Source organism: Mizuhopecten yessoensis, unplaced genomic scaffold (assembly GCF_002113885.1).
Source record: "Mizuhopecten yessoensis strain PY_sf001 unplaced genomic scaffold, ASM211388v2 scaffold716135, whole genome shotgun sequence".
Classification (NCBI taxonomy): domain Eukaryota; kingdom Metazoa; phylum Mollusca; class Bivalvia; order Pectinida; family Pectinidae; genus Mizuhopecten; species Mizuhopecten yessoensis.
The window spans coordinates 88,790-158,163 of NW_018479965.1; the positions used below are offsets into that span (position 1 = coordinate 88,790).

General features: G+C 34.9%; 4 protein-coding genes across 6 annotated transcripts; 2 read left to right on the top strand and 2 right to left on the bottom strand.

Annotated features, from left to right (window-relative positions):
• Positions 1-2,713: 2,713 nt before the first annotated feature.
• On the bottom strand, positions 2,714-11,991 carry LOC110441804. Its single transcript, XM_021485059.1, has 12 exons — positions 11,842-11,991; positions 11,311-11,365; positions 9,933-10,128; positions 9,586-9,726; positions 8,166-8,354; positions 7,089-7,374; positions 6,625-6,757; positions 5,782-6,344; positions 4,931-5,124; positions 4,617-4,725; positions 4,148-4,390; positions 2,714-3,933 (listed from the first exon to the last, which is right to left on the bottom strand). Exons 1-12 carry the CDS (start codon positions 11,951-11,953, stop codon positions 3,896-3,898), a joined length of 2,259 nt encoding a protein of 752 aa, XP_021340734.1. The 5' UTR covers positions 11,954-11,991; the 3' UTR covers positions 2,714-3,895.
• LOC110441801 lies at positions 11,955-32,538 on the bottom strand. Its single transcript, XM_021485055.1, has 5 exons — positions 32,435-32,538; positions 30,031-30,152; positions 13,119-13,556; positions 12,082-12,981; positions 11,955-11,962 (listed from the first exon to the last, which is right to left on the bottom strand). The coding sequence occupies exons 3-5, from the start codon at positions 13,507-13,509 to the stop codon at positions 11,955-11,957; spliced, it is 1,299 nt and encodes a 432-aa protein (XP_021340730.1). The 5' UTR covers positions 13,510-13,556; positions 30,031-30,152; positions 32,435-32,538.
• Positions 15,076-43,195, top strand: LOC110441805 (influenza virus NS1A-binding protein homolog B-like). Of its 3 annotated transcripts, none has more exons than XM_021485060.1 (8): positions 15,076-15,336; positions 23,210-23,982; positions 24,815-24,915; positions 28,449-28,629; positions 38,982-39,097; positions 39,347-39,547; positions 40,084-40,200; positions 40,476-43,195. In XM_021485060.1, the coding sequence occupies exons 2-8, from the start codon at positions 23,720-23,722 to the stop codon at positions 40,568-40,570; spliced, it is 1,074 nt and encodes a 357-aa protein (XP_021340735.1). In that variant the 5' UTR covers positions 15,076-15,336; positions 23,210-23,719; the 3' UTR covers positions 40,571-43,195. The 3 variants fall into 3 exon arrangements, with proteins under 3 accessions (XP_021340735.1, XP_021340737.1, XP_021340736.1); XM_021485062.1 differs by lacking the exon at positions 15,076-15,336 and adding an exon at positions 16,885-16,969; XM_021485061.1 differs by lacking the exon at positions 15,076-15,336 and adding an exon at positions 16,982-17,195.
• A 2,210-nt stretch (positions 43,196-45,405) lies between these two features.
• Positions 45,406-54,634, top strand: LOC110441806 (lysosomal thioesterase PPT2-A-like). Its single transcript, XM_021485063.1, has 9 exons — positions 45,406-45,576; positions 47,526-47,679; positions 48,068-48,160; positions 48,345-48,399; positions 48,652-48,704; positions 48,944-49,027; positions 49,941-50,025; positions 50,763-50,817; positions 54,181-54,634. The coding sequence occupies exons 1-9, from the start codon at positions 45,424-45,426 to the stop codon at positions 54,325-54,327; spliced, it is 879 nt and encodes a 292-aa protein (XP_021340738.1). The 5' UTR covers positions 45,406-45,423; the 3' UTR covers positions 54,328-54,634.
• The last annotated feature ends 14,740 nt before the right edge of the window (positions 54,635-69,374 follow it).

Consider the following 69,374-nt stretch of genomic DNA (forward strand, 5'->3'; position numbering starts at 1 on the left):
GGTCTTCCAAGGTATGCAGGATAAAACATGAATTACCCTTTTCTCTGCCAGATACGTATTGCTACATTATCTTTTTTTTAAAATTATTTTGACGCGGAGATGCACTCGTAAAATATGTTATTTGCATATGTTATCCGTAATTTTCATAAAAATAAAACTCAATACAAACAATTAATTAGATATGTATTCCATTATTTCCAGCATCACCACAACGTAATGTTACAGAAAATAAATGATCGCTTTCTGTTGGTTCTTTATGAAGCATGTAGCGATATTGTTGACCCCGTGGTTTTTCCTATATCGGTCCCAAACTCCGCGTTAACATTCTCCGTCTACCTGAGTATACTGAACGTTGTACCGCTCACTCGCCTCTTCCATCTTTTTCTACCTTCTTAACGGGTATTTGTAAATGAAAAATGACTTCTGTAAACGGTGTAGCTACCGTTTCCTATAAGAACATATTTTCTGTGATAGGTGTATATCTGCACAATGTTCTGATCATACTCATGGTGACCGTTTTGTGAATTCTTCTGGGGTTTTTCCGTTCTGCGACAGTTGGACTGCACGGCTTACCCTTTTTACTCATATCCGGCTCCGGGATCATGAAACAATCTTAGACTTAAGTTTTTGCTTATACTGCCGTCACACCGGACTGGCGTCGTTACCGCGTCCTAAACTGTCATATTTTGGAGAACGCCGATGGTCGCATTGAGAACGCCAATGATTTTTCTAAAATAAATCCAGATTTCGAGTCACACCGGAGTTCTGTGCTCTGCGATCTGTGTTTGTACACGGCGTTCCCAACACGACCTTACCGCGTTCTTACTGCGTCCTTGGAGTTTCTATTGAGTTTACACGGCGTCACTGCGGCGTTCATACGGCGATCAGCGGCGACCCCACTGCGACCCCACTGCGTTCTTAGCGAAATATCCGCCCTGACATCGCGGTAAGGACGCCATAGATGTGATTGGGTCGTGGTAAGAACCCCATAGACGTGGTAAGGACGCAGTAAGGTCGCAATTGGTTCCCCCGATCCTTTTCTCCGCGTTTACATGGCGACTCTACCACGTCTGTACTACGTTCCTTTGACGTTGTTCGGGTTCCTACTGCGATGCTACGGCGATCATGGCGACCTCAGGGCGATCCCACGGCGTCCTGAGCCAGGACGCGCTCAGGACGCCGAACCTCGGCGTTTACTTTTAACATGTCCCAAGTAAACGCCGTCGCTCTGCGACCTTCGGCGTCCTTGGGGTCCCCACGGAGTCTTGATGCGTTCTCACCACGACCCTACGGCGTCCATGGCGTCCCTTCCACGTCCTGGGTCGCCGTAGGGACGCCGTAGGGACGCCAGTCCGGTGTGACGGCTGTATTAGCCAATCACGCAGGATGTCACTTTTCATGACGTTAGTTGTGATTGGTCAAGTTCAAACTGAAGTCAAATTTAGACTTAAGATCACTTCATGATCCTGGGGCCAGGTCATATAAGATAACGCTGGCAATGTAAGATAACCATGGATATCACATCGCGTAGTAATACAAAAACTATCAGTTGCCCAATTTATGATCCCCTCGGGAGGAATTCTCTATCCACCTCCGGTACATACGAAATACTCTTATAGTCATTGCTTGTAATCAAATCATCTAATGATTTTTGTTAGAAGTAGAAGAATGTATGACATATATATAGAATTCTATAAACGCACAGGTATGGTTTCCTGATCATGTTATGCTTTCGCTTTGTCACCTAGTAACGGCAAGGTTGTAAGCTTATTATTTTGTTGGTATTTGCAATGCTTTCAAATTTAAAAGCTCTTTGTTAAATTATCATCTCATTGTGACATCTGACAATACATTCAAAATACCCATTATTTTAATGATTATTTACATTGAGGTTCCACAACAAATGAAAGTCGTTGATTATGTTTATGTAATTCGAGCAAATGTCAAAATCTTCAAAAACTTATATCCGAAGATATCGGGTGATCACCGACTTTTTAATGCGTTTTTGACACGTATAGCATACATGTACCAACTTTTAATATACCGAATTTAATATTTATCATCGAATTAAAATTAAATCCTATTATCAATATGCTATTGGCATATCATGTTACCAATTAATAACAATCAAATTTGAATCAAAAATGTTATAGATATAGAGTGTATACATTTTATACAACTTAAAATAATTCATTTTGAAAAAAAAGGATATAGAGTGTATACACTTCGGCCCTCTGGCTGATATGAGGACTCTCGGGCTGATATGGGGTGTGATATCAAAATGGTTATATGATAATCTCTAAATACATGCTGACAAGCATGAAAACTAGTTTTGGTGGATATCCCAGGATTGCAGGTCTAAACTTAAGGCCTGGTGTATTTTTTAAACGATTTTTTTTTTTTGGGGGGGGGGGGGGGGGGGGGGTAATCAAGAGTTTTAAAGCTTTATACTGCATTGGAGAATCCGGGATGGATATTGAATTTAAGAAAAAAACATTCAGTGAGTTGAGCAACCTGAACAACACGCCAGCTTCTTGAATCTGTAGCGGAAACCTTCACGATGTCCCAGAGGTATATGTAGGCGGGAGCAGTGCCAGAAAGTCTGATGAGGTGGTATAAGCAAACTGTATACTGATTTTATCTGAAGACTGTGAATGTCGTCTGTAAAAACAAGGAACAGTAATGAAGGACGTTTAACACCAATTCATCCACTAAACATTTTATTTTGTCTTCTTGTCTTTCCTTGCATTATTCGTGATCTCATGAACAATATATGATGTGATAATGATGACCTCATAATATTGAAATATACCACATTGAATATGTATGGATAGTTTTCGATATGGCGTCACCGAATACACGTATTCTTGTCGCCATTAAACTTGTCAACTGTCGCACTCTTGAAAATATGTATAACACCTTCAGGTATCTTCTGTTTATCACATAATCATCAAAATATTCATTAACTTCAAACGTGTAAAATATTTACGTATGGATTTATGGACATTTCATAATGGTTTTGAATATCGTGTTTGTGCAAAATTCAAAAAATAAAAGATCATGTCAAAAATAATTTTAAATAACTCCTTTTCAGTTAAAATTGATGGAACTCGTCAGGAATATCAGTGAGCAAGAGACGCTGTATTTTGTGTGACAGTGGGTTGGTCACTTTAACAAATGCCAGCAAACATGTCTAACAATGATTTTTTGTTGTTTATGAGATGATGTTCCGACGAAGACTCTTATATTTATTTGTATGTAAGTGTTAGGATTCTTCAGTTACACTGTCAGTTTAGTGTTTTCATATATTGTGATGTACACAAGAAGACTCAACACGCAAAATAATCAAAGTAGGATCGTCATTAAACATGGTAAAATGGTTGATAATTGCGCCACTCAATATTCATCGCTTCTACCCTAGGCCTAGACGTCAAATGGCATGCTTTGAAAAAAGTCACCGCGTAGATATATCATAGTTTACGGTACCTGCTGAAAATAATGATGTATTTATACACATGTATTCAAATTTGAAAATACGATGCTTATACATTTTTCAGCTGAAATGGGAAGCTGTTTTCATTTATTGTTTTTGAAGCATTGCATTATTTGTCTTATATCTTATTTCATTGTTCTTTTCCTTGCAAACTCTTGTCTCCTCCAAACAGAATACCTGTTTTGGTGTCCATCACGTGTCGCATATTTCTCATTCAAACATCGTATCGTGTTCATTATGAATCATCAATGTCTCCTCCAAACACATCATCATTTAACATCATACATCACCAATGATACCTTTCACAGAATCGTTTCACATAATGTATCACAAATGTCTTCTCCAATCACAGCATCGTTTCACAGCATACATAATCGATGTGTCTCCTAGTAGAGTGCCGCGTCAGGAGGGTGTTTTCGTCATCATCGTTGTCAAATGATCTGCAGGGAAATATATATAAAGATATAGTTAATAACAGACGTTTCCTCTTAATTCGCTCACGATTATTTGCACTTAGAACATATCTAGTATAAATAACTTAACGCGCTGTATAACGCTTGAAGATAGAATATATTAACTCTCTTTATGTGATGACAGACACGAGTCTGATGAAGCAACAAAAACGTTCACTAGAAGAAATGTTCACTGTCCTACCTGCAATGTGATTCAGCCCAAGATGATTTAAACATTTAACGAGTTTTCGGATCCCATATCCATTTTGTTTCTGTTTCCAAAGCGACAACATTCCACGACATTTCGACACATCGTCTGCAGTTTCAGCATCAATGGTGTGGATCTCCGATTCATTCATGTCCAGCATGCTTGCAATGTCCTTCCATCTAGATACTACTTGACTGCTTTTGCATACCGATAAGATCACAGTCTCCATCTTATTATCTAAAATGAATATTTACGATCACAATAACATCAAAACAAGTCACAGCTATATCAAATTATCATATTATACGTGTATTTATTATAATTGATAAAATAATTGTGTAATTAAACGCAAAGTTTTAAGTATAATTTTAAATTGCTTCGATCAATAAAAGCACATTGTTTAACATAAAAAACCCAGTTTGAAAATATTTTATGGAGTAAATAAAAAAGAGATGTACTTGACCTCTCGTATTCCTGGCCTTCTCCCGTCGGTACCTTTTGCTGCTGTCTCTTAGAGCATCTGCCAGGTCATCCCTACCACTGTTACGTAGGGCCGCAATCAGAGCAGATGTCTAAGGATCAACAAATACAAAAATATACTACAAAATATTAGCATGTATATACAACAATCAATACAAAAACTTGTATGGTCGAACAAAGAGAACGATAATTCAAACATATAATTTTGCACACCAATGACACATTTATCTTACATTTGTATGTTTGCACAAGTGTTTCGTAACGTTGTAATAGTGAGGGAAATCTGCGTTAAATTACTTTTTCATTTACGATCAGGGATCGTTTGAACCATGTCATGAGGATATCTCTTGCCAGCTCTTGGTTCTTTCCCTTGTGTTGCTGTTTGATTGACTGTATTCTCGGATGATCAATATTCAGGCTATTTGCAAGTGGAAGCCATCCCTCCCCAATAGCCTTTGCAAGACTCTCAAGAAATTCTGGTGTGATTGTCCCTGCATAATGAACAGATGTAAAAAACGTTTGTTTCACCCCCTCTGGTAAGTGTGAACAGTGGCATTGTAGTTCCTGCAGGTTTGCTTTAATGATAACAACAAAATATCAAAAATAAACAATTAACTGCATGGTTAATTTAAAATTTAACAACTACTTAGATATTTGCATAAAACGGACAACATGGCGAAAGTTAGTTGCTGGGTGATGGTGTGGATTTTTTAGTGATAGAGCAAATTTTTACTAGCGAGTGAAATAGACAACACTCTAGACAACAGTAACAATTTGTTGTTTATTAATGTGCTAGATTTGAAAAATACAGTTCCTGGTTGTATGGACACATTTTCATAATCAGAAGTTTTGAAACATTCATTTTGAGAAATATGTTGTAAGGTAATTAATTTATGAGACGATAAGTTTCGAGACAATCGACTTCAGTAGATAACAGTTCTTTGTTCTTTTGGCATGATATTCCCGACGCCAGATAACAAAACATAATGTGTTCGCATGTTTGGTATGCGTAAGGACTTTTAAATTAAACCGCCTGATAGAATAACTAGTAATTGTTATGATGACAATTACAAAAAAAACATAACAATTAATCAGAATGAATAAGATGAACTAATATTAAATCATGGTATTATTTAGGTCTATCTCACCTTCGTTTCGCACTGTTACAGGAGCCCGCACTACTTTTGTGGACAGCCTAGGCACTGTCTTGGGAAGCGAGATGGGTATTTCAGTGATGATATCCCAGAATGCTTTGTTATCAACATCACTGTGCTGACAGTCAAACGGCTGCTTCGCTTTCCATACAAATATTTGAAGAAATCCACAGAACGAAGAAAGCGACCTCTGACAAAATCTGTCGACTATGTCAATCGTCCAGGCCGTGTGAATCCCATGAATTCCATAATAACGAAATATAGTTCGATGATTGGAAATTGAAGATACGTTACCACGAAAACATAAACACAGTGTATCGCCCTCTCTCATTTTTATGGCTCTCGTGGTAACGATATTGTCTGTCTCTAGTCGCATCATTTGGCGGGAGTTAACGTTCGAGGCTCGGTCACATGACAAGGCTAGTTCGTTAAGGCACCTTTTGTTGTGAGCCAGGCATATCTGTACATTTTGATATTCGATATTAGACAGAAGTCGTGGAACTATATCTTGTATCACTTTTGGCAGCAACTCCTCTGTGACTTCAAGCACAACCGAACTAAAACAATATGTTTACAATTGTTTATATATACATTGTTAATGTTAAGTTATACAAATATTAACATCTTCTTTTTCTACAAAAAATATTATGTTATCATGTAGGTAGTTGTGATATTCACATGTCAAAAATGCTAATAAACTTAATAAAATATAAACAAATAATGGCATAACGTTATATTTCCCTTCCTACACTAACATATCAAACGGATTCTAATTGTATAGTATGTATTTCAATGATAATTAAATTAATTGTTTATTATCAAATAAAAACCACTTACGTGCTTGATTTCTCATGTACAGAAAAAATAGCCTGGTCATCTACTGTGACATCATCCGAAGACAACGTCTTGACCTTGGTAGCCATACAAGATGCAAAACGAACAAGACGGCATTCTTTTTCTTGACTAGGCTCTGTAATGATATTCGGTGGTGATAATAAATGCCACCCAACAACAAATCTTAACTCATTAATCGCCAAACATCCAATACATAATAAAAAGCACAACAGATACGAAATGTTAAACTAGAAGAATTATAATTGGAAATCATATGGACCAAGTTTACTGGTGCGGCGGATACTTCTAATATACAAATCAATTACTATGTTAAGAACATCATATTTTTTTATGGCAAACAAACAGAACGCTTTGAAATATACCGACATTTTCTATGAGATATTTACATAGCGAAAGAATATCAATAGTTCTCTGTTATATATATATCGTGTAACGCACATGCATACCCACAAATTTGCCGAATGTCGAGTTTTTCCTGCCCATCTGGCCTCCCCTAGACGTTGACCTGTAACCAGAATCAGGAGTTCCTAGACAAGAAGAGACACGCTTACTGCCAGTCATAGGACGGGAAGGTACGGGAGGTCGAGTACACGGCAGGTGCATGTATATTGTCTGGGGATGGTCATCATAGAAGTTAAGTGTGACAATGGCCCCAGCATTGTACAGTTTCTGTCTGTCTGTATCAAACGTCGTCTTGGTTTCTTCTAATATGCAAGGCAGCACAGGCAGCACCTGACAATTATAAATATTACATAATCTTGCATTTTAACTCTTGCGAACTTCAATATAGCTGTTAATTCGGGAATTCTTGCTACATGTGACTATTTTAAATGTTCTTTGACACTATGCAATTATTTTCTCTATTCAGAAAAAATGGTATGAGACATAATTATTTGTATATTTGTTGGTGCTTACATAAAAATCTCTTTCTTAGCATATGCTCAACAGATCTGACCATGTTTGTTTTCAAAGACGATCTTGTCCCTTTCCAAAGACAAGGTAATATCTCGTTGACAACAAACATGGTTAGATCAGTAGACTATACGCTTAGAACAAGGTCCTTAAGGATCTTTTCTCTAATTCCTCAAGACTAGGCAATAACACCAAATACGAAATGCTGCCTTTTCTATCCTTTTCAGTTATTTTGCACAATTTTGCATATGAAAGGGAGGAAACGATTTGATAATGAATCATTTGAATGTTATGCTTATTGATATATTCAATTAGTATGGCCGTGCTGCGTCGAGTGAAAGGGACTCATTTGTTTACTGTAGAATTCCAAAAAACTGCAACTTAATTGTTGACTAGATAAATGTTGTAAAAAACATAGAGACACATGTACGAGACCAATCAGAAAATATTATATGATGCATGTTATAACCGTTTTATATTTCAGTTTTTGGTTATATGACGAAACTGTTATTACGACATATCACTAACGACTTAGACATCATCAGTAGGTAGTGATTTACGCTACTTATTGTGGTTTCCTTTAGTGTCCGTTGACCTAACACGACACCTACCTTGAGTTCGACATGGACATTTTTAGCGTTGATTCTAGCACTGACGGGACACGTAAGGATAATCTCCCTGTCTACAGTGGAGTGAAATCTCGTCATCTTGTTCGTGAAAACAATATCGTCCACGATCGGTTGGGCAACTACCACGCACGTGGTGGGTCCGGTAAACTTGGCCATCAGTACAAAAATGTTCTGTAATGTACACAATAAACCATTTATTAAAATATATTTTTTTTTATCTCCGTTCATTCTTCTATATAGTGTATACACAGTAAGAGTTCCATTTGTAATTATGATACTGACTATACCTCTAGCGACATTATTTATTGGAGATGATTGTCGGTTGCAAGCTATTGGCTTTTGTATTCATTGAACGTTTCCTCCGTTGAATTTTCATTCGACTGTTATTAAATTTACCACATCGTCAGTAACGACAGAACATGAACTTAAAATCGATACGGTAAAAGGACAACAACAGGTGCTGAGGAGATATCAAACAGAACCCCGTGTTAAATCAGGGGCGAAAACCTGGCTGGTATTTATGAAACCGTTCTCAGGTTCAAACTCTGATTTAGTGATCAATTCCAATTTCTTATTCCGTTAATAAAATAAAGAAATATTCTTTTTTGTCAATGGTAAGAATTTTTTTGATGAGACTACAAGCTAAATACCATTTTAAAATGTTACACTTGCCTATTTGACAGTGTCACATTATTTAAGGGAAATACACAAATGTTGCTTTTGTTTTGTTTTGCATGTATGTGTGCATGTGTCTCGGAGAAATGGTGTGTTTGTGTATTTTCCTCCTGGTGATAGAGTTGATCTTATACCGACAAATGTTGGCTTCATCACGAGAATGTTTCCACAAATACGCACCCGGGTATTCCCGAAGAGTAGGAATTTCCTGCACCACATGTGGCGCCCGTCATGATTTCTCAGGCTAATGTCTGCACGTCATGAACGTTTTTATCATAGTAGATATATAATCTTTAAGATGGAAACCAGGTCATTATGACAATCATACTGTTTCGGCATTGTATAGTGAAATAGAGTGAAAGCGGTCAGATGAGATACCCTGGCTAAGTAGTTTCCCGGTTAACAAAACGCATCCCTCCAGAAACAATAAAATTAATAGAACAGACGCGACTCCTCATTTGATTTCCGTTATCATGTACTTTTTCGAAAGCTGTTATAGAGACGTTGAAACATGTGTGGTTCTGAATGTACAATATATATCTCACAAAATGATTTCGCATTCATTCATTGGATTTAAATCGGTCAATAACATTAAAAACATATAATTCCTGTGAATATAAGTTAAAAAAAAGGGTAAATCGTGGCGTTTTGAAGCCATAGTCTAACATTTAACATTGCATATTGCTTGACATATTTAGATGTATATTCGTACTATTCCTAGTCTTACTGATTCATCTTCCCGGTCATACAAAGTTTCCCGGCACGGATATTCATTCCATCTGTCTTGTGAATCAAGCACACGCAACACGGGTTCCTGGTAGTAATGCATCTCGTCCTTCACGAATGGAATTGCTATAGTAACCTCATCCTTCAAAAGACAAATATATGTGATTAAACATCCAAAAAATTATCAATATTGCATATTTATATATTTAAGATGCAAGATACAAATACGAATATGAATCAATACACATATCATAAAGAACTGAATTCAGCACAATAGTGTTACACAAATATTTACATTGTATAAAACTATTTCTACGCGTATTTATTAGGCTTCGTTTGCTATCTTACCTCGTCTTCGTCACCACCTTGGTTCTCCACAGGAACTATATGAATGATGTTGCTGACGACATTTTCGTATAAATTGACCATTGAAGGGACATCAGCTGGATAGACGAGAGCGCAGCGTGCTGGATCCGATCTATCTGTCTCCGTGTAAACTACACATCCCACAACGGACTCCCCCTTATAGTCATTAACCATTATACTGTAACAGTTGTATAAATATACAATGTATCTAACAACAAACCCAGTCTTCAAGTCACCAATCAGTACATTTTAACAGTTAAATAACTATCCATACTCATCGCTCTTGTCACCAACCATTATACTGTAACATTTGTATAAATATACAATGTATCTAACAACAAAAGCAGTCTTTAAGTCATCAATAAATACATTGTAACAGTTAAATAACTATCCATATTCATCACTCTTGGCATCAGCCAACACTGTAATTATTGTATGAATATTCGCTCAGCTTTATACATCTAACAACATTAGATACATAAATTCAATGCTGATGTCATCAACTGGTACAGTGTAGTTATTGAGAAAAAAAAATCAATAAACTGTTATATCTGACACAGCAAACTTATCACTGTTCACATAAACCATCACGATATTATGATTTTATAAACATATTTGAAACAATATATCCAACAACAATATAAACTATACATCCGATTGTCATCTCACTCATTAAGTAACAAAACAGCATGCTATATGAATAAACTACTCTATTAAAATTAGGAACTATTGCAAATTTTAACGGTAGCTAACTACAGCCTGAACAAAACATAGTAAAATATTTGGGGTTCCTCTATTGTTAGTCATTTACTAGTTCGGTGTAACAACGTGAAAGACAGTATGAACGATATGCACCTCCCCGTCATAACAGAAAATATTAAATACACAAGTTTTTATTCTTTCGTACGTATATAATTATCTTTTTAATAACACTTATATTTCAATATTTCAATTATCAAATAGGCTTTAAATGTCATCAGCAATATAGATATTTGGTGAATCAGATGAAAAGATGTTTTGTCAGTAATGATTATGTTGCCATCAACGTTCGCGATAATATATATTAACATGAACCGACTTTTTGACGCCCAGTAGTATAATGAGCATGCACATATCTTTGTTGGAAAATAATTGAATCGATACAGGCATTAATTATTAAATTTTCATATGTCAGGAAGTACACTCAATAAATGTTGTTTAGATTGATTCCGTTTTTCCAAAATATATATGCATTACATACGCATTCTAATGATAAATAGATAATGGTAAGATGAATACACAATGCAATAACGTAGGCTGTAAAAATGTCACGCATGAAAGTCACAGATCAACATAAAATTTTGATATGCTGTCTACTTACACAACGTCATTCATGTTAGAATAGGTGCTAGCCCAGTCCATGGAACATGTGCTATCTGAAATAGATAAATGATTTTATTACATCTTAACGTAAGCAAGACAAAACAATGTAACAGCATGTATATGGTAAGCATGGCCATTGTAACTACTGTCGACACATCAACGATTTTAAAGACATTTCATAGACAAACTCAGTGTTTAACTTTTAGATCACGTCACAAAGGGTCGGGTAAGAAGTGGTTGGCGGTTTAAAATAAAGTTCTTTTGAGCACAAAATATTAATTTGAGTATAAAAACAGGAGTTTGAATACGGTTCCCGGATATGGATTTCAAAAACAACCAAATATACAATGCAATTTTACACTAACAAACATACTGTTTTTTATAGTGTTCTATAATGATAATAGTTGACACATCGTAACAATTTGTTGCAAAATATTTGGTATTTATAAAACTAATAATTGGCATCTTAAATCAGGTCTTAAATGTTATACGTCAGTAATTGCAATATACAGATGGACTGTGCACGTACCTTTCCGCGAGAAAGTTTCCTCGTCAGCAGTCTGGTCGATTTGGAAACTGAGACGTGATGTTACTTTATCCCTTACATCATTGTTGATCTGTACTGTCTGTTCAACGGACATTTCAGTCGACTGGTCATATGAATCAACTGACTTTGTGCTTTCCCTTCGTTCAATACTTACCATAACCTCATTTTCTTTTACTAACCCTAGGTCATCGTTTGTATTGACCTGAACGACATCGTCGTCACATTCAACCGTGTGCTCACTTTGGTCATTTGTTGAATCGTCACATTGTCCTATTGTCATATTACTGCCATTGTCATCTTCTGTGTTCTGTGTGCCATCATCATGCTCTATGTCCATATTGGATAACTGGCGGACAGTTGTCATCTCCTCATCCTCTTGGTCACGGTTGGAGTCTTGGGATTCAAATGTTGTTTCAGCATTTTCCTCAGTTTTTGGAGTTTCTATATCTGACGGAGGAGGGTCAGATTCGTTAGTGTCACACGTGTCTGATGTGTTCCCCGTAGCATTTTCAATCTCTGGATCATCATTTTCTTCCTTCTTCTCTATGTCGATTTCAGAAGGTGATGCTATTGACACAGTTTTATCTTGATGTTCCCTTACGACAGATGAGTCTGTTCTAACACTGGCTGCCACTACCTGTCGCATCAATCGTAATTCTTTGTACACATCCTTCATAGTAAGTTTTTTCGGTCGCTGTTTACATTCTTTGTCATGTTCTTCAATTGATACATCCCCATTTATTGTTGATATGTCATTATCAGTTTTATTTGTGTCTTTTTGCTCTGAGAGAATTTCTTCTAACATGGGTTTTTTCGTCAACACTACATCTGACAATTGCCTGTCAAGTTTGGGCCGACGACTCCATCGATCCTTCATGCTACTCAGTGCTTCTGAAAGTTCTTTTTCTCGCGCCATGTCACCCATATTGTTGTACGTATCCGTGCAGAATATTGCCCGCCTACGATAGCGCCTCGCTTTGGAATGTTCCCATGTTTCCTCTATGTATTCTGTGTTCTTCTTCGCGGGATTATCTTCCGTTTCCGGTACTACGGTAATCGTAGAATCGATGGATGACATCTGTCTACTTTCTAGTTGACCTGAGCTTGAACTAGGTTGTGGATCTGCTAAATATAACAAAACTATATGCAATATAAACACCAACGCACATAAAATCAAACTTGTTGAGTCAATCACTTTATGATTTATATAAATACAGAAAAAGCACTATACAATACGTTCACTAAAATATAATGCATACCATTTAGTTGCTTATGCTGGTTTCCGTTGTTTGTAGAGCACTCTCCTGCTATGCTTGGTGCTTCTATCTGGTGATTGACAGGCATATTGTGCACAGTGATGTCAACCGAGTGCACCGCCATTGCGTTTCCATTGACAGTCGGCATGTCACAATAGTTTTGCATTCTAGAGACTATATTCCGGCCCGGATCATCATCAGTGTTCCCTGCACCTTTTACTCTTGACGAAGATGGAATGTGTTCATCATTATCTCCCTTTGTGCAGTTGTCGTGAAAAGACCCGTTTTCTTTAATCTCAACGTTAACTTCAATGTTTTGTTGTTGTTTTCCTCCACCACCTGAACCTCTCCCAGTAATGTCTTCTGAATGTTGCTGGTTTTCTGGGTCTGTCATGTTTGGGTGAGGCTCGCCACAATTACGTGAATAACGATGATAAATCACTGTGAAAACAAGAGAAAATATTCAAAATATCACAAAAACACTTTTAAATGATTCTTTTTACGTGATATCGATTTGTTTATCATTATGAAAGGGTCACGTCAAAAGGCGCAAGATATAATACAACACTCTGGGTATCTTTGTTATTTACATTCGAGCTTATCTCTCAATAATTTTCAATCATTTATTGATTTGTCTACTTTTTTTTCATGTTTCCTAATGTAATCAGATAAATGAGATGCAGAGACATTATGAATCTTCTATTTCGGAAGGACTTTCTTCACATTAAGAGCTAAATCCAATATAGAGGAGATGGTTATGTCAATACTGAGGACAGGAAATTTTACATCACATTGTAGGTTATGGTAGTAAAGCGACAATTATTGTAATACAGTACTATGTATACATATATAATGAGGTCAAGTATGTCTCAATAGTCATTGTTCGCTAAAATGGATACGCCAATCAGGATAAAAAGAAAATGCATCCTCCTGTAAATGATATTACTCAAATCATTCGACATCAACTTCGAATTGGTACGAGCTGATCGGTTTTAATTTTGTGAGAGACAATTTAATGAATGCGTACCGCAATTAGCATATATGTTAATTGGGACATAGAAACATTGTAAGGGACACTGACTATTTTAGAACCTGACATTTAATAAAAATGAATAAAATTGTAAATACGTTAAAGGTAAGAATACATAAATCATTTGTTGAGTTGTTGTTTTGTATCACATCCACAGAATCCTTTGGATAGCCTAAGTGTTTTGTTAGGCATGCTGACTTTGTACATTTAAATGGAATTCTCCATATTTAACGCGTTTGAAAAAAGTACATAATGTTATGATAATTATTTATGAATATGGTTCTTTTATATTTCTTAGCTGGATGCTGTTGGTAATATGTTCTATGGTAAATTTAAATCCGCTAGTCAGTGATTCAACTTCAGGGGGTAAACGATATCATTTGTATTGTTTTGGGTATCTTTATCATGAAAACTGTAGTAATATGAAATCATGATTATTGAGCATTGTGGTCCTTTATAAAATTGTGGATTAGAACTAAATAGACGATGTGGCTATATGATGTAGGATAATGTTTACTTTATTTGACTTACTGTACATACCAACAAAATTTCAAACAGGTGCTTCATTCATTGGTATTTTTAGCAATTATTTTATGTACAGGTTAGTACTGAAGATTATATTAACATTTAAATACCGGGTGAGAGTACATTTAAACTGTCTACCTTGTGTGTATTCAGACACCTTTTATCCCCCCAACTCCCACCACCAGATAACCGTATTGACATAAGCTCCTCAAATTTGTCAGTTCCTTTTAGTATCACAATGCTACCTGAACGTTAATATCAAGGTAAATATGAGAAATCGCTGGCATTGCACACTAAGTGCTTGTCAAACACGAACAAAAGTATTTAAATAATAAACATTTAGTCAAACTAACATCTCGTCAACCCCCCAACGCTAAGTAAAGAAGTATGACAGTAACAAAACTCTCGGTCGTTGCCAGGAATGAATCTTTTCTCTCTTGGTTGAAGCATACTTAAAAAGAAATGTATCGAATTTCCTGGTCATATATATTTGCTTGATGAATATCTAAAAGTGGACTGCATAACCACTGCTCGTCAGTTTCTATGATATCGCATGCGTTGTGTGACACTGAGACTAAAAGCGGTACAAAGTAGTATGGGAATCAGGAGCTGTACGGATTAGGATGTGAACATCGGCTACTCACACAAGAAAATCTCCAAGTTTCAGTAAGTAGCTACAGTATATGATCATTACTTCATTTAAAGTCGTATGATCTGTTTTACGGCATTTCATTTCATGTGTCATTCGCGATTTTAATAGTCAATTTTATATGGAAGCTGTTATAACAATAGATAGCATGAAACCAGAGACATAATGATTTGTATTAATTATACACATGGTAGAACTGGAAATCGAAGTTTTGTGGTTAAATATTGACATTACACGGTAAATAGTGAACACAGAAAGAAATAATACTAAAAATGCAATAAAACTTCAAGCCTGTGACACTTTTATGCAATTTTCGAAAAAAATAGGTTAAATAACGGAACTGTTGTAATCACGATCTCGCTAGCCATGTATATTTCATTAACAGTGTATATCACACGCAGTAACAACATTCTTGATACCAATCGCTAGCCACGGTCGTAACGGTAACATTTAAATAATAAATATAGGATTCAGTAACCGTTAAGAACAATAATAAAGACATGAGTTATACAAATATTTCTTACAGGAAATCATCAAGGCTTTAATGATAATGTGGTGACCATCTCTTTGGCAACGCACACGTAAAGACATGTAATTTCATCCAATATATGTTGATAAATAGAAGAATAGCAGAACGCAATATCCTTCACCAACAAGGTTTTTCAATACTAAAATTACATCAATACCTTGAAACTGGTATATAGCATGATACGAAAGATGATGAGGGGTACTTTCCTGTTATTCTATAGATTTTTAATGAAATTTTAATCATATGGTTTATATCGATAAAAAGTATCATCAAAATCAGATACACTTTTACATACATGTATAATATACTATATTGCGAAAACATCATTACATATTATCAAATTTAACGGGAAATCAATAAGGAGTAAAATTTAAAAAAAAAAACATTTAAAAATCGACGTGTAATGATGTAGGAGTTGTCGCTGAATGTGACCTATTATGAACTCGTACATTAGCTCCAAATATATTCATCGATTGTAATTTCCTGAATATCTCTAGGCAAATACCCTCTGCTTTTATACTACGCTCTAATTATTTATAATTCTTAATGTGATTTTCACCGTGCTTATTTGGGATAATGCTTTGTATATGTAAATTGAGATTTCCCTATGAAAATGTATAGCTATTCGGCCTGTCGATCATTGCGGTATGGACATAATATACATATAGGAGTGAATTAGCAACCACACAATATCTGTAGTCCGTAGTTAGTTTTCTCTATTATAATGTACAGTGCTTACTACAATAGTGTATAGGAGGAGCATTATTGCTGAATAGAATACACATAAGGCCGCTATTCACATTTTAATTAGTTTAGTGTAAAGACTAGTGACAATAGTAGACTGATCGACGGGTATACCGATCAACGTATGAAGTACACGTAATATTTATTTACACAGAAAGTTAACCCATCATATTCTCTAAAATCTTTTAATATTTGCAAATTTTCTAAATCGAAAGTTCCTTTAACGTTTTTGTTTCTGTACACATACGTAAATGCTCTGATAACGTCCACCTACTTTTCTCTTATTTGCATTTGACATTTACCAAGAGATCCGGTTAAGATCACAGAGCTTTACAGATGTAGATGTTGTTCAAAGGTTTTTACCGACCTCTCTCACTGTAAGTATATGTACATGTAAACTTCATACATAACGGAACAACGGCAACGATACCGTAGACATTTTGACAATTGTCAATATTTTGATTTACATGTGCCTATACGACTCCTGGTTACCGATGTAGATGCTGCTACCTGAACGATGAATAATCAGTATCTCGGTGTGATATCCTTGTATTGAAGGCGAATATGTGTGTATCTTATATTTCTTAAATTATGATTAACCAGGTAAGTGAATATTTATCTAACTTTATTTCATATGAACATTTCAGAATATACTGTTAAATGTAATACACTTTGTCAAATTAATAAATTATTATTTAGCCAAGTCTGGCCATGGGAAATCACACATATCATATATCTGTACACAGATTAATGGGTTAACCTATATCATGCCATGCTTCAGAACACCCATATCGAAACTTGGCAGCTATTTGAATATCTATTTAATGTTGACACACCTGTTGAATTTAAATCAGACAGGTAGAATGATAATCTATCTATAGATCGATAATCTGCATGTGGTGTCATATGGCCACATTCAACTGTACACTGCGGAGATTACCGACAGTGTAACCTGATAATGATAATGTATCGAATCAGATTAACCTCATTATATTATTTAGAATGTAGACACATAGTTGTATGATATAAAAATAAAGAAAACATTAAACGGAAAGAAAACCAGATATTTAAGATACATCTAACATCAATGATTACCAAATAAAAAACTCAGGCTATAACAAATTATTATTAACAGAAACTTAATGAATATCCAGTTTCACTCTGGAGGATTATGTATTTATAAGTCATATCCGTCATATCCATGCCTCTTTTTGTATAAAAGATATGCTTCAACCTTTTCATTTATAAAGTATGTGTCATGAATAAATAAAAATGAATACATTTTCAATAGCAAAGTATGTCAATTCAGGTTGATTTAGAGCCCGTAGGTAGGGGTATGAGCTACTCTCACGAGGCTTATTAGCAGAATTTGCGACGATACAAAAATAGATGAATTTTCTAATTCTAATTCCACTATCAAACAATTCACCTGACAACAGTTTTTGTCTACCATAGCAACAAAGGTCACCGAAGGAATTCAAACCATTGTCTGATGGCCCGTAAAATGCATTTTAAAATAAAACAGAAAAGAAATTCTTTTTAACTTGGGTTTGTGTATTGACTGTTTATGCTGGGACTTAGCGAGGCATTGTTGTTGTCATTTTGAGAAAGGACCTCTTTATTTAGGGCATACATAGCTTAACTTCATGGTAAACTAGAACCAGATAGGCTGATATTGTAAAACTGAAGTTAATCACAGCTTTGATGAGCTGAGCAAGCTTTGTAAAAGTTGCTCGGGCGAATGAGAGTGTCAAATAGGAACTCACTTTCTCGTAAATAAGTCCATGAACAATAGGAACTACCTGTTGTTATTGATCGTTGTTATAATAGGGTATGTTTTAAATATTCTTGGTGACATATCGTTTCTCAAATATTTACCTTTCTATTTAAACCGATCAAGACATTTAAATGTTTTGGCATTGAAAATAATCAGCTTGAGAGTAAAACGATTAAATATTTGTTTTTCATATTGAATTATTTATATTTCTTTTTAAAAGAATAACTTGTAAAGATGAAATAAATCACGTCTGACACAAATGACTCACCCAGCAACTATGTCAATATATGATCATACATGTAGATACATATGAATAATGCATGTTATAACTGATGTTGTGGTCATATATGCAAACACCTATAAATACAGTATGTTACACAAGTTATAATTGGTGTCTTGGTTATATCTCCTAACACTAATATGTAGTTCAATATGTGACACTTGAATAGAATAAATTTATTATTATTATTATCATTATCAATTTATCTTAAAATTATAATTAGTGAAGGTTACAACTGTTGTTTAGGTGATATTTAACTTTCAAGTGATATTTTGGTATTTTTTAAACTACACTTTATGTGTTGGTGAGATCAAAGCTACAACTGAAATTTAAGGTTATTTCTAATTTAAAACTGATGATTCGGCGTTACCTTATTTGCTACTGTGATTTGTGGGGTTTCGGTGAAATTTTAAGTTACAACTGATGTTTTGGTGATATCTAAGTTACAACTGATTGTTTGGTGATATCTAAGTTATACCTGATTGTTCGGTGATATATCAAGTTATAATTGATGGATACGTGATATATCTAAGTTATACCTGATTGTTCGGTGATATATCAAGTTATAATTGATGGATACGTGATATATCTAAGTTACAACTGATTGTTTGGTGATATATCAAGTTATAATTGATAGATACGTGATATATCTAAGTTACAACTGATTGTTTGGTCATACATCAAGTTACAATTGATGGATACGTGATATATTTAAGTTACAACTGTTGGTTTGGTTATATCTTAATTACAACTGTTGGTTTGATTATATCTTAATTACAACTGTTGGTTTGGTTATATCTTAATAACAACTGTTGGTTTGGTTATATCTTAATTACAACTGTTGGTTTAGTTATATCTTAATTACAACTGTTGGTTTGGTTATATCTTAATTACAACCGTTGGATTGGTTATATCTTAATTACAACTGTTGGTTTGGTTATATCTTAATTTCAAATGTTGGTTTAGTTATATCTTTATTAGAATTGTTGGTTTAGTTATATCTTTTTTACAACTGGTCGTTTGGTTGATCATATCTTAATTACAACTGATGGATTGGTGATATCTTAATTACAACTGTTGGATTGGTTATATCTTTTTTACAACAGTTCGTTTGATCATATCTTAATTACAATTGTTGGATTGGTTATATCTTAATTACAGCTGTTGGTTTGGTTATATCTTAATTACAACTGATGGATTGGTGATATCTAAATTACAACTGTTGGATTGGTTATATCTTTTTTTTACAACTGGTCGTTTGGTTATATCTTTATTACAACTGTTGGATTGGTTATATCTTAATTACAAGTGTTGGATTGGTTATATCTTTATTGGAATTGTTGGGTTGGTTATATCTTTATTACAACTGTTGGATTGGTTATATCTTAATTACAAGTGTTGGATTGGTTATATCTTTATTAGAATTGTTGGTTTGGTGATAACTTTTTTACAACTGGTCGTTTGGTTATATATGTTTTACAACTGTTGGTTTGATCATATCTTAATTAGACTTGATGGATTGGTGATATCTAAATTACAACTAATATTTCCTTTTCATTACAGCTGATGATTTGTTGATATCGTACTTACAGATGTTTTGTTTTTTATATCTGCTAACATTAACATACACCACGAATAGGGTTATGTCACATTACACAAAAAGATAACTTCTTGGATGTTTTTGTAATTACTTCTGTTTAGATATTAAGCAAACTCCACTTTATGTCATTCCGAAAAAAAAGAAAAGATTGTAATACAATTCTACAAGTTTAATAATAATGATAATGGTGAAAAAGTCATAAGAAATGGCACTTGAATTAATAACTATCAATAATAATTATTAATACCTTTATAGCCATATGGCACATTTTCTGTATTTCTTTATTTGAAAAGGAAAAGAAAAGGAACAGCCATATTTTCATTACAAGCTAAGTATTGTCTTTTCCTGTTTTCAATCTACAAACTGATCAGTGAAAACATACAATAAAAATGCCGCAAAACTCTCATCGGGAATTATGAACAAAATCAATTTTATTGTGTCGTATTTTATGTTATGTTACGTAGTAGATAGACTCTAAAATTGATCAATTTTCTTTGTCATTATTTCTTAATTGCTTATAGATCGTTTCAAATAACATGTATTTAGCAAACACGGGTTTGTGCTGTATCAGTGACTTAATTGGACATTATTGTCGCTTTTACGCATGAGTCATATACAAACATATATATATGCATGCACTCCCCTTTACACTATCAGTACACTGTTTCATATGAGATTTAGTTAAATCACATTGTAATAATATTTATTGGTTACAATAATAATAACAAATATCACAACATTCGTGTAAGTGGAATGGATTTGGAAAAACACCTTGTGAAGCAAACAAAAAATTGTTGTGTAAATACATAATTCATTGTATGTTTATTTACATTTACACTTGTTGTAAGACTTACTATAAATCAGGATGCAACTTTGCAACTACATTTATAGCCGACCTTGTAAGAAGGTCACACAGTAATATGCGAAAAACGACAGATCTATATATTATTTAATGATCAAGGCCATGTGCCTGTCCCACCTTACACAATGCGTTCGGAATTCTGGATTAATTAAAGGAATTCTGACACAGGCTAGCGTGACTGTCCACCATAAAAAGAAATGACTAAGTATCAACATGCCAACGCAGAGGTTATGTATACAACGCTACAAAAAGTTATGTGAGAAAGTGAAACTAGATATGTATGTTGATACGTACTGACTCTCTCCGAAAGTGTACACGGGACCATTGCCTGGTCTATTTCTGGTGACAGATTAACTCGAAATCACTGCAGTGCTAGTAAGGTATTGTGTTGTCGTGTTGTCTCTCGGTTGTATGTTTGTGTATCGTTTGTTGTCATGTACACCTGAATAGTGGACTGAGTGACCTCATCATCTGATGTTTTACTCCATAAAGGAAGCTGCAATGTCTGTCCAACTTGAAATTACAACGTAATTGTCCTTACTTTATCTATTTACCTTCCATATACTATAGCGACACGATACATGACTACTCAATTTATATTACAATATTCACTCCATTTGTCGGAGCTCCTATTGACTCAGAATTAGATAACGTTTAACCACAAGTGTAGGACTAATTCATCATAAAGCATATGAAGGATCAGTAAACACTATATGTCAGTCAACACAACCCGTGTACCAATTAGGATTGAGTATATGTTATACATACGATAAAGTCAACTTATTAATTAAGGTAATAAAATTTCAAAACAAACATGTTTTATATAAGAAATACCAATATATAGTTATCAGGTAAACTTTGATATCGATATCACAGATCAAGTACTAGTAAATAACAATAAATAATGTTCATTGTGTGTTGTCAAATTCGATGAATAATATATGCTACGGTATGCAAATGAGATAATTTCTATATAAAATATTGCAGGATAATTACATGTTTATATTAGCACACGGTGTTTTCAAGATTTGTCAAGAGAACACTTTTCTCATCGCCTGCACATGGATAAAATCGAGAGACAACCGCAGGTGCATTCAAGGTTTTATCCACGTGCTGGTGATGAAAAATTTGTTTGAACAAGAAACCCTGAAAACACTTTGAAATGAACTGTTTATCTTCTATTTACTATTACCTTATATATTTATCTATTTAAAAAGTCTTTTCTATATGCACTTTCACGCCTAGGATGATGTTGTTGTTCTCACAATATGTTTTCATAATTTTATAATGTTTTGTTTATGACGGACTATTTTCCTACCCGGGATGTCGTTGTATGGTTACTATTTCCGGTTCATGACGTTTACTAGCGCGAAAAAACATTCCATTTGAAGACAGTCCATTTCCAAATGAAATGGTTAAAGTTATTCTAAAGTCGTTTTCAACTTCCTATGAACCCAACCCTCATACTGTATCATACTGTATCATACTGTCAACACAAAAGTCGTTATTAGTTATTCATAAATAATAAATTGATCACGCTACTGGTAAAGGTATAATGCAGTATATAAATTATTAATTATACATGTACGTTCATTACGTATAAAGCAAACGCAATCATTTACAAAATATGAAGAAATTCTTTGTGTATCAGGCTACAAGGACACTTAGTTTCAATGTCGGTCAATGAACTGCATCGATCCAGATTGTGGTTTTCATTCGATTTGGACTGCTATATGTTCCTGTTATTTCTTCTGTTTGTGTAGGAATCTATATGGCAGTTGTTTACAACATTCTAGATTTAAGTAACTTTTTATCTTTTGATATGGTAGGCGTTTAAGTTAATTATATAATTAACTACCCTTTGTAACTATCAGCAATGTGTACGCATTCAGCCGAGTTAGGTCTCCTGAACAGGGATTTATGTTGGAACGTAGGGTATTATCCCATAATATATTTATTTGAATTCTGAATTCCAAGTAAGAAAGAAAATCAGAGTTTAGAATATACATGTTCCATCTTATTTTTTCAGGTTTTAATTGCTATTATGAAAATGAGGTTTATATACTAATTCGCGATATATCATTTTGTTACATTTTAGATCCGAAACATATTATGGTATGCAGCAAAATACGCATGTCAGGGTTGAACGCAGGGTAAGAACCAGTGAGGCATATTTCGATGGCACGAGGACGGTTCAAGTGAGAGAGACTGGGATATTTCCTACCAAACAGAGCTAGGCATATCATCTGATACCAGACATTCTCATCAAATTGGCTTAACGTATTGAAAACTGAGAGGGTAGCCAAGAGAACACACGTTTGAAATAGACATCGAATGGGATGTGAGTGAGGCAATCATTTTTGGTTGTCACCATAGTTGATGCAAGAGGATCCCAGTCAGATTGACCTCTTCAGTGGCAAGTGGCATGATTCAAGAAAGACTGATTCAGATATCTGACACTGGTAGGTATTGTAATAATACTGAACTAGGAAGTTGACACTAGGAGGGATCTAAGGAGACAAATATCACAGGCTGACACTACGAGGATTTCAGTGAGATGAATGACCGACTTCTGTGATGTCTAACAACAACGCCGTCACACACGATAATGACCGGTTACATCAACTCTCCGCCTAAGCCCATTACTATACAGCACCGACTGTATATTATCAACAAGGCGGGCACCGGCGAGGCCCACTATATCATCCTGACACCCGACCACTCAGATATTCTGTCCTACCAGGTCAAAACTGATCACTGGAAAGCGACCAAAGACATTTGTAACTTCGGTGCCGCCGTAGTTGATAATCTGCTGTATATATTTGGAGGATACAATAAACGATCAGCCAAACATCTGGATGCGTGCTTCAGGTAAAATCACATTCATGCTGATACATGGGAAAGTAACCTTTTTTCAGAAATAAAGTATAGATTCCGTTACAGATGTTTCAATGAACGTGGGATAAACTCACTGACCTGCTGGTTGTGGCTGAGGTAAATTTTAATATATGTCGACCATTATTTTCGGTAATCAAATATATTTGTTTGTGTTCTTTAAGTAAATTAACACAGACGTTTTTCAAGAAAATTCCTTGTAAACTTAAATATATGTTTATTAGCGTTTCAGGTCAACTAATAAACATGTTAATTGGCGTCTGAATAAAAAGACATTCATAACAGATACTTGTTAATAAGTTTGGTTAAAAAGTGAAAGCAGTTGTTATTTTCTTCTTATGAAGGTAACTCTAGTGTCAACATCAAATTTTCATAGTCAAATAGAATAATGTATCAAGCAACAGCGTAAATACTATTCCGGCGTCAAGACACAATTTTAAAATCTACCACGGCATCAAATGCACAATTGTAAAATCTACCACAGCGTTATCACATTAATATCAATTCTACCACGGCATAAACACACAATTCTAAAATCTACCACGGCATCAACACACAATTCTAAAATTGACCACGGCGTCAACACACAATCAAAAAAAATATCACGGCATCAACACATATTTATAAAATCTACCAGGCGTCACCACACAATTATTACATTTACCACGGCGTCAACAGACAATCACGAAATCTATAACAACATCAACACACAATCATGAAATATCACGCTATCATACACAATTATAAAATCAAAAGTCTACGCAAAAAAATATTGACGAGGTTAATTCTCTATTTATGTTTATCACAGATACAACCCATTTGAGGGCGTATGGTCTGCTTTACCTCCCATGCCAAGACCACGGGCCAAGTTTTCTACTGCTGTTGTTAAAGGAAAGATAATAGTTACTGGTAGGTACAGTATATACACCAACAACTACCACGTGACTAGTGTTGTTTGATGATATTGACGTTGTTGAAGTATGTTTGATTTAAATGACGGGACGTATATTGCTTGTTGTGTAGTTTACTATAATGGCGTAATGTGTATAGTTGATGTATGGTAGACGACAACGGCTTGACGTATATTATATGTTGTATAACTGACTATAATGACGTGACATGTGTTGTTGAATATGGTTGATGATAATCACATGACGTGTTGTGTTGATTTTTGGTTGACAATAACGACGTGGCATTATTAATAATTTGATGTTTAACGGACTGTAATGAGGTGACGTGTATTGTTGATGTATGGCTGATGATAATCACGTGACGTGTAATTGTTGATGTATGGCTGATGATAACCATGTGCCGTGTAATTGTTAATGAATTGTTGTCGATATTGACGTGATGTGTATTGTTGATGAATTGTTGACGATATTGACGTGATGTGTATTGTTGATGAATTGTTGACGGTATTGACGTGACGTATATTGTCGAAATTATTGTTGACGCTAATGACGGGACTTATATTGTTCTATGTATGACTGTTATGACATGACGTTATTTGCTATGTATAGCTGACAACAACGATGTTATGTGTATTGTTTGCGTATATTTGATGTGTGGTTGCCAATAAAGAGAAAAGTGTATTGCTTTATCCATAGTCTAAGTTAACGACTAACGTGTATCGGTATGGCTGTTTTTGAAATACGTTACAGATTGAGACATAATCATTTAGGTTGAAATAAACAACATTATACCATGTCACCTTAGATGGTTTGGTGTTGTGAAACATAAGCAGACATGTATAATGCAGGTCCCCGTTTCGTGTATTTCAAATAAAGAGCATGACCGAAAATCATGTAGACCTGACGAAAATCAATAATATTCAGTTATTGTTATCACATCAAGAATAACACAAGCAGGTAAATACACCATCATTCCTTGCCTCCAGCACACATACATACATACTGTAGTACACATGGAGGCACGTCCTTAAATGACCTTAGCTGTTAATAGGACGTAAACGCTTTAATACCAAACCAAAACCAAATAAAGAATAACAATTAAATTAGTTGGCTAATCTGAAATGTAATTATAAAGCATGGTAGAACACGGACAGCCTAATTAACTTTATTGCTGTTTCTGTATTGAGTACCATATTGTGATATCATTCCATACCCTGAATAAATAGAATGTTATGGTAGTACAGCTTATGCAAATACATTTATCAAATTAAATTTCTTCTACTCAGCGTGTTTTGTTTACTGTTCAGAGCACTGTTGTTATCATGGTTTCAAAACCTAACAACAACAGTTGAAATGGAGTTAAGTTTTACAGAACACAAAGTAACTGCTCGCTGATTAAATTATATCAAAGTGTTTTTTTTGTTTGCAAATAGTTTAGAGGAATAAAAATGAATATATTTGTCTTAACCTATAAATAATCAATAAAAGCTTCATCGAACATGTAACAATAACAGTCATAGACACATCCCACTAAGCGACGTCAACACATAAAGTGATTTAATGGGACAACACATCCGTATCTCGTTTCCACCAGCTTCCGTTGGCTTGATTGCAAACTCATAATATATTGATGTGTTTTAACATGTAGATTATTGTTTCCGTGTATTCTCACAGGAGTTATTAATCATGGACTGAAATATGCCCGGACATTCAACTTAAGGTGCCCATTAAAGGTTAAGCGATACCAAAAAATGCCCTACAGCAAACTACATTATCAAAATATAATATCAAAGCCATCTCATTCTGTGTTACATCTTGTTCAAGTATACGTGTGTTGCTCTCTTTATGTCTACACGTTACTTCAGAAGACTCCCCCGGATCTCCTTTTGCTTCCTTGTGAGTTATCGTGTCTTATTGTAAAGGGATGTCAATGCACTGATACATACAGGATGACCTGACCTTATTGTCTGAGATTACGGTCAATTAAAATAAAGGAGTTGTTTATATGGAACGTTTATAGTACACTTAGGTGAGTTTGTAAAATATCTATAAAACAAATCCCAGATGTGTTGCCAATGGGACTGGTTTAGATCAGCGCTGGTATTCAGGTCAGAATGTTTTGTTTTCGTTATCTTTCTGTAGACTAAGTGATTATGCTTTAAAACAATTAAGCTCTTTTTATAAATAATTAATCCTGCACGGTCACACTAATCAGTCAAAATGAAGTGTATCTGTTAATGGTGTTATTTATAATACAGGAGTATGTAAATAGTCAACGTTCACTTGGGTCACAATGACTAACCGTAAACCAATGTACCCGTACAATCAGACTATCCGTCTCTGCCGTGATGCAACGTTAGTTTATTTGAATACAAGTTAGACTGTGCAGCATTTCTAAAGAAAAGGTTACCGTTGGCCTTCTACAACACCGAAGGACAATTGTCCTGACTGTTTCTATAAATAGCCTTGCAATTCATATTTAATAACCAAAGTAACAATGATTAACGCTTTAGATAATCGTATCAAACAAATCAGCGGCCAAAACTTGTTCACTGTTTGCTTTGGCCGAGGGAAACCGGTATCTTCTTAAACTCAAAGATCAAACTGTTGTCCAAGTCCGTTGGCTGAATATAGCAGTTCGAATAAGTCCTCGGATAACATCGAGAGATCATTCAAACATAAAAATACATACATTGTACCATAGAAATGTCCTAAGTTCAGTAAATAGGTTCTTCTACAATTTCGAGAAAACAAAAAGCATTATGACAATGCTGTAATTGTTGAAATATGTGTAACCGAACTTAAAAAAGACTAATGCGATAGTCATAATACCAGCAAAAAGGTCCACTTAAACAGCATCAGTTTAAATGGTCGGGCCACCAGTTGTAAAGTGCCATCGAGATTCTTTCTCTAAACCGGCCATAGAAACAGTACATTGTTTCTGTTTTACATAGTTTGTATACGAGTAACTTGATATGGTGTTGACGTACGAGAAAGTCAAAACTAGCTAAAATTTATTTATTTAAATTTGTATAGAGGACTGTGTTATACTTCAAAAAAATGTAACGATACATTATTTTAATCAAAGTATGAATGTGAAGTAAAACAAAGCATTACAACGACCAGTAAACTATGACGACACTTGTCAATATATGTTATTGGTTGAACGCGTGTTGTAGGTTAATACATGTACACTCCAACGAGTGCCACAATGATGTGTTTTATGTCAAATATATTCCAAATATATAAATAAATAAATAAAACTTAATTGAAAAGTTCTAAAATGAAAGGGATTAAACCTTACAGTTGTTCATATAATAAACATTTGAATCAACATTGAGTTAAATTTGTATCTATCCATGTCGTCGACAGATGCGTAATTCCAAATCAGTGTGAAAACGAATGCATCAAAACATTATCTTGGCGTTATATAAGTCACAGTTCGTTCTCTCTGCAACGATGTCCTATGATGAACTAAAGGTAAAATATTTCGAAATTCAGAAACAAATATTTTCTTTTTCTTTTTTAAAGGTGGTGAGCTACCAGATGGGCGACAATCGGTTATGTGTGATATGTTTGATCCAGTCAAAGATACATGGACAGAATTACGCCCCTTGATATCCCCACGTTCAAACCACGCATGCGCTGTATTCAATGATGATATTTACTGTGCTGGAGGATGTAACGGGAATAAGTTTCACAACAACCTATGGTGGGTAAATTTTCTGTTAATTTCATATTGTTGTTTTACTAACCGAAATAAAAGTTAAACTCACAATTCTAAACAACACTGGAATATGAAAAATGGTAGGAAATTTAACACAAGGACACTAATTTCAACAGCTGAAGGTCGATCCATAGGTCTTTCTAATGGTGACATAGGCCCACCCACAAACATATTTCGTGTGTCTATGAGATCAAAAGCTTGATTTAATGTTGTCCGCTTATTTTTAATTGTTTGTTGTGAATTCCTATACGAAGGTCTACATGTTTTTATTAATGTTTATTCCTAATCTTTAGGTACTTTGGACCTTCACATTGTCTCCCTAATATACTTCTATAATCTTCTACCTTCCCATTATTTCATACTTCATATGCTTCAGTTTTGCGCCGCATGTCTGCAATTATCAATACATGTCATATCAAAAACATAATCACAAAATGAATAATAGATATCGACAAATGAAAACATCCAAGTCATAAATTAACTCATCGTTGAGTCATTGTATTTATCATGAATTCATACATTTCAATACGGACGTATGACTTTCATTGTAAAGTAAGGTTGGTTTTCCCGTAGGATACAGACGTGAGGTCGTTACAGATATGAAACTCATTAAAATTGGCGTCTTCTTTCTAATGGTGATATTTGCCCACCAACTACTATAGCATGTGAGTCTATTACAGTCAATTATCTCATCTTTGTCGTCAGCTTGCTCTATTTTACGCTTACCATATCATGTTATTGGACAGTTTTGATTAAGGTCTTTGGCTGAATATTGAAAATCCAAATGATTTATTTGTTTAATTTCTGGTACAAATTTGTCACGATAAAGAACTTAAACGGTCAGATATTTTTCTCTGCTCATGTGTTGTTCAGGAAATACAACACTATAATGTCAATAAGTTCCACACGTGTTACAGTAAATGTCCCACCCATCTGGATACCTAAGTGTCGTCTGCGGATTTTTTGCTTTTGCTTTTGTTTAATTTTGAGTCTCTCCGATTACAGTTGTTGTATTTTCGTGTCGAATTCTGATTGTCATTTTGTGCCTGCTGCATTATCACTCACTATGCGAGATCTATGTCTAATCTTTTATGACCTTTGAAACACACGAAACGATTCAGAATTCAGGTAATCAATCTGACTGTTTACAAATTGTGAAATACATATAGTTACCGAAACGTAAGGAATAAAACAATTCTAGGTATCATGAAACATCTATAGCAACACAAAGACGTAGACATAGAAATGATGTGAACAGATATTTTTGAAAATAATCACATCTCCCTATTTAACCTATGCTATTGCTCAGAAGCTTATAGTATGTACCCTTATATATAAACAGGTATTTAGATAAGGCATATTATAGCGATAAAAAGCATGACTTACCTGTCGGAGGTGTCAGTTTCCATGAGTTTGATTTGTTGTTGGTACAGTGAATCCCACGCCTGTCCAATTAGTACTAATCCAACCTTCCATCAAACGTCGTCATGGTATACAGGCTCTATTCCCTGAACAAATAAAACCAAGCGGCAAGACATGCAACGGAACAAATCAATACATTTCTAGAAATGTATATTTTCCGAATACATGATTAGTTATGCTTTTCAAATAAAATTAAGTTGAAAGGAGATTTCTTTAAATGCTCACATTGACTTAACACAACACTTTTCACACCGTTAAGTTGGCGTATATGACCAGTATGTTACGTCCTATCACGTTAGATCACGTAAACTTAATAACATGATAGCCATGAGACCAAACATTGATAACCCAGCAGGTGGAGCCACTATCGACGGCTCGTCGGCGTATCAGGATGGGTTTACGACTCAGTGACAGGGCCGTTTTTTATTGTTTTATATGATTTCATAGTCGCAGGCAACAGTTGCTTGGTTGGCTGTACCCAGTGTATTGACAGGAAAATCATTACGATTGTATATATCATTAATTGTAGAATAGCATGTCCGTATATATTATGCATTACTTAATGATGTTTTCAACATGCATAATTCAGTTCACAAGTGGGAATTGTCAATATCATGTCAGGAACTGGATATTGAATCTATCAAATGGGCCAATCATAGTATTGATATTAATTAACTATTGTTTGGTACTTTTTATATCAAAACAATATAATGCCACTTATTTATGTGCAATACTTAGGTACATGCAGCAATAGAGATAACTATATCAGCGGAGTGTAATTCCGTAACAGAAACTGTGGTTTTCTCGGAAAGGTTCACACATCCTGGTGTATAGCATGTGAAGTTTACTTATAAAATAATAACCCAGGCTTTAAACCTCTTTACAGCAGATGAGCTTTTTGAAGATATCTTTTGATCATTTTTAAAATTATTAATAAATGTAGAATTATATCTTTCAACATATACAAATGGAAAGCTGTCAAATAATTATCAAATCACATGTTTATGTCTTTTAATATAGATTTTAGACACGGTTAATACATTTACAACAGGTTTTAATAGTTCCTAAAACTGTCACTTGTTGATGAAAGTGATGCCTGCTGTTCATGTTACGTTTAATATACACAAACACACTATAATCTTTGTCGTCAGCTTTTGCATGTGCTTGCTACAATCATACCATACCTACAATACAAAACTTTAAAGCAATAGAACAGGCTGATTTCATGTTTTAAAGCATGTGATACTGACTCTGGTTCCTGAGCTATACCGAGTTGCTAGAAAGACAGATTAACGCATTATTAAAACAGGTGAAGGATATTGAAGAGTCTCTGTTTGTCCCAAGATATTACTTATTTGTTCCAGTCCTTCATTTGCGCAATATTCAGAAATAGCTAGGTAGTTACTAAACGTAGCCATTCTTGTTTTTTTGAAAAACTCTGTCTGAAACATCAATTAATTTGATCGTTCATTATCACAAGACGTACATGTACATACAAATAACTACTTTAAAAAATAATTTTGGCACTGTAAAATTCCGCACCTATCTAGGATTCATGTTATCAAATTTGTAAAGCTGGAGTTTGCGACCTGACATTATATATTTACATTAGCTACTACATATGTGTTATTGTAAATGGGAATATATACCCACTATCAATGCTTATCACTATAATTTACGCGCTGTAAATGCTAAATGCTAGTATATATTCACAATTAATTGGAAATAATGCTATGTTTGGAAAATGGTGATGATTATGTACCGCCATCACTGACCTACATACCACTATAACTATCTTTTCATTTCTATTGTCTAAACTACCGCCATCAATGTCCTACATACCATTATCACTGTCTTATCATTTCCATTGTCTTACCTATCACGATCGCTATCTGACTAACCACATCATTTTGGTTAGAAAAACCTCGGTACAGCCTCGGGTTTGACCAAAATTCTGTACATGTGGATCAGACGTTTCTATCCTACATCACTTACATATGATAAAGTCATATATTCTGATTGATGATTCAAATAATTCTTTACTCATTTTTCAGATTTTACAACCAATACATCCACAATACTGTGTTATTCCTTTGCTTTTGTTGTACTGTTTATGTGCAATACTTTTGATGTCTCTTTAGAAATGGACTATTTGGGGACCGGTAAAAGCCTGATGTCCATGTTCGTGTCACCAGAATGTTATATAAACACCAGAAATGTCTTACACATTATGAGGCTAGGTTAGGAACGAGATTCCCCACCATAGTATTTAACTCTCTTCTCTTGTAAATACGACTACAATTAATATATCGAATAACCTAACAAACGATAATGATATTCACACAGTTTTATAATTGCATTGTCTCACCTGTAAATTTGCTCGTTGTCTGTGTCCCAACGATACTACATCACAGTCTCGTATGGCCCGTACACCTGTAATTCCAGGCTGCCCACAGCTGTCACATGCCCTCTATCTCGTGTCATTCATGTTGCTATTGTATTAACTTCTAACCAATTTTCTCTGTTATACACTTGTTTTCCAATAATAGCCGATGATTGTTCGATTAGTGCTTGAAATTAGCACGGAATTATTAGACTCGTGCAGCTGTTGTTTTTATATTGATCAACTTAATATTTTATTTTTGAAATGATAACTGATGTAAAGAAAATCACCAATAAGGTATAATCTACATCAAACTAGCACGAAGCAATATTAACCAGCTACGACTTTATCTGTACTAGGATTCTTCCAAACATATCGTGATTAACCAGAATCGCTCCATGCTACAAGATAACGTACCTGACTAGGGCCCGGATGGCATGAAGACTCGGTGGAGTTGTAAATCTAGCTCAGGCACAGCAATATCCGGTTATGCTGCTGTGACTGGCGTCACATTTAGCCAACGCAGATTCCATCAGTATAAGTGGACAACCACCGAACGGAATAACACACACAGTGACTTCAACGACCCCATCACTTCAATGAAATTTCGAATTATATATAAAATAGCTTTCCTGTACTGTTAGCTACGGTAGTCAACGAAGGTTAAAAACCTGCAGGCTTGGGGCGCACTAATTGGCCTGCTGGTTCCTACTTAATGATAATAGAATACCACTTAAAAATGTCCCTTCACAATCATGGGATTTCCTATATGTGGTCTGTGTCAGGGGATAATAACACACCAATATTAATGTGTTTTAGTCATTGCAACACTTTTGCTTTTATTTTATTCTTCCGTGTCTCTATTGCTGCTCTCTGTTTCCTTTGACAAACATCACAATATGGTCCAAAGGCAATGCCAATAATAACTCTAAACAAACATACTTTAAACCTTCAGTGCAAAATTTCTATTAAGAGATCAGGCTTTTGAACTTACCTGTTTGCCTGCAGCTTTGAACTGTCGTGTCGAAACGTAAACTAACGTAGAAAATTATAATACCACAGCATTCACACACAATAAACTTTTAACAAAGTGTCAACAAACACAAACAACATTAACAACAGCGTCAACACTCAAACACACAATTTACCCCAGCGTCAACACTCACACATACCATTTACGCAAGCGTCAGCACTCACACACACCATTTACCCGAGCGTCAAGACTCATACACACAATTTACCCGAGCGTCAACACACACAGACACAATTAACCCCAGCGTCAACACTCACACACACAATTTACCCCAGCGTCAACACTCACACACACAATTTACCCGAGCGTCAACACTCACACACACCATTTACTCCAGCGTCAGCACACACACACACCATTTACTCAAGCGTCAGCACACACACACACACCATTTATCCGAGCGTCAACAAACACAGACAACATTTACCCCAGCGTCAACATGCACAGACACCATTTACACCAGCGTCAACATACACAGATAACATTTACCAAAGCATCAACACACACAGACAAGATTATCACAGTGACATCAAATACAGACATTTACCACTAGGTAAACACACAAGGACAACACTCACCGAAACCTCAACACACAAGGACAACAATCACCGAAACCTCAATACACAAGGACAACAATAATCGAAACCTCAACACATAAGGACAACAATCACCTCAACCTCAACACACAAGGACAACAATCACCGAAACATTAATACACAAGGACAACAATCACCGAAACCTCAATACACAAGGTCAACAATCACCGAAACCTCAATACACAAGGACAACAATAACCGAAACCTCAACACATAAGGACAACAATCACCGCAACCTCAACACACAAGGACAACAATCACCGAACCCTCAACACACAAGGACAACAATCACCGAAACCTCAACACACAAGGACAACAATCACCGAAACCTTAATACACAAGGACAACAATCACCGAAACCTCAACACATACGGACAACAATCACCGAAACCTCAATACACAAGGACAACAATCACCGAAACCTCAATACACAAGGAAAAAAATCACCGAAACCTCAACACACAAGACAACAATCACCAAAACCTCAACACACAAGGACAACAATCACCGAAACCCCAACACACAAGGATAACAATCACCCAAAACCGCAACACACAAGGACATCAATCACCAAAACCTCAACACACAAGACAACAATCACCGAAACATCAACACACAAGGACAACAATCACCGAAACCTAATTACACAAGGAGAACAATCACCGAAACCTCAACACACAAGGATAACAATCACCGAAAACCGCAACACACAAGGACAACAATCACCGAAACCTCAACACACAAGGACAACACTCACCGAAACCTCAATACACAAGGACAAAATGTTCCAACGCGTCAATACATCCGGACGAAAGTTTTACTAAATCGTGATATAAAAAGACAAAAGGAACAGATAAGACATGGATGAATTCAGTAGGAATGTACCTGTATATACATTGGTGTGTAGTTGTCAAATGATACCGCAATACTTTATTCGTAACTACATAAATATAGCGGAGAAGATGAAAGTGAAGGTGCTACTCCTCGTTATGTAAGTCGGACGCGACGTCTACCCGCTGTGAACGGTTGTGTTTTGATTTATTATTGTATAACAACCTTTGTTATATCGATCTAAAAATTGACGTGCATATCAGTTACAATCATATTGTTAACCAGTAATAGGCGTCAAAACAAACGACGGGTGTTGGGTCGAGTGATGCCGGGGGTTGCAGAGAGAAGTTCATACTAGTAACGTTAGACATACAGCCACATGCATCAATTTTTATCATTATCGCCGTAGAAAACGTGTATATTTTCTGATTTTCTATCTTTTTGAAATATATAGAACGAGTAAACATTATAACAAGAATAAAGAGGCAATTATGTATTGCTTTTCAACTCATTTAATTAAATGTTGGGACAATTGTCGAGATAGCCATGCGTTGTGGTATATAGATACCCATGCTGTAGAAATAAAAAGCACCCTGATCGAATGACTATCCTTTTCAATCTTTATCAATTTGAGAGGTGCGCATTGCATATTGAATGAATAACCTAAATTGTATATTTGTCAGATAGATCGATGCATATATAAAACGCCCTTAAATGTGTTTTGATTGTACACAAAGACATTGCGGGGGTGGGTGGCTGTAGCTGTCAACCAATTAAGCCATGTAAACTATCTAAATATTTATTAACAATACAAAAATAGGTAAAAAGACGCATTGTTCATTGTTTTGTCCTATATTATATACCACAACTGTTGTAAAATAATCTATATAAGGGAATTTTATTACTTCTCAACCTGTCTTCCAAAATAGTAATGTTATCAATATTTTTGCTTTGCCTGTAGCAAAGTTTGAACAACAAAGACTACTATGAGATAATTGTCCAGTCCGGTTGATTATACCTGACTGTTATGTCTTTTATTTCCGTTCATTACACTATGACGGCCATGTCCATAGAGGATACATACTACTTTTGTAACTTCTCAGAACCAAATCGTTTTCGTTTGGACAGAAGGTGTTTATCGAAAAAATAAAACAGAATAAATATTATTAGAAATAACGATAATAGTAATAGTTGGCTGAGTCGGATACGCCAGTAGGTTTACCGGTCATACAATGTTAACATAAGTTTAAATGTATTAATATCACTTTTTTAAAGTATTTTTGTAAAGCGGTATTGCAAGTCATCACATCTTGCTATACATTTTACAGAATTGTAGTTGTTAGAAATTTAAGGAATAAAACAAAACCTACATTGGCCGATCTGGGGACATATATACTGACAAAACTATAGTTAACCTATGCTACTATGCAGGAAATGGCAACGAAAGAGAGATGTACAATTCTCCAAAAGCTATAAAAAGATCATTTTTGTTTGTCATGGAAGAAAAACACTCCAAAGTTTAAACATATTTAAATGAAAAGTGGAGTAGAGTTGTAATTTTTACTCTCAGAGAACTTTATGGACAGGCCTTTCTGTTTAAGAGGATCTTTTACTTTCAGTGATCTTTATGGACAGGCCTGTCTGTTTTAAGTACCTTTTACTTTCAGAGATCTTTATGGACAGGCCTGTCTGTTTAAAGAGTAAAGTTTACTTTCAGTGATCTTTATGGACAGGCCTGTCTGTTTTAAGTACCTTTTCCTTTCAGAGATCTTTATGGACAGGCCTGTCTGTTAAAAGAGTAAAGTTTACTTTCAGTGATCTTTATGGACAGGCCTGTCTGTTTTAAGAGTACCTTTTACTTTCAGAGGTCTTTATGGTCAGGCCTGTTTGTTTTGAGTACCTTTTACTTTCAGTGATCTTTATGGACAGGCCTGTCTGTTTTGAGTACCTTTTACTTTCAGAGATCTTTATGGACAGGCCTGTCTGTTTTGCGAGTACAAAGAACTATCTTCCTTTTTATTTGTATTAACTTGTGAATATCAAACTAGCTATATAACATTTCTGTTTTTGACCATTTAAAATTCAGCACTCTTTCTTTCCCTTTTGTTTTTTACAGAGTTACAAGCCTGTTTTTTTCTAAATAAAAGAGCATGTAAATGACAAAAATATCAAACACGCGTTTTGCAAATTATATTCGTAGCAAGGATCTTGATGGACATATATGTATTTAAAATTGATAATATGCCATGTTTAAGGATAAATTTGTACTCTATTATATAAAGTCTGCTATACTTAAGGGAAGCATCTTGTCTATAACCGCTTTTTATAAAGACTTAAGTGTCGATATTTCATCAGCAAATTATTATTTTTTCTGTGAAATTAAAGTCCAAACGTAATACAAGCACAAATAAACATGCATGCAATATTAATTTTACACCGTAACAAGATTTAAGTGAGGTGAGCGATATAGCTACTGGTGATGAGGACAAGCTGACTGTATACGATGTTTGTTAGATGAATAGTGAAGTATTACACTTTAGCAAACAATAGCATTTTTATATATAATTATGTAACTTCGGAGAATAAACACCTTGAAGTTATAATTTTGAACTGTATAAACATGTTGTTTGCTATAGATATTTTGATATATGTCTATTGATTGCCGCCTAATACCTCAATAGCGTGAGCAAATAAGACAACCACCAATCAATAGCAATGACAAGTTACTTTGGAGATTAAGCGAGAAAACCTATGCTCAATCAGTTGACGAATGTGTCATTTATGTACGGCAATGTATGGATCGATGTTCGTAATAAGCCTAATCAAACAAGTTAGGTACCAGTAATTCATCGAAACTATGAAATGTAGATGCAACTTGCTTTACAAAGGACAGCACTGAATTTAAAACGATCGTTTCCTTTGAAAATGGAATCTCGCGTCCTACCAATTTACATGTTCAATTTTGATGTTGCATGCTCTCAGTGTTATTGACGTTTCTGTTTCGTTCCACTCTATAATGCTTGCTTATGTCATCTTCATCAAACAGCATGGCATTGTATATATTAGTAAAGAATATACCTATACAGTTTTGGGTCATTTTGTAACAGTTAAAAGTCATTCGTTGTAAGTCCCCGAATTTAATATTTCTTGACATTGCTCATTATTTCTAACGATTACTTAAAACATTATAATCACCATTTCGTGGCGTGTCTGTAAATGACCAGGTACCATCTAAAGATATAGATTATAATACGAAATTCACTGTCATTTGTGACTTATTCGCTCTATAGTGGTTTGCGCTACATACTCGAGCATTTTCCCGCTCGCTCTGGTCATTCTTCTTTTGGAATTCTAAATGTCACCTTTACTAACCGTCATGACATTGTAATACGTAGCAACAGACAGACAGATTATGCACCTTAGGTTCATTCAAGAAAAGATCAATAAAAACAAGATAAAATTCCACAAATCAGATTGATTAATGAGTTGTATTCATTAATGTATTATTTCTTACCTCATCGTCTACAAATTCATGAATTTCCAATATTTCATATAGTGAAGGTATTAAACCCTCCTTCTCGGGTCATTTCGTTAGAGGTCGTTTCCTGCATATAGTAATAATTATTCGTTTATATTAAGTATAGTCACACTCTATTACACTAAGTAGAGCACTGAAACTACTTAAAACAAATTTATTATAAGGTGGGCGACATCCGGTATTTTTCAATGATGTCTCCGATGATGTTGTCTTCGTTATCTATAAACTAACATTGGTTCTAATAAAATATAATACAATTAAGCATGTTCCATGCTATGAAACGATACTTAAACATTGTGCAACTTTAAAACAGCCAAAGAGAGAATATTCGTTATCAAACCATCCATTGAAATGTTTGCGTAAGGTGGGATATACTAATAAGGAATCACTAACCGATTACGAAAAGAACAGAAATTTGACATAATCAAATTACTGCCTATTCCCTAACGCTGCATCATCACCTTGTCCTGAACAGTATGTATTATATGTAATTTGATAGCGTAGTTTGTGATTAGTACTATGCGTTCATTGCAGGGTGTACGAAGGCCAGAAGTGGGAAGAGCTAGACAGGGAGTATCCTCAGAAACTGCCAGTCAATTTAGACAGATTTGCCATGGTCAAACAAGGACGGTCGTTTTACTTTATCGGAGGTAAGATCATAAGTACAGAAATACTGACTCTGTCTGATTTAATCGTCTATCTTTGTCGTGATATAAAATCACACTTGACGTTAACATCGAGCTTCACATGCATCTCAAGTGGTTCTAAATTATACTTGAATTAGGCGCACAGCATGCCAGCTCATCATTTCATCTTACATTGGCTTGATATTGTCAGAAACTATTTTCGAACTGGATGACTAATTCGTTCTAAATCATGAAAACTATTTATCATTGAAGGTGTTTCATGTCGGAAGGATAAGGATTTTTCTGGGCGGTTCAAGTTTGTAACGGAGAGACGTATATTTTCCTACGCCACTAGTGTTTCTGCCCTAGAGGAGACTCAAGGCGATGCCTTGTCCTCACGTCTCGTGTCCCCATGGTGTAACAATTTGCCAACAATGACCTTCGCCCGCCACAGTGCTGGTGTAGCCGCTATCGGTACGTGGGCATTACATGTGATATTTTTTCGTTATGTTTGGTATTTAATGATTGTCTGCTTATTCTGTAATGGGACCCTCGCGTTAGTAGTATTTAACGATAAAGTGCCTTTGGATGCAGTAGGGCATGTGTTGCATATTAACACACAGTTTTTGATTCAACAGATTATGATATTTTATACAGTTGTTTAATACCTTCCATTGTTATAGAAAAAAAAAATTGACACGATTATCTGGTTATTGGCCATGTAACATTCAACGTGAAGGCAATGCATAAACGTTATTTACATAATTCTCAATATGGTTTGACGGTAAGTTCTTCAAGTTAGAAAACTTCTCCGACATGTACGATTCAAAATTCCTCAACGAATATTGGACACATTTTGTGGGTTTTTAATGTTTTACCTCTAAAAGATACTGCAAATCGCCATTTGTTCTAAGATGGTCATGTGATTAACTAGAGTGATATACATTTCTAGTTTTGAGAAGCTCGCCTTTTACTTTTTATTTATTTGATGTGTTGTATTGTGGTGACAGGACACAAATTGTACGTTTTTGGTGGGTCAGTATTGGAAACAGGACAGCAAGTACGATTAGTAGAGTACTTTGACACCGCCACTGGAGAATGGGAAGAGGACTTCCGGTTTAGAAAGGGTATTCACTCTTATATTATTAAAACTATTAGTTTGAAACTGATCGACATGTCGTGTCGATATGGCATATTACTTATTTATAATGTTTAACATGAAATGTGTTAATGTTTGGTATATTGAGCATTTTTTAAATTTTGTTGACGTGATTGATGTGTGTGTGCTACAACTAATTATACTATTTAAAAAGAATAAATTAATGACTGTTTTTTTATTATTCTCATTGTATCGATTGTGTTGAATTAAACATATTTAATTGTACTGTACTTTCGTTGATAGGTGATGTTTCCAATGTCACCTGCGCAGTTCTGGAGGTTCCGAACAAACAGGACGACGACCAGGTCCATTTCAAATTGAAGTGGGTGCTGTGGTGACCTCATCGAATTCACAAGCGTCTGCTTAACTATTGTGTTCTGAAAAGCGTATGGGGAGTCCTTTACATCACATCGATTATGTTATAATTACCGTCATTGTATTTGTACATTGCAATGAAGCCTTTATGGCCTCAACAGTATGGGCTACGTCACACGATGGTATAGGGAAAACGGAACGTTTTTGGTTATACACATTGGTTACTATAAATACCCATGCATGTTTTGATAACCGAAACGACAACCCCTTTAAAAATATAACATGTTGAACATAGAATGAAGCATTCGACAAGTTTTTTAGTCCCTCAGTCGATAATAGTTATTTTTCTGGTTAATATGTAATGTATATCTATCATTTTTTTTACGTGAGATTCATTAAATGAGTCAAGATTTTTTTTTATTGAATACCTCCCGAGGCAATAAATTATTTAGGTCATGATTTATAAAATAAGTATCAAATAACACTAATTCAAGGCCTTTTTTATGACGTCATTTATTCAACATCGCCAGAGAGACACATAATAATCTTCATAAATACTTTTTTTTTTAAATAAAAAAAATAGTTTAATAATTACCAATCCAGAGGTCTTCTGTGTAATGAATGTTATAACCGCATGCGCATGCGTTCCCGTGCCCGTTCGATATAATATGACGATATCTCTCAAACAAGGCAGCTGTGTAGTTACAGTGGTATCTCGTAATAATGGCATTGTTCCTACATGTATCTCTTAGGTATTTTTATTTTCAAGCTCAATTATCTAGTTCCGGACCCTGGTTTTGTGAGTTGTTTCGGTGTATCCTTCGTTCATGTGATTATATTTTTGTAATTGATGGTGCACTCACTACCAATTTCTAAGAAACTTACTGTGCGACGATAATGGCCACCTCACTGCCAAATTATTTGATATTTCATGTGTACCAACGGTATTACAAAATGAGTCACCTCACTGCCCAACTCTACGACCGACGTGGCGACTTTAGCCTCCCGATGGTTTACATTCCTCAGCAGTAACATTTTAGTTTTAATGTACATATGCGTCCTGTTGACTAATCAAATTGGAAGGGCTGTTTTTTCTACGTGTGAGAGGTTTCTATTTACATTGAAACATTTTCTAGCGTTAAGGTTTCTGTGTTTCTATCCTCCTATTGAAGAGTTTTATCTGGTCTCTGTTCGTTAGCAACCTTTAGACTTTTATGATGTGACGTAAGCCAGGTGCTGACATGAATGTTGGGCAGGAAACGAGCCTTCCAAGAGATCATGCACACGTAGTTTTGTACGATGTATTACGCCCTCCCTCCAACAGAAAAAAACTAATTTTGTTGCCTTTACAGTTATTTATAGAGAAAAGGACTTTGTGTAATTTAGTCCTAGTAATGTGTAATTTTGTAACATCTAATTATGTTACATAAGGGGTTTATAAATATAATGTCAGTATTATAATGTCGGTAAAATCAATTGACTGTCATGAAAATATAATGCCAGTGTTGATATGTATCAACCATTTGTTTACACATCTCCTTTCCGATTATTAATCAGTGTTTTCAACTAATTCTTTTACATGGTAATCATACAATCTTTAAGCGGACTTATTGAACCTTACTGTAATACGAAATGAATTTCATATGAAAAAAACCCCATGTTGATCTTATCCGATCCAGCAGCAAAACAACCTATATTTGACAAGGCAGAATTAATCTCTTGGTGATTCCACAAATCCCAGGACAATGATGAAACTATCAGTGATCAAATATTCATTCTGATGTGTCATTAAGATTATGGATCCTGTACCACTGAACCATGGCAGGCATAAATGTTCGTTTCATTACATAAAAATAGTTGCTTTTCAAAAACAACAATACCGGTATCCTCGTTATGTACTGTGTACGCTTAATGATAGGGGATGGCAGAAACAGCCTTACATGTACACAATGGAATTCTGTAATGGTATATGTATCGTACAGGTAAAACTAATTGACTGTCATGAATATTCACATTTGGTTTTTTTTTTACCTTATCAACCTACCCATGCGTCTTATATTGTATGTCATGTCGACTTTGGGATAATGGGTCACACTGCCGGTGGATTTAATTAGTACACGTATCAATATTTCAGTATCACTATCCATTTTGAATCGTACCAAGGCATGTTAGTGTTTAATGAAGCGTTAATAATGATAATGTGTTTCAATATAGCTTATCATAGTTTGTGTAGTATACTATTCATACATGATTAAGAATAGTTTATGGTACAAATAATTATGTATTATGGCAGTCCTTGTTGAAATAATAGCGTGGTCGTTCCGACTCGTATAATAGGGGAGATGTAAGTAAGTACAATGTTGTAACTAAACGTGAAGAATGGCCTTTATACACTGACTATGACCTAGTTTCGTATTCTCGGAATAATGAAGGGTTCTTGCCCGAGTTTTTCACATTTTCAGTGAATAGTTTGTATGTTTCCTTTGCGATGACTATCTAAGGAAGAAAAACAAACATATTTATTTTAGCTTTACTTATAATTCCTTGAAAAATATTAAGAAATGTTAAATATCTGAAAAGAAAAAGATGAATGCATATAGAATAATAACTTACAATTTATGTAAAATCATTTTAACGAGAAATAAAGATTGTACTTAAAAAAATGCTTTTACTTTTATGAATTATTGGGAAATAAAATCCAGACGTACATGTAGTTATGCTGCAGGTAACGTCACGCTACCACACTTGGTACAATGTTGACAGTTTCCGTGTAATATTTAACAATTCAGATATTGTATCTGCAAAGTTTCTTGATTCTCCGCATAGACTACCCATTGACATGGTGGCTCATTTTCAGTAAAAAAGTTTTGTTTCTAGGTGATTTGTTTTTTTAAAGAACTCTAGATTCGCAGTGAGGTTACTTCAGTTCTTTTGGCAATGAATAGTACCCGAATTTGTATACCATATCAAAGGCTATGCAATTATTGTTAATTTCTCCTAGTTGATGTGCCGATTGCAACAGAACATATTGTTTTCTTTTACATAATCCGGTTATAATGACTAGAAACCAAAATATAAACATGCATATAATTAACCCCTTCAAAATCCTCCAAAATTTCGTCGACGTACGTCGTTTTTACTGGTTTTCTAATATATTTACTTTGAAGTACTTTTAACATGTTCTCTAAAACAAAACTATTCGGTGGAAATGCTGAAAAATATCTCTTTAGTTATACAGTCAGTGGAAAATGCTCAAATTTGATTTTAAAGTACTATTCGAACCATTTTCTGACCGTGTACCAATGTGGTAGCATGACGTTAGAACGAGTCTGCTCTATTTTCCAATACCTTTTCTAATATTGGTCGGTGATTATTTTAATTACCATACAGGCATGACCTTCCAAAGCTTCGGTAGTGTCACCGTTTGTATCCCTATATTTACTGTCTGCAATACCAGCCATTAGTTACTGAAGTGAACACGTTTTCAAAAAACTACTCTGGTTTGTATTGTTTGGTGGATTATACTCACCACTTGGTCTCTCAGCTACACATTTTCTGATGTCTGATACTACGTTATACGGAAACTACCCACAATGTTTGTTATACCATGGGTATGATCAGCACAATGAAACACAATTCTTTGATTTACACTGCAATTTTGGTATTACATGTATGTTCCTTTTTGAGCGACGCATGGGAAACCAATTTGACAAAAAGATTGCTACATATATGCTACACTTACTGACGTAAAAAGATCGTGCAAGGGAAATGGTGAGTTGCTAGAAACATGGCGAAATCGTCGTGCAACATGTCGTTAAAGAGAACATGCCTTCTTCTCAAACCCTCAGTCTACTGAAGGTGGAGTTGTTGATGTTGTTTAATTATAATTCCCTGGTATGAAATCTCTGATTGAGAAGCAAATACCTTTTCCATTGTAAGAGAAAGAATTCTGAGTGACCAAATGCATTATTACTATGGTCACCCCCTGCCCGTCCGCCGCCTATTTTCATAATCATAGTTCAGTGTGTTTCATGACGAACATTACAAAACGTACCATTTCCTTTCCTTTGCAAGCATTAAATTCGCAAAGCCCTTTCTAAAATGTCCATCTTAGATGGTTAAAGTTCTCTTCATCTGCTACGGAAAGATTCGTGTTATGTGTTATGTGTTCTTTGATCTTTTTATCTTTTTTTCTTTAAGAGCGACTCAATATTCTATCAGAAAGCAGACTTCAAGAGAGAAACATTTGGTTATTTGAATCTGAGCGTGTAGTATGTGGTTCACGGGAGAAAATATTTTGTTTCTCGCTCACACAGACGATTTACAATTTTTAGCATTCACCATACATGTACATAATGTACGTATTGTGGAACGTTTAAGTAAAATATTCAAGATGAACTAAAATGAGGTTTATCATTATAAAAACTGTTTTAAGTAAATATGTAACACAAATTTATATATACCAAAGAGAAATGTCAACGCTTAATATCAACCACTCTATGACACTGCCACTTCCCCTACTTAGTTCGAACAGTACTGATGGGCAATATGATAGTCATCTTGAAAAAGGCTAGGGCTAGCGAGCTTCATAGAATTTACATTTGTCCAGTTGGCGTTCATATTGCCTATGAATGTCAACCGAAAGCAGATCAATGTCTAAATATATCACAAAAACTAAAAGAGAAATTGTACAACTGTGTAGGATATCACGCTCAGGTTATTGTTGAATTTGTTCAATACATGTCTTTCGTCCTAAATTTTAAAAGCTATATTCAGAAGTGGGAAAACATCGTCTGTTCTTACTGTTATCTGTTCTTAGTAATCAGGCCAATTTCAAAGTATGATAAGGAGACCATTGTACACTCCAGCTTTCAATATGGCGACACAGTACATGTACAAGCTACTAGTATATGTATCAATGTATTGTACGCTAGTTGATCAAGCTGAAAGTATCAAACCTATCATTTTCATGCATGGAATCATAGCTGCACCTGATGAAGCTGACCCGCTGAGGGGGTTTGTCGAGGAGGTTTGTGACGCATATATGTATACATTTGTTGTTCAGTGCAATGCTTACGTCAATCCCGTCTGGTAAAGATCTTAGAGACACAAAACTCCGATATCTTAATCAATGCTGAGGGCGTTTTGTGAATATAGGCGAGCCATAATATAACGAAGTGATTCTAAAAACGTATTCATCTTCCTGGTTGTTTGAAGGTCAGGAACCGATCTAATTTCCGTTTCTCAAAATTACTCTCACATTATCATGTATTTGATGTAGTCAGCCTCTGTGTGAATGAACATTTAATTAGGATATGAAATTATAAATGAACCAATAAAAATCGTTCTCCCCGTGACACATTCATTCATGCATGAAGCAGGCAGCAATACCAAAATTGATTCATTGTTAAGCATGAATGTTGTTGCGTTTGCTTTTGGGCGAAAACCAGATGTTGAATCACTCAAATATGCATAAATTCCAAAGGGCGCATTTTGATTATCATCAAATAATCAATTAGCGTTGCTATATTGCATTGACTCTGCTGCAATCGACGGAGTGGGTTTAAACGTTTATGAGAGTACAGAACACCGTTGTTTTGAACAACAGCTATAACGTTAATGACTGACAGATACTTCAGCTGACACCGGTTCAAACCTTACTTTATCACATCGGTATGTCTCCAGTATAAACTAACTACGTCACATCCTTATGTCCAGTATTAACCTAACTATGTCATATCCGTTCATCTCCAGTATAAACCTAACTACGTCACACCAGTATTTCGCCAGTATACACCGTCATACGTCACATCCGTATGTTTCCATTATACACCACACTACGTCATATTCGTGTATCTATTGGTGCATCTCCAGTTTACACCGACCTACGTTATATTCGTATGTCTCCAGTGAATACTGATCTACCTCATATCAATTTGTCACCACAGTTCGTTATATGGCGTCCATGTTAAGTGATTAACGTCCATAATGATCACAAAATAACTATCATGTCTATCAATGAATTGTCTTTGATTTTAACAACATGTATTGACCACCTAGGATTAGGCACCAGGTTTAAGCCTGTATAAGTCCTCTCTGTTGGTTGCAAATGGACGTACATGTACCTGTCTAAGTAAATACAGCATGTAAGTAATTAAGACATGTCATACCGACTTATTGTTGTATTACTTATGGACATTGGCTATAGTTCCATCGCTGGTCAAGAATTCAAATGAAATATTATCTTTTAACTAGATGATTGTAGGGAGGAAGGGACATAACTCCCACCATGTGCAAGTATAAACATGTTAGTTGTAATAAACAATGCAAATAATGATTATACACATATCAGATCGAAGACTGCATGGTTCATGTGTTACGTTTAGGTCTTCAACTGAATTGATTCCTCATTGTGGTGAAATTTCATTCCAATAATCAAAATCACGTACGATTGCATCTCTTCGAACATATTTACCTGACATCTATATAAATATGAACATTATTTTAGGACATTCTAAAGTGATCTTGGTACATCTTTTTCCAATAATCTGTTAATTGGACAGTAAAGAGTTTTTCCTCTGAAACCGTGTATTCATCAGTATAAATCAACCACAAGAATTATATCTAAAAATGTATGCATAACTATAGTGTTGAAAGATGGCAAATGGACGTATTACTACTTGAACATTGTCTTCATGCCACCAGTCAAAACTACTTGCGGGAAATATGCGGCATTATTATAAATGATCAGTTTGGTTATTTCCCCTTTGTCTTGGAACGCGGATTAGATATATATACATGTGCTAAGTTACAAATATATGGGGCATAGACTACCCTGTACTAAACTGAATAGTACGGTAGTTGTCCATCTCGTTAACTGTGTGGGAGTGTATTGAATATGTTTATTGCAATGCGAAAGCAACGCCACAGTTTTTCATGTAAAACAATCCCTGCATAACGGACCTGTTTTAATGACAGGCATTCCCCGGAACCAATGTAACTGCGATAGATGCCTTCAACCATTTACAAAGCGTGGTGCCAATGTGGACACAGATCAACACCATTAAGGAAATGGTCAGGGAAAGCTTGGTAAATAGCCCAGAGGGGGTCAACCTCATCTGTTTCTCGCAAGGTATTGTTATGTTTTTGTCTGATGCATATTAAACTATATGCCCTGATAACAATTTTACCGAATTTTGTTTTAAATGTCCGAATATTTAATTATAAAATGTAGTCGATAATAAAAACACAGTATTGAGAAAGTAGAAAAGGAGAATGTCAGTATTTACTTACACACTATAGCACATGTTAACTTCTGTACATCAAGTGATTAGTGTTGCAAGCGTTTTAATATAGTGATACTAACATAGCTATTTTAACATCTCTAAGCATCCGAAAACCAACATAGCAACACGACGAATTAATCAAGTCAGTTGTGTGTTTGTTCCAATCAATATCAGGTATATTAAAACATGCACATTGTACATAGCACGCTTACCCTATGTGACTTATTGTTTAAGGCGGATTGATATGCAGGGGACTGCTTTCTGTACTGCCTCACAACGTAAACAACTTCATCTCCGTCAGCTCACCACAGGCAGGGCAGTTTGGAGGTACATTTCAAAAGAGATATTTTAATAAAAATGATAATAACTATTTGCAGTTAAATATTGTTATAATTGTCTGTTTTGTTACCTGAACTACTACCCAAACAGGACAGTTCAATATAAGTAAGACAATTTGTAATGCCGTCCTTAAAGTCACCGTAAATTCTAAAATGTATAGTTTTTGTTTCAGACTCGATGTATTTGAAGTACTTTTTTCCGAACTACCTCAAAGAAAACGTGTATAGGTGGGTTGACATACACGTAAAATGACTGACTCAAATACTGATTGTTTCTAAAAATTGAATTTTAGAATTTTGAATAAACTTCTAGTTAGTTTTGCTTTGGTATCAGCAAGAAATCATATTTTGCAACAAGGGGAAAGTATAAATGACATTGTTTGTATTCTTATTCTGCCAAAATCAAGAGGTAAAAAATCACATTTGCATAATATTTGATGTGTTTTTTTCTCTTATTTATAAATCATACCTTTCAAACAGGTTTTTCTACACGGAAGGGGGACAGCAGTGGTCGATAGCCAACTACTGGCACGGTAATATATGAGTTGTTTTTAGACAAGTCTGATTTCATTATGATTGTTTATATATGTCTTTAAAAAATGATAACTTTACCGACTAGATCATGTTTTCGTTATAATTGTATCTAATGCAATGGCCTTTCTAATCTGATAGTAGTAATATATCATTAACAGCATGATAGTTTCCCATTTCCAAGCATTTTGTAGCTATATTTGTGTTAATGTCAAAACTAACGATAAATATTTTATTGAAGATCCCCACCAGGAGGCGCTTTACACGCAGTATAACAAGTTTTTAGCAGCCTTAGACAACGACACTGCCACGCCTAATGCAACCCGTACGTATGACTATTGATTCAAGGGAGCTAACCCCTATATATATATGCATTTGTTTTCTGAAATTGGTGTTCATTTGACACACAACACTAATGACATGTGTCGGACATACTTTCCTATGATATGTCTAGTTACTGGTTTTATCTGATGTCATTTATAATGTAACTTTACGATCTAGCAATATTCATTTTTCAATGCTACTAGTACAATAACCAAGTTTATTTACAAACAATAATTACGCTCCAATAACTTACAGATTGCATGGTATATCTTTTGGCCATTTGTTGAGCGTTCGCCCCTGTGAGGAAGGCTTTGGGTTCTGTCCCCTGGCCGAGACATACCAAAGTCTTTAACAATGGTAGTTTCTACTCCTGCTTAACGCTCAGCAAATTAGGAGTGGGACGACTGGTTCGCCCGTTGTCAGTATAATGTGACCGGGTGAGGCGTCCTGCTGGGTGTCTTCGGCAGTATGTTTCAGTGAGGTAGCACTATAAAGTCGGCATCAGTTCCGCGCTATCACAAGGAGATAAACACGAACATATCGCAGCCTCCCAAAATACACACACATACACTACACGCATGCATCTTGCACACAGGGGAGGCCGTCCTTAAATGACCTTAGCTGTTAATAGGACGTTAAACAAAATCAAACAAACAAACAAACAAACAAAGCATGGTATATCAATTATATCGTTAACAACTACATATATATCAAACTATTTATCTGAGATAAAGCGTTTTAAAGTGTTGCTATCGCGTAAGGATTTGTCCAGTTTCCAGTTGAATCCGAAACGGAAACCTATCCATGTGAACCCGTCACCTTACAAATATGGATGTAAACAAGTGAAGGCTGTTACTATAATAATATAACGTCAAGTTGTGTGATTAAGTTTATTTAATGCTTTCTGTTTACAGTTTATAAAAACAATTTTCTGCGATTGAAGAAACTGATAATGATAGGCGGGCCTGACGACGGTGTGATCACTCCCTGGCAGTCAAGGTATTGTGTACTGATATAGTGTCGCCGTAATAGAACAAGTCATGTAGTTAGGGAAATCACCTGAATCAACACACCTATTCATAAAGAAACATACTAATACTATTTAAAACTGCATGATTTGAGCACTCGCGTCTTTATATGAATATTGCGTAGACTTCAGTTATTTGTAAAGCATTTAGCAGGGGTTTTATATCCGTGCAATTCCGCATTATTTGATAAAATATATATTGTTCATCACCACAGAAAGGTTTTACAGGACCACAGCATAGCTAAACAATAGGTGTAATAGGAGAGACAAGGCAGAACAAAAACAAAATGTGGAAAAGTGTGTAATATAAAAAGATAAATATCCTAATGAATTATAATGAGTTGAGCCAATCAGTTGTGTTCTCTACTGTGTTCCGTAACATTGGTCACAGAAGTGATCCTGACGGGGACACCTAGGAGGTGACACAACATACCATTTTCTTACAATGCTAATCGCATGTAGGCCTATATGATGTTCAAAAATTGTACATGTTAAACATATCTTACAAAATATAATGGAAATAAATGTAATAATGTTATTTTATCTAATTTTAAATCTTACCAAAATGAAACGATATCATAACAAGATTCGTGTATTTTATTCTTATTACGCAATAAAAAGCTTAATGTGGTTGGACTTAAATATGTTTTCTGTTATGCTTATCGATTTTATTAGACAAGACTGGTGATTCTTCTTCCATCCTTTTCAGCCAATTTGGATTTTATGATGCCAATGACACAGTGGTACCAATGAAAGGACAGAAGGTATGTAATTTAGATAGTGAAATATAGAGAGATTGAATTGTCGATAATAAAATGTAGATATATATGAATTTTGGATTATTAAATATAGAACAGAAGATTTATGGAAAGTAAAATATAGAAAGTATGATTATTCGTGAATATCGAAAATGTGTAAAGTGAAAAATGAAAAATAGAAAGTATTATGTGGATAATGAAATATCGAAAATGTATAATGTGGATAATAAAATTTGAAAAATTGGTAATGTGGATAATAGAGAAACACCAGAAAATGTCTAATATTGATGATTAAATAAGGAAAGTGTGTAATGTGGATAATAGAGAAACACCAGAAAATGTCTAATATTGATGATTAAATAAGGAAAGTGTGCAATGTGGATAATAGAGAATAACCAGAAAATGTCTAATATTGATGATTAAATAAGGAAAGTGTGCAATGTGGATAATAGAGAATAACCAGAAAATGTCTAATATTGATGATTAAATAAGGAAAGTGTGCAATGTGGATAATAGAGAATAACCAGAAAATGTCTAATATTGATGATTAAATAAGGAAAGTGTGCAATGTGGATAATGAAATATGGAAAGTGTGTAATGTGGATAATGAAATATGGAAAGTGTGCAATGTGGATAATGAAATATGGAAAGTGTGTAATGTGGATAATGAATATATAAAGTGTGTAATGTGGATAATGAAATATGGAAAGTGTGTAATGTGGATAATGAATATATAAAGTGTGTAATGTGGATAATGAAATATAGAAAGTGTGTAATGTGGATAATGAAATATAGGTGAAATATAGAAATTATATAATGTGGATAATAAAAATATTAAAGAAATCTTTGATATTACGTATTTAATGTGGATAATTAGCAAAAGAGTATTGCATGTGGATGAACCAAAGAATGTATGTATTTTTGATAATTAAATACATGAAGAATATAATGGTATAAACTGGGTAATAAAACATAAAGTGTGTTGTGTTGACAAGAAAACATGTAATTCATACAGTTTTAAGAAGGTATATACACGTACATATAATTTGTAGTAATAAATGAGTGTATTGTAGATATTAACCTAACTGGTTGTCAAGAGACGGGTTAATGTGACGTGGGTTTAATGTTGTATAACGAATATGATTTTGGTTAAAAACATAATTTAGTAAATGCTATCATTAAAGGGACATCACGTGAAAAGGCGTTTTTTTTTAATGAATGTATGTATTGTTTGCACTTCCACTTATGTTTCCTCGCTATCCCCATATTCATAGTCCGTTCCAAATGTCCAGTTTGACCACTTGAATTGTTCGGGAAAGCCCTACTAAAAATAGCGCCGATAACGTCACCTGACTAGGCAGTAAACACAAGTGGTGCAACGGTTTTCAAAGGGCCCCCCAGAGAGGGGCCGTTAGGCAACAGCAACTTCTGATTTCTAAGTCCGTATTCAAACTTATTGAACAGTAATTATTCNAGAAAGCGTTCTAGTGTCATACACTGACAATGTTCTAGTGTCATACACTGACAATGTTCTAGTCTCATACACTTATAATGTTCTAGTGTCATACACTGACAATGTTCGAGTGTCATACACTTACAATGTTCTAGTGTCATACACAGAAAGCGTTCTAGTGTCATACACTGACAATGCTCTAGTGTCATACTGATAGTGTTCTAATGTCAAACACTGAAAATGTTTTTGTGTCATATACTGACAGTGTTCTCGTGTCAAACACCGAAAGTGTTCTGGTATCATATACTGAAAGTGTTCTGGTATCATACACTAAAAGTGTTCTTGTGCCATACACTGGACAGTGTTTTAGTGTCATATATTGATAGTGCTATTGTGCCATACACTGATAGTGCTCTTGTTCTAGTGTATCCTATGACAGTATGTTTGTGTCATACACTGACAGTATTTTAATATCATACGCTGTGTGTGTTCTAGTATCATACACTGACAGTATATTAATGTTACACACTGACTGTGTTCTAGTGTCATACACTGATAGTGTTCTAGTTTCGTACACTGATAGTGTTCTAGTGTCATACACTTACAATGTATATTAATTAACGTACAGTGTTTTGGTGTCATACACGAACAGTGTTCTGGTGTCATACACGTACAGTGTTCTGGTGTCATACACGTACATTGTTCTAGTGTCATACACGTACAGTGTTCTGGTATCACACACGTACAGTGTTCTAGTGTCATAAACGTACAGTGTTCTGGTGTCATACGCGTACAGTGTTCTAGTGTCATACACGTACAGTGTTCTAGTGTCATACACGTATAGTGTTCTAGTGTCATACACGTTCATTGTTCTAGTGTCATACACGTACAGTGTTCTAGTGTCATACACGTACTGTGTTCTGGTGTCATACACGTACAGTGTTCTGGTGTCATACACGTATAGTGTTCTAGTGTCATACACGTTCATTGTTCTAGTGTCATGCACGTACAGTGTTCTAGTGTCATACACGTACAGTGTTCTAGTGTCATACACGTACAGTGTTCTAGTATCATACACGTACAGTGTTCAAGTGTCATACACATACACGTACAGTGTTCTAGTGTCATACACGTACAGTGTTCTAGTGTCATACACGTACAATGTTTTAGTGTCATACACGTACAGTGTTCTGGTATCATACAGGTACAGTGTTTTAGTGTCATACACGTACAGTGTTCTTGTATCATACACGTACAGTGTTCTGATATCATACACGTGCAGTGTTCTGGTGTCATACACGTACAGTGTTCTAGTGTCAGACACGTACATTGTTCTAGTGTCATACACGTACATTGTTCTAGTGTCATACACGTACAGTGTTCTAGTGTCATACACGTACAGTGTTCTGGTATCATACACGTACAGTGTTCCTGTGTCATACACGTACAGTGTTCTGGTGTCATACACGTACATTGTTCTAGTGTCATAGACGTACAGTGTTCTGGTGTCATACACGTACAGTGTTATGGTGTCATACACGTACATTGTTCTAGTGTCATACACGTACAGTGTTCTGGTGTCATACACGTATAGTGTTCTGGTGTTTTTTGTTCACGATGTACTGGTGTTATTCCTTTACAATAGTCGTGTGTCATAGACGAATATACTCGGTTTATATAACGGACAATGATCGGATGTCATGAATGTACGCTGATAATGATTTGGTGACATACATTGGTAATGTTCAAGTTTCATATTGTTGTCGTGTCATTGACAATTTCATGTGCAGTACATAGACATGATTTTTTAATAAATCACATTTTATTGTTGTGTTGATTAATCAAATAATTTACATACCTAAATCACATTTTAATGTTTTGTTGATTAATCAAATAATTTACATACCCTTTTCCAGTTCTATGAGCGGGACTCGTTTGGACTGAAGACGCTTGATACCCGAGGTGACATTGTCCTCCACACCGTACCCGGTGTTCAGCACACTCACTGGATGAAGAACAGAACGGTGTTTGAAAAGTACATCAAACCGTGGCTGACAGGGTAGCCGAGAACGCGTTCAACCTGGATATACCGTTGGAATACCTACTAGCAAATAAGCTAATTATACAAATTAATATTTAGGTGATATCGTAATTTATAAAAATAGGAATTTGTCGGTATTTCCTTTTTCGACACAGAAGGTAAAATATGGTTATCGTGATATGTATATATGTGTTTCGAAAACAAAATGAAATATTTTGGTTTTAATTTGCGTTCGAGTGATATTTACAATTACAGAAACAGAAACGTTTTGTAGAGTTAATCTTATGAATGACAAATATGAACGTTAATTTACTCTGGTGTTGCTTTCACACGGGCTAATGNAAGTGTCATACACAGAAAGCGTTCTAGTGTCATACACGTACATTGTTCTAGTGTCATACACGTCCAGTGTTCTAGTGTCATACAAGTACAGTCTTCTCGTGTCATACACTTGCAGTGTTCTAGTGTCATATACGTATAGTGTTCTAGTGTCATACACGTACAGTGTTCTGGTATTATACACATACAGTGTTCTAGTGTCATACACGTACAGTGTTCTGGTATCATACACGTACAGTGTTCTGGTGTCATACACGTACAGTGTTCTAGTGTCATACACGTACAGTGTTCTGGTATTATACACATACAGTGTTCTAGTGTCATACACGTACGTTGTTCTGGTATCATACACGTACAGTGTTTTAGTGTCATACACGTACAGTGTTCTAGTGTCATACACGTACAATGTTCTAGTGTCATACACAGAAAGCGTTCTAGTGTCATACACGTACATTGTTCTAGTGTCATACACGTCCAGTGTTCTAGTGTCATACAAGTAAGTCTTCTCGTGTCATACACTTGCAGTGTTCTAGTGTCATATACGTATAGTGTTCTAGTGTCATACACGTACAGTGTTCTGGTATTATACACATACAGTGTTCTAGTGTCATACACGTACANTCATTGATCTAAAAATCGTGGGGATATTCACACTTCTTAAAATAATACCCTGAGTTAAACGGAATGATCTTCCTATCATGTGGATATTCACACTATATTAGTGGATATGATGCGGACAAATGGATAACTTCTTCCACAGTTGGAGGCATTTACAATGTAAATGTATGAGTACTCTGGCGAAATCCGGTACAAATTCAGTACACAGTAGTACCTCTATGTCTTATTGTACTTTGAAACGGAGTGGGAATACCGTACAAAGATTTAATGGGTGCAGATAGAACTTACTATAAATTCCCTATAGACGTTCGTGTCTTCGTTCGGCCGTCGAGATTACCAGCCATACATACGTGTTAAATTACGAAAATTCCAGTCACTTAATTTCAACTTTGAACGCTAATGAACATATATGAGGTCGAAAATTGATGGTAATGTGTTGTCATAATACTATTTGGGTCTTAAAGTTGAAATTGTTGAAAATATTTTAAACTTAATGACCGAAGAGTTGACAGTTGAAATTAAACCATATGGTTTCGGAATTAGAACTTCTACATCTTCTCATGTAGAAAACTTAAAAAGTCGTTAGAACGAGAATTCACTTCTTCGAAAAGCAATTGTTTCTGCTAAAGGCAAAAGACATTACATTACAGATTGGTAGGGATCTAGTAATTTCATTTTGTGTTTAAAATACACTTAAGTGAGGTTATAGAGTTAGAATGTGCAAATCCCCCCATCAGCTCCGACTGGCATTAGGTCATTACAACATTTAATCAAAGATGATGTTCCTTCCCAAGTTATGACACTAACTTTGTGGCAGATTAGAAACTGATCTTGGAGCCAATATGATTACGGTTATACTGGAGCGGAATAGTACCATCCAGTACTTTAAGATTACACCCGAGTGATGCGATTAGGTGTTCAACTGGAAATGGGGGGAACCTGTCATAACATTTGGCATCATATGATATTACAGGAAATTAATCTTTAAATGTATAATTAAATATAGTAATTGCTTTGTTTGAGTAGGCATACGTGACCATTTGCAGTTAATAGTGATTAACGTCCTTAAACCTTTACTTGGAAATATTGGAGGACAAAATAATAGTGTCATGAAAGAGCTTGGTATTATCATTGTATTGCCCATAGGGTAGGGCATATTTTGGGAATGACTGTCCTAAGGTTTAAGTATTTACCAAAATTGATACTTAATATTGATTGTAGTTTGATCACAAGAGAAACCATCCAAAGCAATCCTTTCACCTTAAAGCAATAATTGTTGAATTTCATTATCTTATAGCTCATTGTACTCTCTTTGTCCTGTATTGCTGGCTAGCTTGCTGGAGGTCATATTGTACTGTGTTGAACAGGAAAGAGGTGATTGTTTTTTTATTTTTTATTTTAAGACAATATCTTCCTCGGAGACAACATTTTCTTGTAGAGTTCACCGGGTGTTTCATTTTGATTTATAAATAATATTTTTTGAAAATGCCATTCACAAATATTATTGTGTAATTATATGATATATCAATGTTTCGTTAACACATGTGGTTATAAAATTTTATAGTGAAGTTGATGTTTTCTATATAAAATCGTTAAAAATGTTGACCACACGAAAATCTGAATGTTAATTTCTCTGAGAAAATGAGACGCATTTAATACCTAATTATCTTATTTAGATAATATACTTATCAGAAGCAAGTTTAAAAAAACAAGCCAGCATAATTTTATCAAGATTGATCAAATACTAGAAATGAAAATACTTTTAGTTTGAAATGGTTAATACAAAATGTATGTGTATAACTTAAAAAAAGTTCTTCATAACTTAATGAAGTATCGTTAGGGTTTGAATTCATTAGTTAACCAATCAAATATAAACAGCGAGGAAACCCTTTAGATAAAGTATCTAAACAGGAATATTCTGTGTGTATTGATTAAATAAATCAAATTCGAACAATTACAAAAACGCTTTCACACTTTCATCTCTTTATTCGTAATGCATCGTTTTAATTTGTTCACCGAGAACGAACGTCAAGCAACTGGCAGATAAATCTACAAGGAATCAACAAAAATATCTTATTTTTAATTCAAAAGGTACAAATGCAACAAATATTATGTCAGGAAGACATTATGCTTCGGCTACCAAATAGGGGTTACTTCTATACTGTTACATTGTACATTCACGTAAAATTACGTAAAAATAACATTAATTTAGTTATTGAACAGTTGTTTTTTGCTTTCATGTTGGTTTGAACGCAAATCAAAACAAATACAATGAAGGCCAATTCATGTTGAATATAGGTTTTTACCGGTTTGCGTAGACCGGCACGATTGTGAAAAAACTTCGGACAATACACGTGTGCGTATGTTTTCATTCTAAATAAATAGTTATTAGTAATCCAAATATAAACATTTTGAAATGTGTTTTTGGTATGGAAGTTACTGTAAATGTAAACGCTTTTTTCGAACGTCGTCTATCTCTTTGTTTCTCTATTTGGTCTCCATCATAAAAGTGGGAGGAGAGGTTTTAATGTGACACTGATTATTTTTCGTTCATATTTTTATGAATGCATTTTCTTCTGGGAGTGTTAATAAAGGTACTTGTAGCAAAAAATAAATATATTTAGATGCACTTTATTCTTCTTTGAAACAATTACTAGAAGTAAGAAGGAAGGATTCTTCATACGTCATGCTAGTATATCAACTAGAGCTGTGTGATAGAAATGTATTTCTAGTCGTTTCCATCTCATGGTTTTGATCCTTTTACGATTCCAGTGATATGGTTTGTAATTCTGGTAGTCAAAAAAAGTTTCCACAAGGGATAAGAGTCAAGACAGTTAGTGTGAAGAAATACCAAATGGGTAGACATTGTATAAAGATATCCAATTCACCGAAGTGTTTTTCATTCAGGGGGTATCAGAAGCTATGTTTCATATGTGGTTAGCATTTTATCTAAACAATTCCTAATCAAGTCAGAATGAAAGTATAATGATAAATATGAGAGGTTAAAAACAATAAAGTCACTGAAAGTAAAGGTTTTAACAGATGGAGGAACTCGTAAAGTGGAAACAGACTATAATATGATAGGTTAAGAGTTGATGTCTTTGATAATGAAAAAATGTAAAAAGAATCAAGTTCCATTTCAAATATCACAGAGCTAAGAGTAGTTGTCATTAATACGGTATCTGAGGACACATCCATGGATGCTGAACAAATATCTAGGGTTAAAGAAAGATATTACTTCAACCGAGGTGATAATGCTGAACTAATATTTAGGTTTAAAGAAAAATAGTACTTCAACCGAGGTGATAATGTACAGGAACATATAACAATTATTACACTGAGTTATTTTTATGTTGAAAAGTTTACACATTAATAAGATCAAATTTGTTTTTAAAATAAAAAAACATCAATCTCATTAAATGAATATCGACGTACACGTCTTTGGAGCATTGATAACTGAGTGTATCCGTGGTGTTACATCGAGAAACGCCATTTTTGTTATTATTGATATTTTTCTCTACCAATACGTCTGTAAGAAGAGATTCTCGCTTAAAGAACATACCCGGGTTGTTTTCAAATAATATGGTGTAATTAAATTGGTTGATGCAAATTATTACATAATTATAAAAATAACTTTGCTGTTGTTTAAAAATCTAATCTGCAAAGATATCGCAGTCTCCACTTTACGTTTGTTCTGTGTGATTTGTTATTTATTTTTCTATTAAAAGAAATCTGAAAGGTTATTAATTTTCTTAATTACAACAAATTTAATTTTAATAAAGTGCATTTTTTCTAATAACATCGCTAATAATATCAGAAAAAGTAAACATGTCAAACAGCGTCAATACATAGGAAAACTTTGATTCAGGATTCAGAGAGGAAAACAGACTTTTAAGACACCAGACGTAAAAAATCAAGAACAATATCCATGTAAATTTCAGGATAGTACATGTATAAATCTCATTGACGATCTCAGATACAGTGTGCAAGTCTTAAACCTCACTCGATATTGATGTTTTGTGGTAAATCATGTCATGATAATAGCCTTAAAAAATTCAACGTATGTTTAAGCACTGTATATTGGATCTTTCGTTGTCCAGTTGGCATTCATATTGCCTATGGATGCCAACTAAAAGTAGTTCAATACTTATACTAATATGTTTGGGAATCTGTTTATCTCATAGAAAATAAAATTCTTATTGTCATTCAGCAGTTAGTTCAAAAAAAGTATGAATCGTATAATTATGTTTGTTCAATGAATAGAACAGTCATCTGTCAAGAGAAGGTTTCTAACGTTACAATTATGACATCATAGTAATGATGACGTCAGCAATCAGTTAATGCCATTAATAGCCAATATGAATGACATCTGACTGTGGTATGTTTAGATAGTGCCAAAACCAAATGACGGTAATTATTGAAGTTGACATTGGTTTAAATTAGTTAACGGGGCGCGTATACCGACACAATCGTGATCCTTAGAACAAGCTATGAAGTAATATATATAAGTAAGTAAGGCTAATATTTAAATATGCTGCTATAGAATAATAACTCTGTTATAGAAAGTTAGCAAAAAACGTGAAGTTGAAGTCTTCAACTTTGTCATAAAGTTTGCTTGTTACAATATCAGCGAACGTTATGAATTACTAATATAAGCTGAAGAGGAACGATATGTAATTTCAATCTCTATTAATAGGATGCAAATTGTACCCGAATTGTTTTTCAATGACAAAATATAATCAATATAACTGATTGTGATATGATGGACAAAGGAAGTGCTGGAATCGTGGATCCTATAAAAAAACTAATTATAATAATTATAATGTACATGTATAATTGAACGAATACTTCTCAAACACAGAATATCGCACATTACTGTGGAAGGAGTATTGGTCTATGTATCAGAATACAGGCGATAACTCAATAATAATAGAAAATCAGTAATGATCAATGATACAATCGACTACTACACTAGCATTAATAGAGGATATTTCATGGTTTCCGATTAAATATAATATATTTTCCATAACTATGCCAGGATACCGATATTTTTCAGCACGAGTGAAGGATGTCGGTACATTGTACATGTATGTCTGCCATACGAATAAAACAAATATGCTATTTAACAGGAAAATATGTTTGATGTGCTTTCTGCTATTATCTAATCAGATTTATAAAAAATGTAGTTACAATTGTAAGCAAAATAATTATGTAGGTAGCAGAGATGTACTAAAACAAATACTTATGTTACTGCTACTTCTGAACAGCAGCGTTGGCTGCGGTACTCTTTGGTCAATACCGTAACTTTTGATATCTGTCACAGTATGAAAGATAACAGCTTTATCGTGTTGATAAATCCAGTTTTCCAAAGGCAAAGTATAATAAAAGATGATGTTATCATATTAATATGTCAATGACGTCATTATTACGGCACACAATAACCGATGCTAGCATACGTTCGAAAGCAGAATGTCCCGTTGGAGTTAAAGATAATAGATACAAACAGTAGAAAGGTCCCATCAGAGAGAACGACTGCAGTAGCTTCGAACCAACATCAACAATATCATTAAATCATAAATTATACCAAAGCAACACCGAATGCCACATAACCCTATAGTTAAAAACTGAAAGAGAAAATGCAATTTGGTTTCATTACTAACGAAACTCTCCCCATTTAGCTCCATCAATAAGAATGCAACCAACCCTGATAGACTCAACAACAGTAAGATAGCCTCGCACCATACTTACGACAAACAGTAACCCAGTGACCTATAACCAAACATACATCAGAGTGCCTTGTCATACTAACCCCTTGGTTTAGCACATCCATCGGCCAGCCGCAAACATCAACATATAGTGTACCCCGTTATAGCAAACCATTGCCCTAAACATGTTACAATACCAGCACTGCCTCAAAAAGTCTTATCACTGTACCAACACACAAATACAACATCACAAGCAATCGATCATAACCAGCAACCTTAGACTTTACGAACACCAGTGCGCCCAATTAAAGTAAACGAGTAGACTAGCACCGTACCATCGCCATAACGCTCCACCAATACAAGTCATTGACCTAATAATGTATCAACAAAAAAACTAGCATCGCCCAAAATCAAAATGACTTATCATAATAAACCAGGGGCAAGAAAAAAGCATACTAACAACAGAGGGTCCAACTCAGGTTATGGCCTGCTACAATACCCAGGCCATGTATATTCAAGTCCGTGAGGTACGGCTGGACAGCTCGCTAAGTTCGGCGCTTACTCAGATAGACATCAATTGCAGGCAGTTACGGGTGTAGTCAGCGGATTTTAAAATCTAGGTTTTAATGACTTACGTGCAATTGTAACAACACAATGCCGTTGGACGTTGATTATCGGCTGACGCCTCTGTCCTGACGCTTTAAATCGCGTTTGTGTTAGCAAATTAGTAAATGCCGGCTTTCGTTAAGAAAACATTGCTCAAAAGGCCTACTGGAGTTTCCCAGGGGACCTGCAGCGGTACGATTCAATTCTAGCGCATGTGCTGTGCGTGTAAATTACTGTCAGGCCACTGGTTAAAGACGCCATCGCACGAGAGCTGAGGTGTCTAATTAATCAGAGGTTCTGAACCACAACCGAGACACTTGCTAACGTCTCACTGTTTATTAGATTTTAAAGAAAATATTTAACTCGTTAGAGATTAGAGAAAGTTGTTTCAGGTCTAATTTAGGAGATAGAATAAAGGGTTACGTAACGGGCACATCTAATTACCGGGTCGGCGAGGGACCGGCCGTGCTGAAGGACTGCTGTCCCGACGCAAGAAACACCAAACCATGTTGACAATTGATTTACTGTGATCTGTCCCGGACAGGTGGGGTTTATGACAGGGATGCCACAGACACCTCCATGCATGTCCAGTCGATGAACCTGTTAATCAATACCATATTTAGTAATGTGCCCTTTACTATGACATAAGAAACAAGAATAAATATACTTTTATACATGTGGTAGTGCCCTTTGCTATGATATAAGAAAAATGTACATGTATACATTTGTTCATATGGTAGCGTACATTGCAAAACTTTGGATTGCGATTGAGTATATTATATGTCTTGTTGCAGCTATATATAAACTTTACATTTTCAGTTTTTGTAATTGACGAAGGTATGTTAATCCAGTTTTGGTATCTAACTGAACATTCATTGAAGTTACCTTTAATCAAACGTCGGTAAACTGGGATAAATAAAACAGAAAGAATTGTAATATAAATAAATCCGAAAATATATAATCTTACTCAGCAGACACCAAAACAATTTGAAGCCCACTATGAAACGCACAAAAAGACGGCTTAAAATGTATGCATCATACTCGTAACCAGTGAAAAATATACCTACTTAACAAAACACAGCAAGAAGCACCGAAGTATGTACAAAACCATGATTCGAACTCAAACCGATTAAACAAAGCAAAACTGAACAATGGAAAGATTTAGATGAAGACCCTCGAAAAAGAACAAGAGAATAAGACCAGGTGTTCCGGAAGAGTAAGCGTCTTCTGCTTCATCAATGACACTCGCCATGAAAATGTCAGTCGAATCCCAATACTGTCACGTCCTCAAATCGACAACTCGGAAGTGACACAAAACCACAAGACACACTAATGGGTATAATCAGAAGTATTGACCTTCATATTACACAAAGAAACAACATCTTTCCTTGCGCCATCCTGAAGACGACCACCATGGCCATCATTAGTCTTTTGAAACCTTGTGTCGTAAGTTTGTTCGTCAGTAGTCGACTTCTATCGAGAAAGTCATGATATTCGCAGCAACCTGTTGATATGACTAAATGTATACAAATATCTGCCGAATTATTATACTGCTATAGAATGACTCCCATTTAATTGTTTTAATACTGCATGAAGTCAAAATGAAAATCAGTATGGCCCAATAAATTTTGTCATATTAAAAATGATATGATGACGAAAGGAAAAGAAAATGATAATAAATAGAAGGCGTTTGCCGTTTATAGAATACTTTCTATCCTTTATCAGAGTTTTATATATATATATATTTCATTATTGTCGTTTCAGTACAAAGATCGACGGATGTCAACGTTCAATTCCTCAGCATATATTAAGAGGTAGTTTCAAAATGTATGTCGAAATAGTTACCAGAAACTCATGGCTGGAAACATTCGATTGTCTGATAACCACGGTAAATATAGCTCCAAATATCATTCACTGATTGTCAACCATGCACAGTCAACTACTTCCAAGTACATTCATTGGATGGCTAGATAACCTCACTTCACTTATCTCAAAGTATACTTCATTTACTGTTCGCTCTCAGCGTCCTGTTCTCCGGGGATACTCATTGATTTGTTAAATGTCTACAGGTAATCTGCCTCCAAACGTATTTGTTTGTCAAGTTATTACATGTATATAATCCCGCTAAATGTATCTCCGTGGTTACTTCGTTGATTGATACCAACGGTTAATTGATTTCAAAATATACCTTATTAGTTATCATATAGCGGCGAATTTTACCTTCTTTAATTCTTCATCTATTGGTACATATTCACGGTTATTTTCTGTCCGTTTACACCCATTTCCTTTGTTTGTAAATAGTAGTATACAGTATAGCTTCGTTATTTTATTCATATTTTATCACGTACAGAAAATGTTATGATAAAATGTTTTACATTAATTTTAGAATGCAGTATTGATCTATTCAACATGTTATGAATGAACATGAAATGTGTCCTTTTGACAATGGTCTGGCCGACTTAAAGAATCAATGCTGTGGAAGCAACGATGGCAACCGGATCGCATTACTTATTCTTAAGGTGTTTAATCATGGCATAATTAACATATTGTGATGTCAAAATACGCAAATGGAGGTAAATGGTATATTATTTGATGTAGATTCATTAAGTATTATAAAATACTTTTATATTTTCTTTTCTTTCTAAGTTGGTGTCCGTGTATAAACTGATATGTTTTCTTCTTTTTGTGTTTACACAAATAAAGATGTTTTTATATAATAATTATACATATTATATTTTGTGTATTATAGGACATTGGTGAGTTATTTCCATTGAAATTGTACGAACAATTCCCATGTTCACTTCAAAAGTTTTATCTATTTTTATTTTTTAAATTAGCATAACATTGTTTAAAGCAATTTCGGATGTCTTTCAATTTGACAATCCTAAAGTAAACAGGCTTAAAATCTGGATAAACGAACAGAAAATTAAAAGAATAAATTAGAGAAATAAAGAAAGATTACAGATAATTTTTGTATAGGTATTGTGTTGTGGGACAAGGCCGTCTGTGCAAACTTTATCATTCAACGTAACAGATTATTACACAAGTCTGTGTCTGTTTTGTTTTATTTTCATTGATTTAATTCATCAGTTCTTGTAATGTATTGTTAAGTACTATATTTTAAATTGCTGTAGCATCCACGTCACATTGTTGGGTATGACAATATAAGTGGCTTGTCTTGCATTTCCTATAGATGTAATTGCATGCAGAAAAATCATTGAAAAATTTGTAATTCGAAATATAATATTTTCTGGTAGTTGTTAGGAAAGTAAACAATTTTGAACTGCGTAACTCTATGGGTAAATCTGTAAGGTGAGCATGCTACATATCTATATAATGCGTTTAAAGTTTTGATGCGTTCAGTCGTAAATATATTGAATGCGAGCATGTCGGGAAGTTTTAATGGGTCGTTAGGTTTAAAATGCGGATTTCGTAATATTATCGAAGATGTTTCCAGTTATAGTTTATTGAAACCGGTTAAAGTGTTTCTGTTCCATTTCCTAAATGAGAGATCACTTACTATTGCCTACACCTATATGAGACCAGGTGTCAATCAGATAATTTTTTATGAAAATAATCTTCCGTTTAAATTATGATTAGCTACTAGTAAGTGTGAATTTAGCAGACCTCGCTGGTAGGGGGATCCCCAACCCTTGGAAACCTAAATTTCACTACAATGTAGAACTAGGAAATTATTCATTTTATTTATCACCATTGTTATTGGGGGTTTTTGGTGTTTTTTTTTTAAAGACATCATGTTTTAAGACAGTAAATGTAAAAGAAACCTTTAAACTATTATAGTATTTAATATGTAAGGACAAAATCCAGGAGTTTGTAAGGTAGGGACTGTCCCAATCACCTGCTCTCTGGATTGGCACATGTGATAGTTTGTTTTAATTTATTAATTTTGTAAGGTATAATAGCTGTTCTTAACAAAATTATGATATGGTCTATATATTTTTACATTAAGATGATTGATCCCTGTTATGTAACTATACATGTATGTTGTTATACTATGTAACTGTATACGTGTACGATGTAATTGTGATATATGACACTATAATAAACAAAATTGACTTGACCTATATAAATCCCATGGCATATACAGTCTAGGGCGCTACTTGTACATTAACTCATGTTAGATGGACTAAAAAGCACTTCGCCATCTCATTGTTGTTCTTCGTCAGATTTTTCTCTCAGTAAACCAGTCCTTTTATTACGGGGACCTTAGAATTGTTGACAATAACGAGTGCACTTACCAGAGATCCGAAACAAACAACAACTGAAAGCTAATTCAAAACCCCGGACCTTTATTGCTGGAGGATGAGAGAATGTCGGGCGGGTATTCTTTCTGAACGGGCTAATTCTATTAGCTATCAGTATAGATTCGAATACTAGTACCCAGATTGAGCATAATTAGGAATGTCAAAAACAATTCTGCTCCACTTTGCTATCAAGAATGTTATCTCTTTTAATCAGTTGCAGGGCTCATAATTTTCAAACTTTACTCATTATCAATTTGAAATTAGCCATTACAAGTTTTGAAATAATTCATATATTAAAAGGTGTTATGTCAGACCTTCAACAGTAGTTCAGACCACCTTCATCAGTGGTTCAGACCAATATGAATTTCCATCTTTTTGGCTCCTATCATCACCGATGAGTCCTAGAAGGACAAAACAGCTGTATGATGCAGTGTAATTCATTCTCGGCACACTGTATTTATTACTAAATGTTTATAGTAGCTATCACATGTGTGTTTCTTAAGTTCATCTTTCACTAGTAGTGTTCTGACGTAGCAAGTGCCAAAGCTCTGGACACGGATAGATGTGTCTATAATATTATCACGATGACCGTGTACGTAAACATCTCTTGTTTGAAGATGTTGTTTTACGTATATCATAAAGTAACATTCTAGAGCTGACGAATCATAGATCTGTATTCGAATCACTTGGTGCCTTAAGAAAGATTTATCTTTTAGTTTTTGCAGAATCTTTGACGACAAAGCCACTTTCTTTTTCTGCGTGCTCTTTCGTGCAAGATACACAGTTATATTTTATAATAGCGCATTCATAACGCAGTACAATTCATCAAATGTGGACTTTAAAAATTCCACAAATACGTCTGAAGTACCTTGGTTTCAATATAACTGTTGTTATTTGTTTTACTCTTCCACAGTGTGCACCATTTCTAGGTATGAAAACTTAAACTACGTCTTAAAGATTTGGTTTATCTATCCCTTCTGCGTATAATTGGGAATTTGTCTTAGATTTTCTTAGATGGTCAACAGTCATTTTCATGGTAAGGAAGCTTGTGATAAATAAACCTTGAAAATGCTAAATAACACCATGATATTTTTTTCTCTTTAATATTAGGTATATGTGACAACCAGGGGTACATGTACGAGAGTACATGGTTATATACAGGTCGGACTTACATCTAGTCCCTGACTAGCTGCTGATGGACGAGTGTGCGTTCAACACACGCCGACATCACCCAGCTGCTGTATCTGAGGGCTGGGGATGTTGTGCTGTAATTTGAACTTGCCACCGTAGGTGTTAGCTGCGCCCGCTAACATACGACCTATCTAAAGTACTATCGATTCCCGTACGTACAGACCTAGCGCGGCACATGCGCGAACAAAAACATTGTTGTATCTTTAAATTTGATTTCGGAATCTGCAAAGGGTCGCTCTTTCTTCCTAAATTAAATGTTTCAAACCCTGACACCTAGCGCCTGCAGTCTCTCGATATTGATGAAGTTTAAATTAGAGATGGCAGAAAACGGTAAAATCATTTTAAATTCCAAAGATTTACTTTGTGTAGGAATTGCTCATACACTTAATTCTTGTAATTATACGATTATACCGATTGTTTCTAAATCACCCGTGATATGTTTGAAATATTGTTAACATCGGAGGCTGTTGTTCCGCTGAGCTTATCTAAATAAGAGTAATTAAGCCGGAAAGGCACATGCACCGTTAAGAATGAAAGTCACATGAAGATTGAAGTCAATGAGATGTTCAGCAGTAGATCTAGAGTTAACAATCCTAGCTGTAAATATAACAATATAATACAAGGGATGCAATAGTAATTTGGTACATGGTACATGTGGTACAGGAAACACATAACCACACTATCTACTTCCGTTTCCGTTTTAGCTACTTTGCACTACACAAATAACACGTGTAAGCTACATTTAATTTGTATTGCTCGATGGCATGCATAGTAGTCTGGTCACATGCTAAATGTAACCATACAGTGTTGCATATAAAAATTATTTGCTATAACCAGTTTATTCACATAGGAGGACAGTGAAGCTTTTTAAAGGACGTGTTCCACGCTCCCGTATACGTGCTGTATGTAACTGTGACAGCTTATCCGCATCTAAGGAGCTGACCGGACTTAGAGCGTGATCTGGAATGGGCTAGGTCATTTTGAATCACCGAGGGCCTGTAAGCAGGANCAGCATAGTAGTCTGGTTACATGCTAAATGTAACCATACAGTGTTGCATATAAAAAATATTTGCTATAACCAGTTTATTTTGTATAATCGAGAGAAAAAAACTGCAGTAGTTTGAATATACTGTATTGAAAAATGTGGAAAATAAGTAAGGATTAAACATATAACAAGTAGCGTCCTTCATGTATTTTCTGTCAATTGAGGAATATATGTAGATCATAAACGATCTAACACATAATGAATAAGTATTTAATTGTGTTATAAAATTCCAAATTTCATTTTGCACTTTGTTATAGGTTCTGTGATTGGTCAATAGTAGCACATGTGACCCCAACAACCAGTTGTTAATATTAGTATGGACGGCTGTTTTTCCAATGGACTACTTTTAAAATGTTCCAACCCCCCATTTATCAGTATTGTCGTTTGTGTGGTCTCCCATTGCAAAAACTAAACTCGACGTACCCAAATCGGATCAGTACCCAAATCAGATCACTTTTTGCAAAAATACTTTGAAATCAATAAATGTGTCAGCAGATCAGTTATAATAATGATGAAGCCTTAGAATAGATAGCCATGCACCATCTTGTGTCTACAGTTGGTTAGTGTTTAAGTTCAAATACTGGTAGCACAAGAAAACGTAATTTAAACTCAAAAGTCAGTGTTTTTGTTTACGTTTTTAAAAAATGCCGCGTGCGACGACTATGCATTCGGTTTTGGACTATAGAAATAAATTCACCCTATAGAAATACTTGTTTTCATATAAATTCAAAAGGTCATTATAAAATGGAAATAAGCTGACCAAAAAAAACCATTTGAAGTGTAAGATACTGCAAAAGACTTGATCCGAGATTGCTCTTGACATTCGCAAATACTCGAAACGCTGATTGGTGACGTCAGATTGGGTCCGCACAGTGATCAAATTAGTGGCGATACAAGGAATTAATTTAGTTTAAACATATTTATTGCCAAAATTAGACAAGGGATTAGGCACAAGTTATAACAACTTATCAACGCCTTCTCCCAATATGCATTTGAAATGACATTACAATAATGACAATAAATATATACAATTGGTATTACAATTTGAACTCAAAATCTCTTGCCGGATTTAATAAAGTTTTGCACAGATCTAAAAATGTTTGAGTTAAGGTCCACGGAAAATTGTGAATTGCCCAACAAAAGAATTTCTAAATTTAACGCAATATTCAAACTAATCAAATTTTGAACCAAAATACGTCTTTCGTTTGTAAAAAGTTGACATTCCATAAAATAGTGAAAGACATTCTCACAAGGATGACCACAATTACAAGATGCACTCTCAACAAGGTTAACTCTAAAA

Excerpts from the sequence above, each read along its gene's own strand:
- LOC110441804 (XM_021485059.1), bottom strand. The coding sequence starts at position 11,953 with ATGTCCGTTGAACAGACAGTACAGATCAACAATGATGTAAGGGATAAA. Across the intron at positions 7,375-8,165 it reads ATGTCCATGTCGAACTCAAG|GTGCTGCCTGTGCTGCCTTG; the intron begins GTAGGTGTCGTG and ends TATAATTGTCAG. Across the intron at positions 4,726-4,930 it reads CCCTGATCGTAAATGAAAAA|ACATCTGCTCTGATTGCGGC; the intron begins GTAATTTAACGC and ends GTTGATCCTTAG.
- LOC110441801 (XM_021485055.1), bottom strand. The coding sequence starts at position 13,509 with ATGACAGACCCAGAAAACCAGCAACATTCAGAAGACATTACTGGGAGA. Across the intron at positions 12,982-13,118 it reads CCAGCATAAGCAACTAAATG|ATCCACAACCTAGTTCAAGC; the intron begins GTATGCATTATA and ends TATATTTAGCAG.
- LOC110441805 (XM_021485060.1), top strand. The coding sequence starts at position 23,720 with ATGACCGGTTACATCAACTCTCCGCCTAAGCCCATTACTATACAGCAC. Across the intron at positions 23,983-24,814 it reads CATCTGGATGCGTGCTTCAG|ATACAACCCATTTGAGGGCG; the intron begins GTAAAATCACAT and ends TGTTTATCACAG. Across the intron at positions 40,201-40,475 it reads GGACTTCCGGTTTAGAAAGG|GTGATGTTTCCAATGTCACC; the intron begins GTATTCACTCTT and ends TTTCGTTGATAG.
- LOC110441806 (XM_021485063.1), top strand. The coding sequence starts at position 45,424 with ATGGCGACACAGTACATGTACAAGCTACTAGTATATGTATCAATGTAT. Across the intron at positions 48,400-48,651 it reads CTCAAAGAAAACGTGTATAG|GTTTTTCTACACGGAAGGGG; the intron begins GTGGGTTGACAT and ends CCTTTCAAACAG. Across the intron at positions 50,818-54,180 it reads TACCAATGAAAGGACAGAAG|TTCTATGAGCGGGACTCGTT; the intron begins GTATGTAATTTA and ends ACCCTTTTCCAG.